General features: G+C 36.1%; 1 long non-coding RNA gene across 10 annotated transcripts; it reads right to left on the minus strand.

Moving 5' to 3' along the window:
- Positions 1-18,151: 18,151 nt before the first annotated feature.
- LOC144305063 (uncharacterized) lies at positions 18,152-52,325 on the minus strand. 10 transcript variants are annotated; one of them, XR_013372100.1, is made up of 7 exons: positions 52,143-52,325; positions 50,272-51,345; positions 40,261-40,363; positions 32,668-32,739; positions 29,871-29,926; positions 29,071-29,273; positions 18,152-18,211 (listed from the first exon to the last, which is right to left on the minus strand). It is a non-coding gene; the product is annotated as an uncharacterized LOC144305063 (long non-coding RNA). The 10 variants fall into 10 exon arrangements; XR_013372098.1 differs by lacking the exons at positions 29,871-29,926; positions 32,668-32,739 and adding an exon at positions 23,539-23,740; XR_013372101.1 differs by lacking the exon at positions 29,871-29,926 and having other exon boundaries at positions 52,143-52,324.
- Between the last annotated feature and the right edge of the window lie 19,764 nt (positions 52,326-72,089).

Raw genomic sequence — 72,089 nt, forward strand, 5'->3', positions numbered from 1 at the left:
ATTTTTAGAATGTTTTAAATTTTACAGAAAAATTATGGAAACAGTACAGACTTTACATCAGGCTGCCCTTACTTTTAACATCTTACATTAGTATGGTATATTTGTCACAAATAACAAACCAACATTGATGCATTATAATTAGCTATAGTTCATATTTTATTCAGATTTCCTTAGTTTTTACCTACTGTTCGTCTCTGTTTCAGGATCTCACCCAGGATGCTGTATGTTTACATGCTGTCTATCATTAGGTCTTAGATGACCCTTGGCCATTAGTATTTTCTTAGACTTTCCTTGATTTTCATGACATTAATAGTTTTGAGGAGTGTTGAACAGGTATTTTTTAAAAATGTTCCTCTATTGAGATTCTTCTGATATTTTTCTCATATTTAGATTGAGGTATGGGTTTGGGGGAGCAGGACCACGAAGACAGAATGTCATTTCTATCACATTTTATCAAAGATGCACGTTAACAGCATGACTTACAACTTCCCCTTGATCATTTTAACCTTCATCACTTACCTAAGCTGGTATTTGTCAGGTTTCTCCACTATAAAGTTATTCATCACCCTCCACTCCAAATTTCCATACTGTATTCTTTTGAAAGATGGCACTCTGGCACAGTCTACATTTAAGAAGTGGGAAGTTTATGCTCAATCTCCTTGAGCATGGACTATGTACATAAATTATTTGGAATTCTTCTGCATGTGAGATTTCTCTTTTCTCTATTTATGTATTTATTCATAATTTATTTAAACACATTCATATTTATTTGTTTTGTTGCTCACATTGTTCCAATTTTGGTCATTGAGAGTATTTTCTGTAGGTTCCTATGTCCATATGACATACCCTCATGAAAGTCTGTGTGTTTTGAAAACTTCCTTATTTTATGGCACAAAAATGTGGTCCAGGCTCATCTTATATACTTCTTGCCCTAGTCCTAGAACCAGCTATTTCTCCAAAAAGCTCTAGTTCCTTTTGTCCTTCCTATTGTTGATGGATTTAGTCCTCAGTTTTATGCATTTTCTGCGTAATGTTTGTAATGTATGACCTGATCTGCTTTCTCTGATATACCTTTGCTTTGGGATTTTGTTGTCAATCCAGGATATGCAAATGTCTCCCAGGAACATAGAAGAAACCCTCATAACTATAAGGTTATGAAAAAGGGAGTGCCTGAAAATCCAAGGGGATGCAAAAATATGCAGCCCTGAGTGAATTTTTTTCACAGATTCAATTCAAAGTGTGTTGAGAAATGGGGTAATAAAAGTATTCCTTTTATAATTAAGAAAGAAAATAAAGATTTCAGTTTAAGGGCACTGTAAAAGAGAGAGGCCTTGGATAAAGAAGGATAGTAACTAAGGGAGTTTGATTTTCTAGAGGTATGGACCTCTAGAAATTTTTGTGTTCATAATATAATATTTATGTTCATAATGTAATTTTTGTGTTCATAATATGATATAAACTTTGTGTTCATAAAATTAGGGCTCCATCAACCAGTTGATAACTTAATATTAATATTTTAATAAAGACTCCATAATGACAAATGTGGAAAAAATACTTAGGATGAAATATGTCTTGGAAAAACAAAATTAATTATGCAGAAGTAGATCCTAAAGGAACAATTTAATTATTCTTATAAACTCTCTAGAAGGAAATATGTTTCAGAAATAACCCATGGTAGCATGGTTTGAAAAAAAAGTTCATAAAATCTATTAGGCTGATAAATACAAATGCTATCAAAGAAGAGTGAAGAGATACTAAGTATATAGGTATAATGAAATATATATTTCCAGAATTAATGTGTTTGGGGAAAATATATGTATTTATAAATATATATAAATATACACACACTTTATAAATAATGGCAGTATTGTTTATATCAATATTTTCATGACAAGTAACTGATATAATGGATTTAAATGCTGGGCCTATAGTAAATACTTAAATTTTAGGCATTATTATTACTATCATCATCAGAAAGAGTAAAATTGCTTTTCACTCGAAAGCAGGTATTTCTGAACTTTCCATCTAGTAGAAAATGAAAAGTTAATTTTAAACCAAAAATTTGTTGTTAGATTATAAGTGGTTCCCTAGGGACTCTGTGTATTTGCTTTATTTAAGTGAAGGGATATATCGTTTCAATTTTCTAGAGTACATTTTAATATATTGCCTACAATAATGTAGAGTCATTTACACAGAGTTAGATAGTTGGATGAACTCAGGGGACTCCACTGAGTATACTAATGTAAAGCTTTAATAAAAATGAATAATATGGTAAAGAAGGAGAAAGAAATCATAGGCACGTATCCGGGGCCCCAGAAACTTCCAGGTGCAGCTCCCCAGGTTCCTTCCTCCGTCACACAGGATGTACTTTGTCTCTGGATTGTGAGCCACGGAGATATGCGTGAGGAATCTTGGTTTCGAGATAGCTTGGGCAAACGGTTCCAGCAGGGATTTGTTACACCCTACTGGTCAGGTAACCACACCAGGTGAAATAGGTTTAACTGGGTGTAAACCATCCCCCTGTAGATCCCTAAACATTATAGACCAGTTAGACCCACGTGCTGCTAGAGGAGATTCACAATCTAAGCTGCACACGATAGGTCCATTGCTTGCACAACTTGTCTTTTTCTTGTCCAAGGTCTAAGGAGTCCTTGGAGTAAAGCAAAGACAGTCTTTTTTTTTTTTTTTTAAATTTTATTTATTTATGATAGTCACAGAGAGAGAGAGACAGAGACAGAGACACAGGCAGAGGGAGAAGCAGGCTCCATGCACCGGGAGCCCGACGTGGGATTCGATCCCGGGTCTCCAGGATCGCGCCCTGGGCCAAAGGCAGGCGCCAAACCGCTGCGCCACCCAGGGTTCCCTGCGCCACCCAGGGTTCCCGCAAAGACAGTCTTAAATTCAGCTGTGTGAGAACTCCCTCTGAAGCAATGGCTGTGGACAGTTACTTCACTTCCTGCTTGTGCATGCCTCTTTCTCTGTCAAGAGGACAGTTTTCCCTCTAATCTGTTCTGAACTGGGCTTTTGACATCTTTTGGCCAATAAAATTTGGTGGAAGTGACCGTGTGCCAGCCTCAAATGAGAGATCCAGTGGTTTCTACCTTTTCTTACTTGGTGCTTTGAGCTCTCATGTTGAGACGCGTGGACTATCCTATTGGAGAGACAGCACAGAGACAGGCTGTGTGGCAATAAATAGAGGAACCAGACTGACAACCAATATCAATGTTCTAACCATGTGGAGGAGGCCTTGAGCTCTCAATCTCCAATGGAGCTGTAAGAGCCGAGGACAGATGGGACAGAAGAAAGTTGTCCCCACTGAGCCCTGCCCTAATTCTTCACCCACAAACTATTGAGCAAGAAAATGTTGATTGTTAAAGCTAATAAAGTACTGGGATTTGGGGGATGGTCATTGAGAGGACATGACTATTGGTTGACCTGAGAGCTGGACCAGGGCTCCTGGAGGCTTCCTTTGTCCTGGGACCGTGCCTTTCCCTTGCCTGCCCCTGCCTCCCGGAAGCTGTGCAGGGATACAGCCTTGAGACAGTAATGTGGCGACAAGACCATCTGGAGTGTGTATGTGAATGAACCCAAGTAAGGCCTCTGTGTAAACTTTTAAGGTTTGACAGGTGCGTGCAGAGAACGTCTCGTGTTGTGGCCCCCAAAACAAACCTAGGGCTAAGTTCCCCTGCTTAAGAAACCTGCCACCGATGCATTGGGACCGGTCTGAGTCTTCTGTTTCTCTCTGCCCTCCTCCTATGATGGGCTCAGGGAGCTGGTTTCAGCTTATGCTTGGGAAGCTCCAGAGGGGCTTGTAAATTAACAGGGGGGATTTGTCAGGCAGCAAGACCTAAATGAAATCAAGTATATTTACATGTAATTGTACCAAGTTCTAATTTTGAGTATTAATGATGCCCAAACCTAATTAGTCATAAATCACATTTCTTGGGAAAGAAGCTTACAGATCTTATATTGCCTTAGTATTTAATCACTAAATTTAGTATTTCCACATGAAAGTTTGTTATTGAAATGAGAATTTTGGATTTTAAATGTTTATATCAAACATAAGGAGAATCTTGCCTTTAATTTTAGAAATATCTACAAATTCTTTAGAAAACGATCATATTGTGATCATTCTTTTTTAAAAAAATATACTTTTTTTACTAATCAATTCAGAAATGAATTTCACTGATTTTTTTCCTCTAATTTTTATTATTTCTTTTCTTCTGCCTACCTTTTGTTAAATACTTTAATTTGCTCTTTTTTTCTCTAGTCTCCTAAGGTGGAAACTTAGATTATTGACTTTATATCTTTCTTCTTTTCTAATATATGCATTCTTCCATGGAGCCCTTATCATATTCATCATAGTTATCTTAAATTCCCAGTCTTAAAATTCTTGTATCCCTACCATGTCTGACCTGATGCATCTCTGTCTCTTCCTACTCTGTTTTTTGTTTGTTTGTTTGCTTGTTTTTGCCTTGTAGTTTTTTTCTTGATGGCCAACATGATATGCTGGGTCACATGGAGTGTGATAATGGTCCTTAAGTGACTTGGTGGTGAGGATGGAGGGAGGGAAAGTGTTCTCTAGTCCTGTGATTAGTTTTCTAGTGAACCCATGCCTCTGAACAGTGAACTTTGCAAGTGCTTCTCCTTGTTCCCACCTTAGAGTGAGACAGGATGGTAGAGTGGGCTGGAGTTTGGTATTTTCCTTCCTCAGATCAGCTAGGCTCTGATGACACCAATAGTTTAGTCTCTGGCAAATGGTGTCCTTGAAGGCAGGTCTTTTTAAAAGCAGAATGTTCTAGGGCACTTCACAATGGTTCTTTCCTCCCCCTGGCAAAAGCAGGGGGGAATTTTTTTCTCTGAAATTCACTGATTACCTGTTCTAAATTCTGGAGGTAAGACTTACAAAAAATGTGAGGGCTCGCCTATGATTGTGTCTCCATGGAGTGTTTAGCGCTCAATCTTGTCCTCACCAAACCTGCAGCAATTCATCAGTTATAGTACATGTTTTGCTACCTCAGTGTTGGTGCCAGTGGTGGTTTCTGTGTGGGAGGTTCTGCTTTCACTGTGCTTCTCTCTCTCTGCTTTTCTGTCTCTCCAGTTTGGGGGGAAGCACCTTGCCGGGTCACTGCTCTGACAATCTAAGAAGAATTGTTGGATGTTTGAGTTGTTCAGCTTTTTATTTGTTATTAGGTCAGAGGGGCAACTTCCAACCTCCTTATAGACTATATTGGAGATTACTGATTGTTGCATTTAAAAAAAAAAATCTGGGGCACCTGGGTGGCTCAGCGGTTGAGTGTCTGCCTTTGGCTCAGGTCATGATCCCAGGGTCCTGGGATCGAGTCCCACGTTGGCCCCTGCATGGAGCCTGCTTCTCCCTCTGTCTACGACTCTGCCTCTCTCTCTGTGTCTCTCATGAATAAATAAATAAAATCTTAAAAAAAAAAAAGAATTTACTGTTAACATTGCTACTATTTTAATTTAAATCCATCATTTCACACATTTATTCTCACTGATTTACCTCACACTTATAAACTATCTTGCTTTTTTCAAAATTTCTAATGCATATATCTCTGCCTTTTTAATACATTGTTTCCATGCAGTCAAGTAAATCAGCACTGTATTTTCTTAGAATATTTTCTATAGATAATTTAGATGAGTTTTAAAATGATTAGCTAGCAAGCTTCTCAAACAGGAATAACTTATGTTCTTCTATGTATTTACTTATAAATACATAACATTTGCTCCTTATGAAATTGTAGCAGAGTCCAGGCATTAAAAGTTATCATCATTCATAAGACTCTTCCTGAGGGAATTTTACATGTCCCTACCCTGATGGTTTGATCTTTGACGAAAACATTGCTCAGTATAGGACCTCAGCCGACCTATGATGGACATGCAAAAATAAATCTTTATGTTACTTCAGCCACTGTAATATAATAGACTCTCTGCTGATTAAGGCTTATGACTATGTATCAAAGATTACTCTCAGAAATTTAACTTATTTTTAAAATTTTAAAAAATATTTTATTTATCTATTCATGAGAGGCACAGCGAGAGAGGCAGAGACACAGGTAGAGGGAGAAGCAGGCTCCCTGTGGGGAGCTCAATGCAGGATTTGATCCCAGGACCCCGGGGTCATGCTCTGAGCCAAAGGGAGATACTCAACCATGGAGCCACCCCGGCGTCCCTCTCACAAACTTAACTTAGACTATGTAGGTTTATTTCCTATGTGAAGTTTATCAGACTCAAATAGACTAAATCACTCAAATCCCTGTATTTAGTCGTTCCCCTTGCCCCCCCTCCCCCCAGAAACTACTGAAATTTCCACGGAAGCATCTGAATATGAATTTATGAAGAACTTGTTACTTCAGTGATTTCACAGCTAAAAGGGAAATGACCAGATAAATCATTGTAAAGTGAATTAAAGAATTAATCCCCCTTTTTTTTCATATGGGAAAAATTTAAATGGCTCTAGGAGGGAAAAAATGTACAAGTATTAAAAGTTTCCAAGTGACATAGACAATAAATCTAGAAGATTATTTTAAATAAACATACCCCCACACACTACAAATTAACTTACCTCACAGTTTTGGAATTTTAATGATAATGATGAAAATATTATCTACAAATGAAAAGATATGTCAAAAAGAGGAGACATTCATACATATCTTAGATGCTTTGCAAAAAGCATCATTCTGTGTATATCTATTTTGCTGATCACTGAGACATGAAGTATATATGATAAATTTTCACAAAATGTTAGCAGGCATACCTGGATTTTGAAGTCTTTTGGTTTGAAATGACTCAGTTTCCTGATGCTCCTGGTGTTTCTTTGTCTATTGTCCCTGGATTCTTAAGCTCATTCTATGACAACAAAATATTAAAGATGGAGCCACAAAAAAATGTCTCTGCTTCTGCAGTGCTAGTTTATGGTGAGGGTATTTTGAGGCAAATAAAGCCTAACTAGAATCTAAAAGGTGAAACCGCAGAGTCATTTCAAAGGCTCCATGACACCTGAACTTTTTGTCATGTGACGATGTTTCCCATATTGTTCAATGCAAAAATAACTTAATAGCTTTTCTCCTACAGCTAAAGAGGCAGTTATGTGGTTATTCTAATGTTTTCAAATATCTTTAAAGGCTCCACCTGTAGATGAAGCTTAAAGAGTGTGTAAGAAAACGCTAACCAGAAAAATATATAATGTGGTTGACTTTTCTGGGGCATAAGCTGGGCAAACACACACTGTACAAAAATAACATATACTATCATCTATTTTAAAACAATAGAATAATCCATAAAGCCTGAGTTTTTGAATAGGAAGAGGCATATGTGCCCACCGGGATGCTTAATTTGCATATTGCTCACCAAAGGGCAGCACAGGTGCTAAGGGTGACTTCTGGAGGAAGGTATCACCTCTGAAACGAGAAAAATTCGCGGTGTGTGTCTACCTCCCTGCTCCCGGTAACTAAGCAATACTGTTACTTGGCTGGTCTCCTAATAAACTACAGGTGGGTGGGTGTTGAGGTTGTGCCATTACAAATCATCATCTGTTAGATCAAAGTGCAGAGGGGAGAGCGGCAGGTGTGCAGTATTAATAGCTACATTTATCTCCCCAGTCACTTAATAATTGCTTCTGGTGGCTTCCGTATAGCAGAGCATTTTATGGGCTCCAAAAGCATTTTGATGAGGCCTAATGTGTTCCGTGCTGGCAGAGTTCTCACGTGCTAAGCGTAGGGGGGTGTGCGTTTCATTTCCTGATGAGGTGCTGGTGCAGCAAACAGATCTGGGGACCACTCGGAAGTGGTTGCTCTTCCATGAGCAGATATTAGAATTTGCCTTTACATTTCTCATAGGATTCTGAAAATAAAGACGAATATATTCTATGTTTAGAAATAGTCTCCCACACTTAACAGTCATTGATGTTTATCAGGTGCTTTCCGTATGCCGAAAAACATATATGCTGCTCTTGTGTTGCTTTCCAGCCCTTTTCTTCCCATGTATGCCTGGTGACCCATGTATTTATAATTATTTCTGGGCTTCTGTGAGGTGGTTTTTCAGATAATGGCTTTCTTGGCATTGGAAATATCACTACCTCTACTCCATTCTAACATCCTGAGATGCCACTATTAGAATATGTGGGATTCAAAGTGGAAAATAATCAACATTTTTCCTTTGGAGTTTCTAACGTGCATTAACGTAATAAGAAATCATTGATTTCTTTGGATTTGCTCCTGTTGTTGGCAGTAATGAGATGTTACATGACAATGTATTAGAATGTACAGAAATACAAAATCTTTTAAAAGTTATAGAAAACAACACTTTTTTCTGGTTTTTACTGATGTCTAAACATTCTAATGCAAATTTTGCAGTTTAATTTCAGTATAATTTTTCTAAGCCAAATCATTGTTGATCCCATGTATTCAAGTGTGAGATTTTGATAGTACGGTGAACACCGATATATTTATATACATTAACACGTTTAACCCACCCTTATCTTTTTGCATATCTTCAAGTATTTCCCGGTGCTTGCTTCCCAACTGTCCAAACCTACATCTACATTCTAATGATATGTTCAAGAAGACAGAGGTGTATGGCTGTCCTGTGAAATCACTGCATACAATTCCACCAATTGCTGTCAGAGGACAGTGAGGACCTATAGCAGAGATTGCTGGCCCTCAGCAAACCCACCTTCCCCGTCCACAGTAGTAGGATTGTAGCTGATATTATGGCTAAATATGTTTTCCAGGCTCTCTCAAAGGTAAATGAGTCCAGATGACTAGACCTTATCAATAGAATGAGAGAGGCCATGATGTGAATCACGTTTGAGACAAGGCTTTCAAGATGGATGTTTGTCTTCTCCATGTTCTTTCTTCCCTTTTGCTATAGCTGGATGAAGCAGCTAGAGGAGAGCCACAAGGTATAAGGAGCCTGGGTCATTGAATATTGACATTAATAATAGTGCACCTCTTACGAACCAGAAATAAACATCTTAGAGTATTACCTAGAAAGGAAACATCCATTGCATTCCTGCAATATGTATTTCTAAGTTTATGTGTTATAGCATTGTTTAATATATAACGTCTATTGTATTTGTTACAGCATTTCAATTTAACCTAAGTAACCCCTAAGTAACACAATGCCAACGTAAGAAACAGAGTAAAATGAAAAAGCTTTCCCCAAGGCAAACGCAGAGATCCAGCAGGGCTACTTATTAACTCCAATCCACAAATGGTAGGTGTTTGGAGTATTACGGGTCAGGGTTTCGAGAATTCCTTAGGACTCAGGACTACAGACTCCACTGTGACTGCTCAGCGTAGTTGTCATGGCCAACAACTATATAATGGTCACAAGTGTTTCATATATTTGCCAAACTTGATTTAAATAAATTAGAGACTGCCTTATCTATAAAATGAAGATGTTATTAAAATTAATACATAGCAATATACAATATGGAACAGATTTATCTTTAGAGATTTGGAAGCATCATAATTCCTTAATATTTGATAATCTCAGCTATAATGACATCCCCACTAACTCGCCCTCCCAAATGACCATGCTTACTTTCCTCCTCCTTCACTCTTTTTCCCTAAACCAAAAGTTTGAAAATTTAATATGAGTAATCTTTTCCTTTTGAAGAGTTTTGGTAATTTTAAACATAATATATACATATATATATATATATATATATATATATATATATATATATATATATATTTTTTTTTTTTTTTTTTAAGAAATCTCTCTGCTCTGCATGTGGCTCAAACTCCTGACCTTGAGATCAAGAGTTGCATGCGGGGCAGCCCTGGTGGCTCAGCGGGTTTAGCGCCACCTTCCGTCCGGGGCATGATCCCAGGAACCCGGGATCCAGTCCCATGTCTGGCTCCCTGCATGGAGCCTGTTTCTCCCTCTGCCTGTGTCTCTGCCTCTCTGTCTCTCTCTGTCTCTATGAATAAATAAATAAAATCTTAAAAAAAAAAAAAAAAAGGGTTCCATGCTCTACCAACTGAGACAACCAGGTGCCCTAGACTTTTTTTTAAAAAAACAAAGTATTTATTTATGGAGTCTATCAAAGCCTAATACAATCCAAGATACTTAACATTCCTAATAATATAGTATAAGCTTTGAAGATGTATGTATTACAGAGTATGTTATGAGGGAGATGTATTGAGGTTAGCACCTCATTCTCCAACCATACCCAGAAAGTTGGAGAATAGCATCATGTTTTGGTTTATTGAAACGGGAAGCTTTCACTGATTCTTTAAGATGGGAGATGTTTTGTGAAAAGGAGAAGATAATGGGATAATTGGAGAAGGAGAGGAGAGAGTGATGGGACTTGGTGGAAGGGAAGATCCCTCCATGTGGTAAGGACACTGGAGTTTAGCAGCTCCTGCCCTGATCAGGGCGGCACCTTCTGGTGGCACCCAGGTGAGAGGTGACGGGAGTTTACAGAGCCATGGCTGCAAGATACCTGGAGGAGTCTGGATAGGCTGGTACCCCCAGCCTCCACACAGACCTCTGTGCCCATGCGTGCCCTTGCAAAGCTTGAGCTTTGTCCTCAGTGGATCTGTCAGGCATGGGCAATGGGCATCACAGGGCCTCTCAGGCTGTGTGGGATGATAACGTTCTTTTAATACCACAACATTTTTTGTTTAAATGTTTTATTTATTTATTCATGAGAGACACACAGAGAGAGGCTAAGACACAGGCAGAGGGAGAAGTAGGCTCCACGCAGGGAGCCTGATATGGGACTCGATCCCAGGACCTGGGATCATGCCCTGAGACAAAGGCTCAACTGCTGAGCCACCCAGGCATTCCCTACCACAAATGTTTATTTATATGATAATGTTTCTGCTAATATAGAAGTTTAACTGAAAGCATATTTGATAGCTCTGTTTCATCTTGATACACCTACGTTTCGGCAACTTACTGTATTCCTATGGCTTATTATAAAGACCATAAGGACCTCAAGATTTTTAAGATGATATGAACCAAATGGCTCTAGGCTGAGAGTGATTTTTGAATACTTGCATCTTTTAATTTTTAACATTTTATTTTGAACTAATTTTAGACCTGCAAGAAAGTCACACAATAGTATAAATTCTCCTTGTGTCTACCACTTCCCCTCATGTTAGTATCTTACATAGCCAAATCATTAGATATAGTAATTATCTATAACTTCAAAACAAAGCAAGATCAATATAGAGCTTTTATACTGAACACCGATATCTTTTGTTGTGTCAAAAGTGACTGGGTAAAACTGAATTCAAAGCTCCAGGAATAAAATCCACTCCACACTGATTGTTCTCAATTAATATAAAGATAATTTCCACAGTCTAAAGTGTGAGAATTAGTATTTCAGGCATGTTTGAAGCCTCTCCCCTCCTCCTTTCTATTAGAACAGCCTAGACATGAAAATTGTTTTAAAAGGTAGTCTTCAGTGAAAAATGAACACGACTACATGAGCAAAGCCTGTAGGCAAATGAGGCATCTGTGTGCGTGCCCACTGAGCAGAGCTGTTGGTGGGGGGTTATTAAAGAAGTGGAAACATGAGGAGTCAGTGAGGGAAGGTTCAGAGGCAGGTGGGTACTGGTTGAGAGAGGACAGAAGACACTCCTCTAGGATGAGAGTCTCAGCCAAAACCGTAAAGGGAGGCCGACCTTTCCCTCCAGGTGGGTACAGGTGAGAGGTTGATGGTGGCGTGAGATGGGAAATCAAATTCATTGGGAAGGAGAGACTTGCCTATGGTGTTTATGACCCTAAGTATTTACAGGGGGATGAGGGGGTGGATATTGGGGTAGAATTGACTTTAATATGAAAAGAATTAAAAGTTACTGAGTCATCACAATTAATTGTCAAAAAGCTACAATTGAAGAAAATTATATATAACAATTATATATGTATATGTCTATATATAATATAGATATATAGACCTATAGATGTGCCAGGGACAATGCCTGGGTTGAATGATAACTTCGATGATCCTAGCATGAAAATAGAGCCCTTGCTTGGTAGACTATAGGGGAAGATGCTCTTGGCACCCAAGCTTAGAGGAAAGGGGGCCTGTGATCTAACTGCAGACTGACTAGTAGTTGATTGCCCCACAAGTCAGGGAAGCCTAACCCTTGGAGACATGAGCGCTGGGATTTTGACTCGGCTCCTCTCACATCTCTTAGAGCCTTAGTTACAGAGGGAGGTCCTGGGCCTGCCCACGGCCTGCACCCGGGAACCTGGAAGAAAGGTGCCATCCAAGGCCTATTGTGTGAGAAACTATGGAGTGGACTCGGCAATATGTGCTTTATTATTATTTTCTTTTTAAGAGTTTATGTATTGATTTGACAGAGAGAGAGAGACAGAGAGAGAGACAGAGAGAGAGCACAAGCAGAGGGGCAGCAGAGGCAGAGGGAGAAGCAGGCTCTCTGCTGAGTGAGGAGCCTGATGCAGCCTCGATCTCAGGACCCCAGGACCATGACTGGAGCCGAAGGCAAGTGCTTCACAGACTGAGCCACCCAGATGCCCCTCAAATGTGCTTTAACAAGCCTTTCAGGGGTTTCTGAGGCAGTTAAATGAGCGAACTTCTGTCTCAGAGAAAAAGTCACCTGCACTTACAACCACCGAACTTGATTCCACAAACATTGTCGCATGGCTCACTAATTTTTAGCTTTCCTCGTACACCCATTAGGTCTACCTGAAAATGTGAATCTTTTGAAATCTAATCGATTCATATGTTTTCCTCCTTCAAATCCTATCAGGGCGAGAGAGAGTATTTTGACCCCGTCAGTTGTTAACATTAGCAAAACTGATGGCAGAAAAATAATAAAATTGTCAGTTGCTGGAGGATGCAAAGGACTAGGGTTATTTTCATCTGATTGAATTGACAGCACACCTGAAATCTTGCAACAAGTGGTACTGTACACTGGGAGGAGGGAATTAATTTGGGAAGGAGCTCGGGACTCTGTCATACGTAAGCATTCCTAGCAGGACGTGCCTTGCACCTGCTAGACAATTTCAAAGAATAAAAATGCCTGCCCGCTCAAGCCAGAAAATGCCCCTCTCTGCCCCCCTTGACCGTCAGGTAGCATGCGGTTGGCAACTTACAGACAGGTCAGCAACCAATCCTTTCCCTCGAGTGTCATTTAAAATAACTATTTTTCCCCCCTTGGCAGGAAAAGAGATCAACCAAAGAATCTGTCATTCTTTTTACTTGTGTTTGCCAAGCAGCTGTATTTACAGAAAGCAATGGCCTGATCTCCTCAGTCTCGAGTCCTAATTGAGCAGTGTGCTGGTCTAATGATTTTAGTTTAGGAGACTTACAAAATGCACAGGCCAGAGTAGCTTGAACCTTTTCCCTCTTTCTTCTCTTCCGTGTTCTCATTATTTATAATGAGTCTTCCCAGAAACCTTTCTCTGCGTTCCTCACCGAGTGCACGGACACTGGTGAAACGGGGAGATAATCAACTCCAGGCCAGGACCGAGCAGCAGCGCCAACAAGCTACTCATGAGTCCAGCAGATGTTTCTGCTTTGGGGGCCCAAAGAAATTTTATAGGGCTTTTCCTCCCTTTCAGGGAAAATTGCCAGAACAGTCAAGAAATGGGAAATATATAGGCCTGCTCACATTTCCAAGTTGGGAGGGATATTATGTCCAGTAAAAGGAATCTCGAAGAGAGGAATTCCTGAAGACACCATCTCACAATAGCCATGTGAAATGTTCACCAGAAGAAAGCGGAAAAGCTCACTTGGCTTCAGATTTCCCCGTATATTGAAAACTGTGTGCATGTTAGAGGAGTTGGAACTGATATCCATTTATGGTAAAAACACACCTGGGAGCCACTACGGACCATCCTCCCTATCCCCACCCCAAAAGACGCAGATGAAGGACTCTGAATTTCTGTGTTGCCTTTTTCATTTTTTTCCCCTCTCTTAAAATAATTTAAATTGTGAGTTCACTGAGGGAGACAATGTTTGCAGAAGGACTGCGGGTCTTTTTCTTCTTCTTCTTCTTTTAAATTAACCGTGTACTCCATGGTATAATTTTGTTCCTGAAAAGGACAAAAAAATAAAAATTTTCATTGAATGGGAAGATCAGAATTCCAGCTATCTCAGATTAACTTACTTGATTTTGGTAGTATTGTTGGATCTTGAGACAAGTCCAGGCACAAAAGGTGATAAACATCAGAGGAAAGTGCAGCTCACATGAGGTATAACTGTGGGTCTGTGCAGAGCTCCATTCTGGGGGTTAAAAGCTTCCCTTTGAGAACGAAGTGCAGGATGCCAGGGGGAGAGAAGGCCGCACATCCACTCGCTAGACTTGTTTATGTGACTGGTGGTAAAGAGGATCAGTGTGGAGAACGAGGCTGCTGTAATTCTGGATTATTGTTTTGTGATATGATGCGATCAAAGCCATGTATAAACAATTAACACAGGGAACATGATTAACCAGAAATAGCATTACAGTCCATCTGTTTAGTCACTCAGATTTTCTTATAATTAGTCCCAGCTTATGTTCTATTTGCCTGAAAGAACAAGAGTGGTTTGAGATCATGCTGTTGAGGAATCATTCTGTGAAAGAAATGTATCATCCACCCAGTAAAGTCCTGATAGGGCAGTGTCAATTTTAAAATCCATTAGCTAGTTTATTACTAAAAAACGAGGACCCAGTAAAACTCTGGGCACCTCCCCGTGATCTCTGAGAGGAGCCAACCTCCACTAGTCACGTGCTCCCATGAGAAGCTCTCTGTTTTAGGGAATGCAGATTAACCACCTAGTTTCAATTTAATCTAAGTTAGGATTTGCAGGGTGAGTAATACTTTAGCTAAACTGAAAAAGGAAAGCTCACCAAACTGGGGGAAACACATATGGAAAGACTAAGGGTGGAAGGCAAAGTACACTAGATCCGAAAACTAAAACTCATGTACATGAATAACATATAAGAGGTAGGGGACTGAAAGGAGATGGAACTCGTTAGCTCTGCAGAGACGAGATCAGAAATGGACTTCCAGACCACGACAAATGGATCAGGAGAGAAGCAAGCCAGTTTCAAGGTGGCTAGTTGCAAGGCTGTTCCCGGGATGCGACGTTACCCTGCATGGGGAAGGATGGCAGTGAGAACTAGAGGGAAGCGAGTGAGATAAGGAATCTGTAAGACTTTTAATTGATCAGCCTCGCTCATCAACTGAGGTGGGAATAATGGAGAAGGAAAGTCAAAGATTATTCCCAGTTCCTGGCTCAAGCCATTGGTTGGATGAGAGGATAATCCATGAAAACATGTGCGGGCGTAAAGGGAAAGATGGATTCACTCTCAGATCTTGACTACAGGGCGGTTATTTCTAGGCATCCCTAGTGTGTCCATAGGATTCCAAAGCCGTCTCTGCATCTTTCTCTGTTCTGTAACGTCCGTAAGATAATTAAAGGCAATCGGAGGAAGGCTCACGGCCAGTGCTATGCTCTCCCTAATCATGTTGACTCCTGAATAGTCTCCTGGGGACCTCAGTCACTTCTGTTCTCCAGCGCCCAGGGATGCTGCCCCTGGCTCTTCCTGGGTAGCTGGGAAGGGTGCTTCTGCTCTGACTTGTTTTGTGGTTGTTTTTTTTTTTAATTGGAGTTCAATTTGCCAACATCTAGCATAACACCCAGGGCTCATCCTGTCAAGTGCCTCCCTCAGTGCTGCTCTGACTTGTAAAGGTCAAAGCACCGTGAGTTATGATGATGTTACTCAACTTCTGACCATATGCCTTCTTCATTAGAATCTCAAAACTAGCTCATGAGAACAGATGGAGGACAAATATTATTTCAGCCCCTCGATTGTCTTTGCTTTCCCCTGGTCACTTTGGCTTTCCTTCAACCCGGCCTAACACACAAAAACAGCATGCACATACGCTCACAAGAGGGAACAAGTGTCCACAGCGATCAACTGTTTTCCAGCTCTGCAAAGAGCAAGGACATGAATCTTCCTTTGAGCTAAGCTGGGAACACTTGCTGAAGTATCAACACCATATGGGATTTTTATTCTGTGTAATTGTGGATTATGGGAGAGGGGATCACTGAAGTTAATTTACGCGGTGCCTCCTTCAGCTCTAATGTGTGTATGAGTCACAGGGAGGCCTGTTAACATGCAGATTCTGAACCCGGGCTGCTCTTACCAGGACTCTGAGCTTGCATTTCTAAAAGCTCTGTGGTGGTTTGGAGGTTACGGGTCCGCAGGCCGAGCTGGGAGAAGCGAGGTTCCCTCTGAGCACAGATGAAGGCAAGAGGTCACCTCAGTGATTTAGCGCAAGGCCACGCGGCCCTGGGTGCTTACCCTTCCGTTAGGGACAGATTACAAGAATCACCTTCCCTAAATCTCACTCCACCAACCTCGGTGCCACCATCAGCAATGATTCCCCCCAGGAGACCTTCAAACATCGGTAATGTCTACATCTCGTTTTGAAATCTAGAGAAACTCTCCGGTACTCACCAACAGAAAACAAATCTCAAAAAAAAAGGTGATGAGCTCCGTATTTGCAAATGCTTTGGAGTTCTGTTGCTCATTAAAAGTTAATCACCTACTCTTTGGCTAATCAGCCGTGATACTGTGTAGGAGGTGATTTATTAAACCTTCAGACGGGTACATGTAACACATTTCTATAGGTAAAGTAAGTGCTTCATAGATTATGATTTCATACTATTAGAAAAATATTTATGCAATAAAATAGCTTTTTTCTTTCCTTTTATTTATTTTTATTTTTTTATTTTTTTAAAGATTTATTTATTTATTTATTTATTTATTTATTTATTTATTTATTTATGATAGACATAGAGAGATAGAGAGGCAGAGACACAGGCAGAGGGAGAAGCAGGCTCATGCTGGGAGCCCCACTCGGGACTCGATCTCGGGACTCCAGGATCAGGCCCTGGGCCGAGGGCAAGCGCCAAACTGCTGAGCCACCCAGGGATCCCATTTTCTTTCCTTTTAAAGATAATTGAATACAAGGGTCAGTTTAAAATTTGCTTTAATACCTGGGTGGAGTTTTTCTGGAAGAAAAGTACCCTGATCAGACCAGAAACCTTCTTCCTTCACCTCTGGTCCTGCAGATGCACGTCTAAAGGGGGAGGAGGGGTGGGGTGCTAATGAACCCTAAATCCGAGAGAGCACCCAGAATCGGGGTGCCGCGAGTCGGTGCAGTGCTGCAACACAAGCTGGACTGTGGGCTTGCTCCTCTGACCGAAACATCTGGGCACCAGTTCCTACCCGGACTTCTTTAGGTCTCATCTCTCTCCTGAGCCCTCTCTTGTTGATGCTGCTGCTGGGGTTTAAACACGTGCTGGCAGGGAGGCAGGTGGGCTCCACTCGGAGGCTGGGAAAAAGCCAGCAAGACTAGTGCAAGGTGCTCCTTTCTGACCTTGAAGCAACTGGAAACTTGATCAAAAGAGATTTTTCTCCCTGGGGAGAAGAGATAATGCAGTCTTCCTGGCGGGGGAAACCTGTCCTTTCCAAGGGCGGCCCCCTCAGCTGGGGTTTGTGGAGGGAGTTCCCCCCAGGATGTGCTGCGCCTCTCAAACCCATATCCCCTGGAATGTCTGCAGGATTCAAGCCCTGGCCCAAGAACAGAAATGAAGTAGCTGTTTCCAGCGATTTACAGTTCTTCTAAATATGAGCAGGAAAATGTGTGGAGACATTTTAGCTCAGCAGGGTCCTCAGCTGGGCCTCTTAGAGAAGTTTCCATTGCTTCTGGCTGCATCTTGTAATCTTGCATCTAAAGAATGCTCCACAGAAAGCTTTCAGGACTTTTAAATTCATTGAGAGAGGGAAAATCCCTCCCGTGTTAAACAGCAACATGTAATATTTATTGAAAATCTGAAAATGTCTTCCCAAATTCATATCTGATTTTTTTTAAAAAAGCCAACAGTTGAACCAGCAAGTCAAGCTCTGTAAGCATATATTCTATTCATAAATCAAAGAGAAGGGATTAAACAGCCCTTCACCTCTCTCTGAAAAGTTTGAGAGGCCCATAAAAATGGAAACATATTAACTGTGTCTATGAAAATTTATATGTACATATAGCCCTAGGTTAAATCAAGTGCTGGGCTTAATGTAGAATATAAAATACTCATCATTGACTTTCTCTTTTATGAGAGAATATGTTTTGGTAAAGGAATTCATTCAACATCTGATAAATATACTCCTTTATTTAAGACATGTGAAAAGCTCAACAGAGAAGGAATTGATAGTGGCTGTGAAAAAAAACAAAGACATAACATTAGTTCATGGGAATGGATCCAAAGAGATTTGAATCTCTGTAAATAATCTGTAAGCTGCAGCAGAGCAACAGAAACAGAAACGGGTCTCAGTAAAATCTAAATACAATTAGCTAATCATATATATTCAAGGACACATCGATTATTATAATTGGAAATAAAATTAAGTTTATTATTATTACTTGATATACACTATGAATTGGTGAAATTTCTACATGGAATTACATATTTTAAACCAGAGGAGCCATTTAGAGACTGCCTAGATCATATTACAGTCTGGCAGTGGTTTGATGTATAAAATTGAATTATCAGACCTACAAGTGCTTTCTTAAATTTGAGAGTGCCTACCGTATATATTGAAGGATCTATGCTATTCATTGGCTGTTTAATTTTAATTACTTTTTCATAAGTCTATAAAACTAATGGAACTGCATATCCTAAACAAGAATCAAAAACTGATATCCATGGTCCTAAATAAACCCTCAGGCATATTTTGTTTGGTAGCACAGTATAGTTGTGGTTGTTCTAAGAAAGTATCCTTGTATTAGGTTTAGCATTGATTTTCTGATCTTTAAAAGGCCCTATCATTGCTATTTTCCTATTTGTAGCTGCTTCACACATTTAAATTACTTCCCTAACACTTGAGAGCATTGGAGTTTACAATATGGCTCTATTATCAGACTTCAAATGTTATAATCCTTCCCTTGATATAACGCATCTTTGAAAGCCACATAGTACTGTTTTGATTTTCCCTAGCACCAATTATCACAGTTTCTTAACTAAATGGATATTTCTCTCATTTATTCATCTAATCCACAAATCTTTACTATGTACCTGCTCCATTTTAGATAATGGACTAGCCAATGAGGATAAAGATGAACAAGACACAGCCAGTACCACCTCTCATGAATCTTAATGATTAAATGAGGAAGGATTTGTTTACTGATGGACACAATGTTCCTATCTTAAATCCTTGCCATTATACTTGAGAAGAATAGAAAAAAAAAAAAAGATTGCTATTTTCTTCCCAGAAGAAAAGATATAAAAATATATAAATATTATGGGCTGGATTGTATTCCATCACAATTCATGTGTTGTAGTTCTGACCCTCACTACCTGAGAATGTCACTGTTTTTGAAGCCTGAGTCTCCAGTGAGGTGAAGTTATATGAGAACATTAGAGAGGACTCTAATCCAGTATGACTGGTGACCTTAAAAGAAAAGGGAATCTGGAAATAGACACTGAAGGGAAACCATGTGAAGACACTGGAAGAAGACAGCCATCCACAAGGAGGAGAGAGTCTCCCTGAAGAAACCAACCGTGCTGGCACTTTGATCTTGGAATTCTAGCCTTTAGAACACAAGGAAGTGAATTCCCAGTCTATGGTACTTTGTTGGTACTAGCAAACAGGCAAACAGAGTACATTTGTTTTTCTTTTAAATCCTGAGAAGCTTAGTTTTAATATTGGCCCAAATTCGGTAGAAAAGAAGGAAAGACCATTGGTAATTATTTAAGAAGTGTGTTTCAGTATCATAGGGAAGTGACCTGATACAGTAATTTGCAGAGGTCTCGTTGTGGTTTTCTTATTTGCCAGCACGGCACCAAAGGCTTTCCGTTCTGTAATGATCTAGATCTGCAGATTCAGGAAAGAAACCTAGATAGATAAAACTAAACTCTAAAGTGTAGAAGCATAGAAAGAGAGGGGCATTTGAGCTGGCATTTCATTTTGAAGATATTTATTTATTTATTTATTTATTTATTTATTTATTTATTTATTTTATTGGAGTTCAGTTTGCCAACATTTAGCATAATACCCAGTGCTCATCCCACCAAGTGCCCCCCTCAGTGCTCATTTTGAAGATCTTATGTTAAGAATAATCAAATCAAATAATCAACCACTGATAAAAAGACTTAGCCCTACAATTATTTAAAGAAGTAAAATATCAAAATAAACCAAATGCATTCTGGCATCAAATAACATTTTGCAGAAGTATATTTATTTGTGTGGAAAGATATTCTAATATGAATATTAGTGAAAAATATGGTATAAGGTTAGCTCCTAAGTTTTTTGAAAAAAGATGATACAAATAGATGAAAAATGGTCAGAGATATGTACCAACATATGCCACAATTATCCCTGGGTGATGGCATTATAACATTTTTCCTTAATCTTCAATCTACATTTTATAATATGTCTTCAATAAATGTGTCATTTTATATAAAATAGCTCAAAAATATTATCTCTTAAAGATTTAAAATTTCAAAGTTTAAATTAAAGTTTTGAATGCGATAAGTCAATGTTGTGATTACATGCTTTGGGTAGGACAACTACAGGAAGTTTCTTTTTGTTTGTTTTTATTTTTGTTTGTTGGTTTAATATAAGGTCCCATATGAATAAAAGGCACAGGATAGAAAATATAGTTGATGATATATTAATAGAATCGTATTATGACTGATAGCAGCTACACTTGGAGTGAGCATAGCATAACATAGAGAGAATTCATCTTCTCTCCATGTTGTACACCTGAAACTAATGTAACATTGCTTGTCAACTATACTCAAAAAAAAAAAATTAAGGATGTAAGGCCCCATATAAATACAGTCAACCGATCTTGACAGTGAGTGGGGCAAAGACAAGACAATGAAGCAAAGACAGTCTTTTTTAACAAATGATACTAGAAAAATGACACACACATGCAAAAAGATGAACCTAGACACTAGCCTCACATCTGTCACAAATATTAACTCAAAGTAGACATAGAACTACATATAAGATATAAAAGTAAAAAATTCCTAGAAGAAACCAAAAGGGAAAATTTAGATGACTTTCAACATAGCAATGACTGTTTAGATACTAGGCTTTTAAGATACCATGATCCATAACAAAGAATTGACTAGCTATACTTCATTAAAATTAAAAATTTCTGTTCTGCAATAAATAATGTCAAGAGGATAAAGAGACAAACCACAGATTAGGAAAAAAAATCTCAAAAGACATATTTCATAAAGAACATCAAGGCTTGAAGAAAACATGGAGGGGCCTTAAATACAATTATTAATTGTAAGAAGCCAATCTGCAAAGGCTACATAATGTATGATTTCAACTATATAGCATTTTAGGAAAGGTGAAACTATGGAAACAGTAAAAAGATTAGTGGTTGCCAGGGGTTAGAGGAGAGAGAGGGATAAATGGGTGGAACCTAAGGATGTTTGAGGCAGTGAAACTACTTTGTATGATACTACATAGTGTATACATGTCATTATACATTCAGCTAAACTCATAAAATGTGCAACATAATATGAACTGTAATGTAAACTCTGGATTTGGGGCGATTATGGTGTGTCAATGTAGGTTTGTTGATTGTGACAAATGTACTGCTCTGGTGGAGGATATTGATAATGTGGGAGGCTGTGTAGATGTGGGATCTGGGGTATATGAGAAATCTTTGTATCTTCCACTGATGTTGTGAACCTAAAAGTGCTCTAAATTAAAAAAAAAAAAACAAAAAACAATTTAGTTCTCAAAATAATATAGATTATATGGCCTTGAATATTAAAATCATGACTTCTAAATTCCATTAAAAGCCAATGAATTCTTAGTGTATTCCTGAATATATTGGGGAAGCTCAAGGTGAGTCCACCATGACTATAAAGAGTAGTGATTTGGTAACACTGCTAGAAAATGTATCAAAGATGGGTAAAACATTATCCTTCCCTACCCAATAGAACTTATACTTGTGAAATAAAAAAACTACGAATGTATTCAAAACTGAATGTGATTTTACTGGCTTACATAATGGTCACATCCTCTGTAGTCCAATTGTATGTTCTCCTCATTTCATTCAGTGATATATATGCTGTATTATTTATATCTGTCATTCCTTCCTTACACTATTCATTTAATGTATCCTTGCTCCTCAATTCAACAAATATTTATTGAGCAAAGTACTCTGCTAGTTCTGCAGGTTATGGAAAAATTAGACTAATACAAATATCTATATAACCAAAGCAAACTGTAGAATGTGCCAGTGACATGACAGAGTAAGCAAGGCAATTCATAGAGAAAAAAATAAAATGAAGTTTAAAGAATGTGGAAAGCCTTTGAACTTTTGAAGGATCAAAAATACATCAGCGACAAAAGTGGGGGAAAATTATGATATAAAAATAGAAAGAAAAACATAGGCATAGCAATAAAAGGTAAGGGAATTTGGGATATGTTCTGGGTAAAATGAGTAGCCTATTGTAGTGGGAGGGGAAAAAGGAAAATAAAGAAGCCTTGGGAAAGAAGACTGGAAATGTTAAGGAGGCCTGTTTGAACATGATGAATATCCCAAGGGTATTCTTGGTATACAATGTAGCAGTAATGGAAAACCAGTAAAGGAATTTAAGGCATAAAGTGATTATTTAGGGCTATGCTTTAGGAAGATTAATTTGGTCACATTTCAAAAAGGATAAATTTGTAGCAGAGATGCTTGAGTAGTACTACGTGTATACTCAATTTAACACACAACCGAGAAAATTCACACAAATATATATATATTTTTGTAAATGGGATCATATTTTAGTTTCATATTTGTAAAAGTGCTAAGGTCATTGATATTTCCTTAAACAGCTTTATTGAGAAGTCTTTTGTGGAGAAAATATGCTTAGATTACTGTGTTCTCTAATTTATAGCATGGATTCTTATACATTAATCTAAACCAAATTAAATATACAATGGAGTAAAATCAATTTCACAGATGTTTACAACCTTTTCACAACATTTTAAAGTACAAAAATTATGGAGATATTATTTTGAGTTGTTGAGTTTACTTTGGTAAACTGTTTAGGTTTTAAATAAATAAATAAATAAATAAATAAATAAATAAATATCAGATAAATATATATGTGTATTTATCCAAATATTTAGATTGATTAAATGTTGGACTAATGATATCAGATAATATAAAATCTAAAAATCACTGTGTTTGGGTGCACCAGGGTGCCTCAGTGGTTGAGCCTCTGCCTTCAGCTCAGGTCGTGATCCCCGGGTCCTAGGATCAAGTCCGACATCGGGCTCCCTGCATGGAGCCTGCTTCTCCCTCTGCCTGTGTCTTTGCCTGTCTTTGTGTGTGTCTCATGAATAAATAAAGAAAATATTTTTTAAAAAACTGTATTTTACCTCTTTGAATGTTTACTCACACTATACATAAGGGACTTTGGGCAAATTTAAGTAAAGTATAAGCTAAAGTAATAGCTGTCTTTTTTTCAAAAGAAAAATAATGACCTTGACAGTTCTCACAGGGAGGGTAATGCAAACTTACCGTTCTGTTTAGAAAGTGATTTTGCATATGAATCCCCTAAACTTGTCCTAAGTGTCTTGATTCTGTATTGGCTGCATCATTCAGTGGGTATGTTGTTGATAGAAGGCCACTAGCAGTAATTCAGAGTATGACTTTATAGAAAAAAAAATGCTTCATATACTGTCCAAAATCTAATTCATATCCTTTACCCAATCTGTGAATCCTGAATATTTGAGAAGAACAGAACTGACAATTAAAAATCTAGAGAATTGTTACTGAGATTTTCCTGAAATCTTATATCATTCCTCAGGTTTTCCACACAGAAAATAAGACAGCATGACTTAGGAGTAGTGTTTTGAATTTCTTGAGATTTTTCAGAGTAATCTTTTTGTTAAAAAAAAATTAGGTACTGAGTCAGCAATAATGGCCTGTAGTGGCAGCTTGATACGATTTTTTTTCTTTTTTTCCTATTGGTGACAATGGAAGTGTCATAGGACAACATGATGTTTGTTTCTTTTCTCCGTTCTTTGAGGCCCATTTTTTAAAAAATCTTTATCACATATTTTATTTTCCTGCAGTAGAAAAATTCATTATATAATGGAAGGTAGAAAACTGCATGAAAAAAACACAATATTCTTACCATCTAAATGTTTAATTATCATTCACAGTTTACCTTTGTGTTCTTTTGTATGCTTGTAAATTATTTTTAAAGAAGTTACTATACTGTATATGGTTTTATAACTTTGCCTTTTTCTATAACAGATCCTGTCCAATTTAAAAATTGTTATTAGCTATTAGTATTACACATTGTTATTGGCTATTATTAAAGGCATGCTATTTAATGACTATACAGAATGCCAGAATTAGAAAAATTTTACTCTATTTAAAAAATTTCCAAAAGTCCTGGATTTCCCTATTACAGATTTCCCTTATTGCAAATAACAATGCTGTTTCTAAAAATACGTAACTAGGTTACAATATCATAAGCACAATTGCTGAGTCAAATATTATGAACATATTTAAGCCTCTTGATCATTTTGTCAAAAGAAATTCTAGAAAGTTATATAAATTTACACCACTGAGGCAGAGAGTGAAATAACCCTAACTGTAGCCACCTTAGGACACCATTAGTTTTAGATGCAAAAAATTTTTTTCATATTATTCTACTATTTTTTTTATTGCTAATGAGGCTAAAAACATTCATATGTTCACGGATCATTTGCATTTATTCTTTTGTGAATTTTCTTTTAATGCCTTTTGCACATTTTTCTGTAGGGACATATATTTTCATCTTAAAGATTCGTGTGTTCTCATAAAAGACTAATAGTGTTATTTGTCTGCCATATGCATTAAATTCTTTTCCAGTTAATACTGGTTTTTTAATGTAAGTTGAGATTATGTTTGATATGATGAAGTTTCATTTGTAACTACTCAAATATCTTTTTTTTTACAGTTTTGGTTAATATCTTTGCATATATGCTCAAAATAGTTTTCAGATAAGTATTGAAGTGGATATATAGTACCTTCAATTCAACACATATTTATGTATGAATTCTAAGTTCCAGGCAGTAATATAATCAAAATAGACATTCTAGGGGAATTAAATATGCTGTGTCTACCTTAATCTTCACGTATTTTATTTTTCCTGTTGTGTACTCATCACATCATATTAGGCATAATAAGTTACAGTCCCCTCCCCCAAAATGTAAACCTTGCCCAAAGAAAGAGGGATTTTAAGTGAGCCCAGGACCATCGTAGGCCTCTGTTTTACAGACCCTGCTTTGGCAGCCTCAGCTAATCCTGACCAACATTGGCAGTTTAGAGTAGGTTCAAATATTCCGCCCTATGATGCTTGAAATTTGTCACAATACTGTCAGTTCAACATCCTATATGTCAGGGTTGAGCCTGCTCATAGGTTTATTCCAATCCACGGCCGTAACCTCATTTCCACAAAATTTTTACAATCTGTGTTTTGTTTGCATCATGATTAGCATTTTAGTACCTTCATGAAAATGGGAGTGTGGTCCTGAATGATAAGCTCCTGGCTGCCTCCGTGGCTGGGTTAGGGCAGGGCTGTGTTCAGGACGACCAGCTAGCAGGGCACTAGTACCCTTGGACCTCGCCACTAATTTGAACTCCCATATTCCTGGGATCACCCGGAACTACCACTGGCTATGTGGCCGTGATCACGGACTATTGTCAGACTCCAATTCCTGAATCAGAGGCCTCCTCTGCACAACAATTTGTGTGTAAATCAAGACCCGGGGTAAGATGATCTGAGGTTGATCACCATCTATGGAGAAATGAAAAGAGCACTAGGAACGGAATGGAAAGTCTCTGCCTTTCACGAGTTTAAATATCTTGAAAAAGTCGCATTACTCTTCTACTGCAGTCTCACCAGCCATAGAAACCCGGCATCCACGGACTCGCTTATCAGCGACAAAGTTGAGGTAATTTACACAAAAGCATTTGGTGATCTGTTAAGCCACATGCAAATATAAGGGATTATCAGGGGGCATTTTCTACCATCAAAAGTCTAGCATTTACTCTGATTATTATTTATGAAATGAATCAGGTCATGTATTGTAACCATGTCTTAAAAACCAGTTTTTATGTGCACTTAAACACGTCTGTCAAAATGTGTACGACTCAAAGCTTTGTCAGAAAGTCATTCGTTTTACTGACTAACCAAAGAAAGGATTTAGATTTCAGCGAGTATACCTTTTCCTTTAAGAGATTTGCATGAAACTACTGAAATCCAGTAGCTTTCATTTTAATCAGCAATTCTTTGAGAAAGTTCCTTAACAAAAACCTCAGAGCAGATGCTCACATAATACAAAATGTATCCATTAGCTAAACATTAACACAACACAATGCATTAACTTGATGTTTTCTTTGATTAACAAACACATTTTCATAATATAACAAACTGCTGTGATTTTATTGTTACAGATGCATAATTTTGTGTGTGTGTGGGAGGAGAAAATATTCAGTTAAAGATCTTGATTAAAAAACTAGCATCTCATAAACAATAAATGATTTCAGTTTTTTTAAGGAATTATTTGTCCCGTGATTTCTATTGTTAGACAAAATGTGAACCCAGCTGAACAGAGTGTCATAGAAGATGGACTATTATGAATGCTATAGCTTCTATTTTGCCTTTTTCCTTACATGGAAAAGGCATGTGTTAATTATGCTCAAAATATTTTCTTTTTTTAAAAGATTTCATTTATTTATTCATGAGAGACAGAGAGAGAGAGACAGAGACAGAGACAGAGAGAGGCAGAGACACAGGCAGAGGGAGAAGCAGGCTCCATGCAGGGAGCCTGATGCGAGACTCGATCCCAGGACTCCAGGATCATGCCCTGGGCCAAAGGCAGGCACTAAACTGCTGAGTCACGCAGGGGTCCCCTAGAAATTTTTTCTTAACAACCATATTTTAGAGGATTTGCTTTACTATAGATCTTTACTATAGATCTTAAGAATCAAATATTATTTTTCTTCTTAATTTTTTCTATAATTAATATTCTTTTTATAAACAGTTTGGGGGCAAATTTATGGACCTCTTGGTATATATTAGCTTCCTAGGGCTGTCACAACTAACTACCATGAGCCAGGTGGTTTGCACCAATGGACATTTATGGACTCAGTTCTAGGGCCTAGAAGTTCAAAATTAAGGTGTAAGCATGGTCATGGTGCTCTGCTAGCTCTACTTCGCTACCCTCTCCTTCACTTGATGGGTGGTAACCGTCAACCTCTAGAGTTTCATGGCTTGAGATGGATCATTCCAAAGTTGGTCTCTGTTGTCACATGGTGGTCTCCCTCTCTGTCTTCAGGTGTTTGCTCCCTTCTGATAAGGATACCAATCACAGTGGATGATGGCTCACCCTTACTGAGTATCTTACCTTGATTACATCTACAATAATTCTATTTCCAAATCTCGTTCAGAGGTACAAGGAGTTAGGACATCAACATATTTTGTGGGACACAGTTCAACACATATCAGATGTGTCATGTTGAATATTTTTGAAGGACAGGTGCAGGGCTGATAATCCCTTTGCAGTTAAAATCAAAATGTAGAGAGATTCCAGTTTGACTTGAAAGGGAGCATAAACTGCAACCCTAGAATATGACATTTTGGCATAAGGATTATTTTTGAGCTGGTTATTTTTAAGAAATGTCAGACACAGGAGAAGCTATGAAAACCTAGGAGAGGCGCATCTGGGTGGCTCAGTCATTCAGCGTCTGCCTTCAGCTCAGGGTATGACCTGGGGGTCCTGAGATTGAGTCCCACATCGGCTCCCTGCAGGGAGCCTGTTCTCCCTCTGCCTGTGTCTCTGCCCTCCCCGCCCCCCCGTGTCTATCATAATAAATAAATAAATAAATAAATAAATAAATAAATAAATAAATCTATCTTAAAAAAAAAAAAACTAGTAGAAGTTACCCTTACATTTATAAGATAAATCTCCATTTATGAGAGTTTCTTCCTCTCTGTGTCAGGAAGAAGAGGACAAGGAAATCTCTAGAAACTTTTATCACTGGAGAAGGCAAAGGCTTAAATCTGCATAACAATCGTAGAAATCATTGTTTTGAGACTACTTCAATGTAATGATCTATTTCATGTTCTCTATGAAGAACCCAACAAAGTCAACAAAACAAAAATTATAATCTCCATGCTTAAAAATGTAAGAATTGAAGTTCCTCTACAAATTACTGATTTAAAATCTGTTACATTAATCTAACCAGGCATTTATTATGGTGGTGAGAGTACTTAATCTTATTATTTTTTTAAGATTTTATTTATTTATTCATGAGACACACACACAGAGTCAGAGACAGAGGCAGAGACAGAGGCAGAGGGAAAAGCAGGCTCCTTGTGGGGAGCCCAGTGTGGGACTCAATCCAGAGACCCCGGGGTCACACCCTGAGCTGAAGGCAGATGCTCAACCACTGAGCCACCCAGGCGTCCCTAGAGTACTTAATCTTAAATTGAAAGACCACGACTTTTTTATTTTTTTTGGAATGCCCACATCATTGTCTTATAATTATTATTCTGCAGATAATAATTTTAATATAGAATTGCTATATTGGCATATTCTTTTTTCCCCCAGAATTCTTGAGCAATATCTGGAAAACAGCATAAATATATTCTTACTCCAGAGTTCAATTAAGAATATTTTTTAAATTTTGTAGATATTGGCATAGATAATTTTTGAGTCACTATAGTCTTAAAAATCCTTTCATATCCACCCGATCGTTGATGACATCGCCTTTCCTAGGGAGCTTTTAGAGACACTGGTGTCTGCTTCTGTGCTTGGACTCAACTACATGCCTGCTCTCTGGGAAATGCCCTTAATACATGGTTGCTAGATTTACTGAATGAAAAAAAACAAAAAAAAAAAACAAAAAAACCCCCAGTTACATTTTGATTTCAGATAAAAAGCAAATAATCTTTTTAGTGTACGTTCCAAATATTTCATGAGACATAGTGCAACTAAGAGAGGAAAATGTTGTTGATCTGAAATTAAATTGTAGCTATGTTTTTTGTCTTACCTGTCAATCCTAACTGGGTTGATTTTTGCCCCTAGGGAAGCATTGTACCTTCTTGCAGATGCATAGCACACTTCTTCTCCTGAGCTAACCTTCTCACACAAGGGGCTTAACTTCCCAGGGTAGGCAGATATCCTTAGAACTATTCCAGTGAAATCTCATTTTCTCCTAGGTTGGTACCAGTGTTCTCTCTCTCTTTGTAGTCCCTGCCCTCAAAGGAGACAGAAGTATCTCAGACACAATATAAGTTTTTCTTACCATTTACTGTTTGACAGTAGACATCAACCACAACTAGTTACTTCTCCCAACTGAAATGTCTGATCCTCTCCTGATCAAACATTCTGAGAGTCTTAAGTCCAATCTCAGCATGGAAAATTGTGCAAAATATATGATTAAAATAATTGTGTGTGTAAAATAGCCTAAGTATTGTTGTTGCTGTTTAGCCCTTCTGTTTTGAAAAATCTTAAAATCTTACTTAATATGTGTTATTTTTTTATAATTAGCATGTATGTATTTATTCTTTTTTTTTTTTTTTTCAAGATTTACTTTTTTGAGAGAGACAGTGAAGAGCTCCCCCATGTGTATGCACATAGGGAGAGGCAGAGGGACAGGCTGGGGGAGGGGATCTCAAGCAAAATCCCCTTAGAACACAGAGCCTTTGGCAGGCTCACCAGGGGGCTGGGATCTCAGGATGCTGAGGTCATGACCTGAGCTGAAATCAAGAGTCCTAAGCTTAACAGAGCTCCCCCACCCAGGTCTCCTGTATTCATTCATTTTAAGAAAACTATTGTGCTCAATGTTACCAGCAGCAGGCCAGAATTTGTTCGAGAAGGTATCTCTAATTTTTTTTAAAAAGTATCTGTAATGGAAAAGAAAAAGAATAATGTATCTAATAATATGACATTTCTACAATAGAGAAATTCAGATGAAACTATTCTTGAGAAAACAAAAATCTTTAAATATTTGAAGTTAACTCATCACTTGTCACAAGCCCCTTCTGTTGTGTTAGGATATTTTTTCTAGCTAACATTCAACATCAAGCACCCAAAAGTTCTTCCCGTGGGTTTTTCTAAGCATGGGGCTAAATAAAAGGAAGGTTTCCCCAGCCCCTGTCCTTCTGTCTTCTACAGGTCGATCATAATGGATTATTTCCCATAGCACTGTTGGCTTTTACAGACCCCACTACTTTCTGCTTCTTTCAATCACAGCATTAGAATTCCAAATGAAGGATTCTGGGGAAAATAATTTCTTTTGCTAAAGTGTATCCTCAGTATGATTTTTGTCTCTCTCTGTGGATTTCAAGGTTTGTTTGCTTTATCTTCTTAATTCACTCTTTTCTTTTCATTCACTATTCATTAGTAAAACACTAATTATAATCTCCCCCTTCCCATCTCTCATCCACCTCTCCCATTTGCTCCCCTGTAAATACCAGTTTTTAACTATCTCAGTGAAAAAAAAAAGCATATCCATTATTTAAAATTGCACATATAAATAAAATGTATAAATACAAACACGCACACACATACACATTGTTAAAATCCTCTCTCCTGGGCTTGTAAAATACGAGCATGAAGCTGCTTTGGATTTTTCCAGCAGGAGTTCCACACCACTGCAGCACACACTGCACTCTCTGGAGACCCTGTTAAAACTCCTCTCATTAGGAGGAGGGGAGGAAAAGGCCCCCTTATTCTTTACCTCTGGAAGGAGAGGTGATACTTCCAGAACACAAACGACACCCTCCTAAATCCTACCTTGCACCTCCAGCCCTGATATTCTAGTTGTGGGCAAGGGGATTAAATATTACTAAACTGGTTTTGGATGTTTAGTTTTTCTAATTTTCTAATTTTAGTTTTTTTAGTTTTTCTAATTTGACATGTTAAGTCAGTAATTGCAATGTTATCATTACCACCATAGGGTCTGTCTAAATTTCTCATGTAACATGTTACTAAAATCTTAATCATAGCGTAACATAATTGGAACCCAGGTAATATGGATTGAGTGGTTCATTTTTTTTTAATTCAAAGTAAATCTGGTCGTCTCTATCATAAACCTAAGTGAATAACCACTAAATAACTATTGAGACATTTAAGATGGTTTTAAGCAAATGACACAAAATCCTCAACTTCAAGCCAATATTTTCATAAAAACACAATGTGAGGGGTGTTTGGGTGGCTCAGGTGGTTAAGTGTCGGTCTCTTGATTTTGACTCAGGTCTTGATCTCAGGATCATGATACTGAGCCCCACACCAGGCTCCCTGTTCAGTGGAGAGTCTGCTTGAAATTCTCTCTTTCCTTCTGCTCCTCCCCCTGCTCATACTTTCTCTCTCTCTCTCAAATAAACATGTCTTTAAAAAGAACCACACAATGTGAAAATTTTAACAAGTATACACTTAATCTACTTTTTAAACTTTTTATACTTATAGTCAGTTAATTTCTTTACCTGTGAGTAAGCATTCTATCTCTCATTTGCAAGTAGAAACTTTGAGAATATAGTCAATTCCTAACTGTGTAAGCATTATGTATTGTGCAGTATTTTTAATGTATTTGAAGGTTATACTATCTTTAATTTTTCCCCTTGTTTTATTTTATGATTCTATTCATAAATGTAGAATATAATACATTTTAAAATTTGAAACTTTCTTAGAGAATTCAGCATATTAAAGCAAACTAAAAATTTATTTTTTCCTAGTTATATATTAGCTTGTTGTTGTATATAAAACTACTTTATAATAATAATCTTCATCATTTTTAAAGTGTTTTATATGCATTGCCTCAATAGTTCTTCACAATAATTTTGTAAGGCCATATTAGCATCTGTGCCCTATGGGAATAAGACTTGATAGGTAGGAATGTTGGGACTTATGATTTCATCTGATTTCTTTTAATAGGAACTTTTTATTGAAGTCTACTTAGAGAAAGGTTATAAAATCACAAATATAGAGTTTGATAAATGTTTTAAAATGAACTCAGCTAGTTATACACAAACTCAAAAGCTCCCTGTATTCTGTTTCAGTAAAAACTGCTCCCATCTATGCACAGGGTAACCACTCTTTGCCCTTTAACTTTATGTAAATGGAAGCATACAGTAGATTCTCTTTTGATCAACATTTTGTTTGTGAGATTCATTCACGTTGATAAAAGCACCTATAGTTTGTTCATTCTCATTGTTACATTATATTCCATCACATGACTATATTAGGGAAGAATAAAGGTATTGAAAAGAAGGGATAAACATGTTTGTAAATAGTTAAGTGCAGAGTAACTGAACATGGCTGATCTAATCACAAAAAAACTAAAAAGAAGCAGGAAGGACATAAAGAAGAAGTTGAAGAGTTTTAAAGTTCTAGCATTATTGAGGAAATTGCTAACATAATAGTTCGTATTAGGCTCTAATTAGTTAACACTGCATAATATCGGTATTGGCATTTAAAGTGATTATTTGAGAAAGATACAGTGTTCAGCAGAGAAAAGCATCTTTGACAAAGTGTTCTTGAAAGTTTTGTTTTAGCAGTAATGAGCTACCATATACATCATACATAACTATGTATTATTTATATAATAAATAAAAATTTATTGTTCAATATTTAGTAAACTACTTACTATGTGCTAGGCAATGCTCATATGCTTGGTATACATCAGTAAACAAAATAGATGAAATTCTATGCAGAGAACCTGTATTTTTGAAGGAAGGAGACAGGTAACTAAAGACATAAGAATTAATAAATTATTCTATATGCAATATGTATGAAAATGATTAAGGTTATGAAAAAAATCAAAGTCAGCAAGTTAAAGGAAATAGGAGACAACCTGTTGCTGAGCAGTTATTAGAGGTAAATTTCAATGTTAAATATGGTAGTCAGGTCAATACTTGTGAGAAGATGGAGTTGGAGCAAAGTCTTGAAGAGAGTTAGCAACCCAGATAATCGGGCATTCCATTCTCCTGGGTCATTGGAGATCGTTTCAGGCAGGTATAATGGCCGATGCAAAGAATTTAAGGTAGAGAAGGATTGGTGTGTTCCAAAAAGAGTAATGTCAGTAAAGCTGGACTATTAAAACTGCGAGTGAGAGGAGGGAACAAGCTCAGAGAGGTAAGAAAGTCCTAGAATATGTGGGACTAGAAGACAGTTCTAAGGACTCTGTTACTCTGAGTAACAGAGTAACAATGAAACAGGAAGCCAATGCAGGTTTTTGAGGAGTGGCATCATCTGACTTCAGTTTTTAAATGCTACTGTAATGAAAAGACTATCATTAAACAACTCTAGAGTCAAGATGATAAGCTAGGTGGCTACGGTAGTAATCTAACCAAGACATCATCTAACCAAGACTGTCTGCTTCTGTCCAGGATGGCACCCATGGAGAGCTGAAACTATGAAAGGCTTTTAAAATGTTTTGAGGATCCCTGGGTGGCGCAGCGGTTTAGCGCCTGCCTTTGGCCCAGGGCGCGATCCTGGAGACCCAGGATTGAATCCCACGTCGGGCTCCCGGTGCATGGAGCCTGCTTCTCCCTCTGCCTGTGTCTCTGCCTCTCTCTCTCTCTCTCTCTCTCTCTCTCTGTGACTATCATAAATAAAATAAAATGTTTTGAAAATATAGGCAGTAGAACTTAGTAATGGATTGGATATGGGCTATGAAACAGAGAAAAAAAAGCAGAAGAGAGTAACTTCAAGCTTTTGGGTCTGAGTATTGAACTGATGAGAAAGGATATGAGGGAAGTCAGTTTTGTTTTTTGTTTGTTTCATGATAAAGTTGGTCAGGACTTCATCCTTGGATATGTTGAGAATGAAATATTTATCATAAGCCCAAGAAGAAATCTCAAGTAGGCAGGTAGCAGATGTATAGATTTTGTGTGAGTTCTGGACTGGGGATATACATTTGATAGTCATTGATGCAGAGATGTTGTTGAAAGTCATGGGTGTAAATGATATAACTTAAGGATGAGTATAGATTATGAAGAGCACAGGACCAAAAACTGAGTCCTGGATATTTCAACATATAGAATATAGTACAAAAGAAGTCGTATCATGAAAGTATGCTGAGGATTAATCGGTGAGGTATGTGCAAAACCAACACAGTGTGTGTTAATTCGGGTCCACAGAGAAGCAGATACCAAATTAAGATTAAATATCTAAGAGACTTTTAGTAGGAAAAAAAAATGAAGGAAAAATAGAGGCAGGCAGCCACAGGAAGTGAAGAGAACTTTCTTATCCTGATGGAAGTCTAGCACTGTGATAAAAGAGGAGGAGGAAGGAGGAAGAAGGAGAGGAGTTTCAGATGGTAGTGCAGTTCTGAGAATGTTTCTGCAATTCCTAGCTGAAGCCCCATTGGAGAAGTTTTGTATCTCCTGGATGATATGGTAGTGCTGATTCTGTGCTCAACCATTGCCTGGGAGCAACCAATTGGAAGCATGAACTCAATACACAAAAACAAGAGTGGATCCAAGAGTACCAGGGCAGGGAGTTCCTCAATTATGCTACGCATAGCAGATGTCAGCATGAGCACCAGTACGGTACCCTAAGAAGCAAGTGAAGAACAGGAAGGAAAAAGTGCTGAATTATGTGAAATGCTGATGAGAGGTTGAAGAAGAGAAAGGCTAAAAACTAACAACTGGATTTGATGGCCTGGAGTTTGTTGGCGGATTTGACCACAATGGTTGTGGTGGAGTGAAGCCTGACTGGATTGGGTTTAACAGTGAATGGGAGGAAAGAAATTAGATTGTGAAAACAGACTCCTCTTTGAAAATTTGTTACAAAGGAAAACAATAGAGATGATGAGCTATCTCAGTGAGAAGTGGGGTTAAGAAAAAGTTTTTTTTTTTTCTTTTGAAAGACAGAAGAATTTAGCAACATGTTTATATGCTGATGGAAAAATACAGTAATTATCCCAAACACTTAATGGCCCTGTAGTAGACATGATCATGCGTTTATCCATCTCTGTTTCCAGGCCTCTTGGTGATGTGATTTTGCTCCTATAAAGAGGTGGAATCAAATTCCTGAATGTTTTATCTGAGTTGACCTCGTGACTTACTTTGATCCATAGAATACTACAGAATTGGCACCATATACCTTATACCTCAGCTTTAAGGGGGCTGCAGCTTCTGCTTTCACCGTCTTGGAAACCTCTCCATCATTTAAAGAAGTCCAATTTAGCTAGTGGTGGAGGAGAGCAGCACACAGAGGAGAGCAGGGGCAGCCCAGCCAATAGCTGCCACCCACCATCAGATGTTTGCGTGAGGCTACCCACTCTGGTCAGATCTCCAAACTACTGCAGTAGACGAGCAACCCTCCCTTGAGCAGCAGGGCTGCCCAGCCAAACCCAGATTGCCAACCACGATTCATGAAACAGAATTCGTGGCTGATTGTCAGTACTTTCTGAGGTCATTGATACCTGTAGAGACCCCAAATACCTTTTTGAAAATCTTACTCTTTACTTTTCCTCTGTATGTTTTAATATTTACACTGGATAAGCTAAGGAAAGTTCTGCACACTAAATGCCATTTGTAGGTTAGCATATCTGTGTAACTACTAAACATCTTTCAAGGCCTTTTTCCTTTGGACTGATTTGTGCATGTACTTTCACTGCCTTTGGTCGCTCACTTTACATATATTCTTGTGACAATTATTATCTATTACCCTGTATTACAGACATTTGTTAATTTCCTGAGTCGGTGTGGCATTGAGAAGACATGTCTATCATGACATAACTCAAATTAATTTTCTTTCACCAGTTCTCCCTTCCTTCCTTCCTTCCTACAGAATCTGTGAAAGTGCATTTTACTGAAGAGACCCAAATAAGTTTTTATTTGACATAACAAAGGGTCTTTTAAAGATAAAAATGTAGAAAAATAATCTCTATAATATAGTCTTTGAAGTTAGGATCCTGGATGTAAAGTAACAAAATAAAATCCAAAATTCAAAAAGCTTCTAAGCTGACTAACGTGTGCTTTGATGTAGCATCTACGTTTTTAACAATTGCACAAAATATTTCTTTTACTGACATTAATGGTGTACATATACTCACTCTATCACTTAGCTGTATAAACTTGAGCCACTTAGCTATATAACCTTGAATAAGATGTTTAATCTTTTTCTCCTTCATTTCCTTCACTTTAAGAGTGTCATAAATCAGGTAACTATCTTATAGATTTTTCTTAGAATTAAGTGGTATATTTCCATATAGCCATAGAACAGATCTTGAATATTATAAGCACTGAATATTAACAAGCATTATTATCATATGATATGATATCATATGATATAATATCCCTTTTTTTTCTCATTATCACATTAAAATGTTAGCTTTGGCAAATAATTCTAGAAAGCTGGATCCTTGTTAATTAATTTAGTTAAGGATTCAGGCCAATGACATCCTTTGTTTATGTTATCTGGAACCTACTACATCCTAAGTCTGTGGCAATAAGTAATTATTGGATTTATTCTCTGCAGTTAGTCACTACTTCCACTGATGTCAAATGGGTTTAATTAATTTAAACTATAAAAAAGTAAATGGAATTTGGAGGAATATTATAAAAAGAAAGACAAGGTCATTAGTAATAGTCCCAGAGTTTATTATCTTCCAAAATAATGTTTCCTCCAGATTGTCCAAGAAAAAAATGAAGTTACCATCTACTGCCCTCAGAAGTCAGGACTAAAATTTTTGGGAAAAAGAGTATGAATAAATGGTTAATCATGACTAACCAGGTCCATAAGAACTCATGACTTCATGTTGTTCATATGCTAAGGTTGTACCACACATGTTATTATAAGGCATCTTGTGGCTGGTGTACAAGATTGCAATTCAAACTAACAGATGTTTGGGAAGGAAATTATTTGTTTAATTTGTTTATGAGTCACAGGATTTTTGTCTGAATGTAATTATAGGAGGAGACCACAATTTATGAATGGATTGTATTCCAAAAGTGCAGTTATGAGTCAGTTGTTTAGGACTAAGGACATATTTTTATGTATAAACTAGGTTAAATGTTAGTGTTTCCCAAGCAAGCCCACAAATAGCTGCTTTAACCCATTATTTGGCTCCCAGTATGTGCCTATTACTCCTCAGTCTCTGGAGAAAATATTTGAGGAGAAAATGGCCTCTTCCTTTTCAGGCCAGTTTGTTTTGATTCCACTGGCGATAGCCTTTTCCCCTTTCCAGCTCTGCTTTTCCTCTGCTTTCTCATGAGACCTCATAAGCTCTAAACCACCCTGAAGAACTACAACTCTGGTATGACCCATTCTTGGCAAAATTTACACTATTCCTCAATTATCTGCCTCTCCTTTCCCACCACCATGTTCCATTTTTTGATGCTGCTTAAGTCAAGTTGCAGTAAGAAAGCAATGTACTGTAGTTATTTTTTCCCCTAATGGGATTAATAATTATCCCAGGAGTATTTCTGATTTAAAACAAGATATTTATTCATCCAAATTACTATATTTAGTGGACCTCATGACTAACACAATAAGGGGAAAAAACCCAGACATTTTGGAGCAATTTCATATTGGAATCAGGACCAATATGTAGACTTTTTATTGCCAAGAAGTCTGTCTTAGGAGACATTTCCTTCAATTAAATTTGTTTCTTACAACTTTTTCCTCTTTGCCCTTCATGAACTATCGTGTTGTCTTAAGACTTTCACCCAGTAGTTCCCTTTTTGACAAACACTGATAAATACTGGGCTAAAAAAAAAAGAAAAAGAAATAAAGATTTAATATGCATATATATTACAGTTTCCCTGAATATACTTTTTCTTTTCACAAATCAATAGATGCCCAACTAATGTTATTTGTTTGTTTCCCCAACTAAGTAATCTATTCCCTCTATAAATAGAGGGAGTGTTTATTATTTGGGATTCATTGTATGTCTACACCTTAGCTTGCCTAATACTTAGTAAATTCCCAGTAAATACTTCACTATTAAAGAAAAAAATTAAAAACAATTTTTGTTTTAAACATGCCACAATAGACACATAAAAGTACTTGAGTATAAATAATAAGGTCTGCTCTATAGACTAACAGAAATCTGTTTAGGGAAATGAACAATGTGATGATTTGGGCTTTTGACTATTTTTCTGGTAAGAATAAGGGTTAACTTTTGTTTTTATTATAAATAATAAAAAGTCACTGTTTCCACCTTGAAAATCATTTTGATTACATTGTAGAAAAATAAAAGAATGAAAAATTAAGAAAGAAAATGCTTTTGTAGTTGTTCTCAGGCAAACTCCATAGATATTTGACAGTCAATTCGCATTTTAGTTGAGAAGAGAGATTTAAATAATGAGGTGTCCATAAAATAGAGTTTTTAAGTTGCTTAACACATGTGTCAATAAAATTGAAATACGTGAAGTATGGAGGGGGAGAAAACACCTGAATTTAAATATGCAACCTGAAACTAGAACAATGCAAAGTTTTATCTTGTGAGGTAATGCCATACAACGCTATAAACTTAAAAGTAATTCACACAGATTGTCATGTTGGACACGCTTTTATTTAGTTTAAACAACTCTTCCATTTCCAAAGTATTTGGGTGGCCTTCTCTGATTTACACTTGAACACTGACATGTAAAACATGAGTCTGTGGGGTCTGGAGAGAACACACTAGCACACAACAGATGGAGCTGCTTGTTTATTATCAGGTATAAGTTAATAACATGCAGTCATGTAAAGATCACCCTCAATTCAGCTATTTTTAAGACTGTGCAGTGCTATTAAGTTCAGACATAAAGTGTTACGGCACACATTGATCTCTTGGTGGATTCTTTGCAAATGAGTCATCTGTTCTTTATTTTCAACCATTCTTGACTTAATCCTTTAAATGAAATTTTAACAGAGAATACTTCCCAAAGAACTCATGAGGATTAAATTCATTACAATAATAAATAGTTTTTCCACTTCAAACACTCACAATGGTGAGTTTACAAAATATTATTTTTGTACTAATACTACAAATCAAAACATGGTGTTAGTCCACACCTTTTCACAACAGATACATTAGGATTTGATGAAAACGCTCAAGTTATCCCAGAATGGTCACTCTTACAAATCACAATAACACAAAGAAATCTCTTATTGGAAAGATTTCCATTCAATTTGTAATTTAATTTTCAGTTTGAGATAGTTAACTCCTTTGTGTCTCAGTATTGTTAATACATTGACTCCATGTGCTAAGAAATATTCAAGTGTTTACCTAGAGCTACTGGTAAGATCACATCTTTGTAACTATCGATCTATCTATATAAATATCACAGGAAATAACTGGTAGTATTATTACTAACATACACTAGTATATATTAATCACCTATTAATAGCTAGAGATTTATGCAAGATGTTTTGAGATACTTATGCTTATTGCATTATCACAATTCTAAACAATAGGACTGAAAATTATCCCCATTTTACAAACGAGTTAAGTAGCTTACTCAAAGTCAACATGAGTAAATAAAGCAATGACTGTAACTGGAACAAAATTAAGAGCTCTTTTTTGTCTCTCACAGTCTCCTTTCCAGAGGTACCTTTTGTCTGAATTGCAGAAACAGCAGTATGAAAGGGTGAGCTTTAAAAAACTTGTCTTGAACTCAGGCTTATCAAACAGGATCTATAAGCCCCCAACTCTCCACTATTGACAAACCAGATTCCAGCTATTTAGTTCATCCCTGTTTCCATGTATCTGTTCTTTCTCTTTCTATTGTTCCTAACACTTTACTTCTTTAGTTTTTCTGCTACCTAATCTTCACTACTGGGTTCAATGTCCACATCTGCAAAGCCTTCCCCTATAGTCCAAACCCCTATTAATCTCTCTTTTGTGATAGTGCCATTACTATATTGTCTTTCTTTGTTTTATACAGACTGTTTTATTCACCTAAAAAAAATAAAATCCACATTTTAACAAGTTGCTATATATATATATATATATATATATATACACATTGAAATTTTAAGCTTTTTTCTATACATGTTCATATATATTTATATATGATATCACATAACAGAATAATACCCAAAGGGACAAATTAATTGCCTTTGTAAAATTAGCAGAACCAATACATTCCCATTTGTATTTTGATAATATACATATTATAAACAAGAAAATGTGTTAGCTATTTTAACATCACAAGGTATTGACAATCATTAATTGTCTATTAAAAGCCATCCTGCATCCATTTTCCCTATTTTACAATAAAAGAAAATAGATTTAACTCACATTTTGGCATTGATTTGATTGTGAACAAAAAAATGTGAGCCACTCATAAAAGATCCATTCCCCTTGACATTGATTGACTTAGGTATGAGCATGTGGTGCAGACCTGGTGGATACAAATTAAGAGACATCTGTTGAGGCATTTCCTTGGAAAGTTTTCTCAATCTTAAAAAAGGAATAAATTTTGGGCCCTTGTATGTAAAGTAAAATGATGATGCCTAGAATTTCTGCAGCCATCTTATGACTTTGAAGGAAAACACATAGAATTTCTAAATTAGTACATTGAGTTTCTAAATCAGTCATTCTGAAGCCACACTTTCTCCAGAAATTCTGTGATATGAACTAACAGATCTTATTCTATGAAAGAATAAATCTCACTTTTGAGCTATATTTGGTTAGGTATCTTATTACTTGTAGCATAATGCAACATAATTGCTATAAATAGCCTAAGATACAAGTATTATATTATCTCACTTATATGTGGAATTATAATAACAACAACAATAAAAATCAAACTTATAGAGAACAGATTAGTGGATTCTCGAGGTAGAGGGTAGGGAATGAGTGAAGGGAGTCAAAAGGTAGAAACTTCCAGTTATAGAATAAGTAAGTCATGATAATGTAATGTATAGCATAGTGACTATAGTTAATAGTACTATATTGCATATTTGAAGGTTGCTAAGAGAGTAGATAAAAAATAAAAAATAAAAAAAATAGGGGATCCCTGGGTAGCTCAGCGGTTTAGCACCACCTTTAACCCAGGGCGTGATCCTGGAGACCCGCAATTGAGTCCCACCTTGGGCTCCCTGCATGGAGCCTGCTTCTCCCTTTGCCTGTGCCTCTCTCTCTCTCTTTCTCTCTCTCTCTCAATCTCTCTCTGAAATCTCATGAATAAATAAATAAAATCTTTAAAAAAATAAAAATAAAAAAAAATGCACATTTCCCCCCATTTTGGTTAAAATAGTAGTATGTGTTTCCATACAGAATGGTAAAAAATTCTGATTGAACAAAGCATTTACCATGATTACCAAACACTTCTTAACCAATAGAAAAAATCATAAAGACTATCAAAGCAAGATGATCTTAATTTAGTCTCTGCTTTTATTTCTTTCCAAATATCAATTTGAGTTCACTTGTCCTATTAAAATGTGTGGGCTTTGAGGAAAAGATGAGCAAAGCATTTCAGATTTGCTAATATAGCACATTTTGACAGGCTGCTGTGCAGAACATGATTGATAATCAGGATGAGAATAGAAATAAAAAGCATAGATGAAATCATGCCAACCTGAGGGAAATAAATGTTCTGATAATCTTTTAATTATTTTTTGAATAAATTGAGCTTAGATGCTTTCTAGAGTTTATTTCACCACTTGAATATATTTTACCTACTCAGAAAAAAATAAAAAAGTTTAAAATCTTTGGTATATTATCATCAAGGCCATATGATATAGAAGACGGCGTGAACACATTATTTGGGATATTTAAATAATATATGTATTTTTCTTCGTTGGTTACAGGTATCGAGGTCTTTATTTTCTTGTCCTTGTGCTTTCATTTTTTGAATTTCCACTTCTTGAAACAAGTTAGTTAACGTCTCTGAAAGCCACTGTTTTCTCTTATGTAAAATTGGATATTATCATCTAATTCACCTAATTATTACATAACTCATCTTAAACAATATATAGAAAATCACTTAATACTTGGTTTAACCTAGGTTTAGGAAGCCTGAAGGGTTAACAACCTTTGCTTAGTGAAATTATTAAGTTTGTAAATTAATGAATAGATTATTTAAAAATAATATTTGGCAGGATATAAGCAAGATGGCCTAATAAGACATTCCTTCTCAATAACAATTTTGTTGTTCATCCACAAACAAAATGCCTTTGTAGGAGCTGGTGGGATTCAACACTAAATGCCAAGTGGCCTGGGAGGAGTCTCACCCATCTGCACATCAAAGAATAAACATATAGACCTTTATCCCAGCAGAGGACCCTCTGGAGACCTGTGAACCGGCTCCAGCTTCTCCTGGCCACATGCTGAAAGCTCCAGGAGGATACAGTCTTGGACAATCACTTAGAGACCAGAGAGAGGCCTTGGGGAAGCTCAGGAATCCAGGGTCCCCTAGAAGACATGGATAAATTCCTAGAAACATAGAATGTACCAAGATTGAATCATGAAGAAATAGAAAATCTGCATGAATTAATAAAAAGTAGGGAGACTAGATCAGTAATTAAATTGATTTTCCTATTCAATTCTACCAAACGTTTAAAGAATGAATACTAATCTTTCCCAAAGTCTTACAAAAAAGGTTGAAGAGGAGAGGACACTCTCAAACTCACTTACAAAGCCAGCTTTACAATGATACCAAAGTCAAATAAGGACTGTACAAGAAAAGAAAACTATAGGCCAATACCCTTGATGAATATAGATATAAACACAGAAAAATTGTCAACAAAATATTAGGAAGACAAATTCAACATCATATTACAAGGAACATACAGGATAATCAAGTGGGACTTAACCTCTGTGATTCATGGATGGTTTGACATACACAAATCAATAAATGTGTTATAGTACAATTGTGAAGTAAAAGATAAAAATCATGATAATATCAATGATTGGAGAAAAGTATTTGAAAAAATAGAACATCCTTTCTTGATAAAAACTCTCAAGAAATTAGGTATAGAAGTAATGTATTCAACATAATAAAGGTCATCCATGATGAGCTTCCAGCTGATATCATATGAGAAATTGAAAACTTTCCCTCTAAAATCAGAAACATGACAAGGGTTCCCTCTTTGACTGCTTCTATTTAGCATAGTCCTGGAAGTCCTCACTAGAGAAAGCAGGCAAGAAAAAGAAATAAAAAACGTACAGATTAGTAAGGAAGAAGTAACATAGTCTGTTTGCAGATGATATGATTTTATAAATGAAGATTCTAAAGGGATTGCCAAAAAAACTATTAAAACTAATGAGCCAATTAAGTAAAGTTGCAGGATATAAAATCAACATGCAAAAATCAGTTACATTTTCATAGATTAACATTGAAATAGCTGAAAAAGAAGACAATCTTATTCACAATAGTGCGAAAAACAACGAAATATTCTGGAATAAATTTAAAGAGATGAAATATCTGTACACTAAAAAGTATAAGACTGATGAAAGAAATTGAAGAAGACACAAATAAAGGAAGATATTCTATGTTTATTGATTGGAAGAACTGATATTGTTAAAATGTCTATACCATCCAAACCCATCTATAGATTCAAACCTTATCAAAATTCCAATGATTTTTTTCATAGAAATAGAACAAACCTAAAATTTATATGGAACCACACACCCCCAGAATCCAAACTAATCCTGATAAAGAAGAACAGAGTTGGACACAGTACACTAGCCAATTTGGACACGGTACACTAGCCAATTGCAAAGTATGTTGCAGAACTATAGTGAAAAAAACAGTATGGTGCTGGTGTAAAAATAACCCCATAGAGCCAAGAATATCCAATAGGGAGAGGATAGTCTCTTTAGTAAATGGTGTTGGGAAAACTGGATAATGACATGCAGAAAAATGAAACTGGACCTTCGTCTTAACCACTCACAAAAATTAGTTAGAAACAAATTAAGACTCAAACAGAAGATCTGAAACCATAAAACATCTAGAAGGGAAATAGCATCTTGACATTAGTTTTAGCAACAATTTTTGGGGTATGGAAATAAAAAACACAAGTAGCAAAAGTAACAATCAACAAGTGGGACTACATTAAATTAAAAAGATTCTGCAGAGCCACAAACAAACAAACTAACAAAAATGCAACAAAATGAAGAAGGCATCCTATGGAATGGGAGACAGTAATTGCAAACCAACTGACAAGAGGTTAATATCCAATATACATGAAGAACTTATGCAATTCAATAGCCAAAATCCCCAAATAATCTGATTAAACAATGGCAGAGGAACCGAATAGATGTTTCTTCAAAGAAGGCATCCAAATGGTCAACAGGTACAGGAAAAGTTAACTTCCTCAGTCATCAGGGAAATGTAAATCAAAACCACCATAACATATCATCTCACACTTGTCAGAACAGCCATTATCAAAAGACAAAAGATAATAACAGTTGGCAAGAATGTGGAGAAAAGAAAACCCTTGTGCACTCTTGGCGGGAATATAAATTGGTTCAGCTTTATGAAAACAGAATGGAGTTTCAAAAAAAAAATTAAAAACAGGACTACCATGTGATCCAGCCATTCACTTCTGGGTATATATCTAAAGGAAATGAAATCAGGTGATCCAGTAGGTATCTTAACTTCCAAATTCATTGCAACAGTATATGCCATGGCCAAAACATGGAAACAACCTAAGTGTCCATCCACAGATGAATCAATTAAAAAGATGTAAATATTAGTACAACGGACTATTATTCAACCCTGAGAAGGAAGGAAATCTGGCCATTCATGACAACCTGAATGGACCTGGAGGGCATTATGCTAAACAGTGAAGTTAGACAGAGAGACAAATACTATTTGATATACCTTATAAGTGGAATATAAAATGATGAACTCATACAACCAAGAGTAGAATGATGACTGTCCGAGGTTGAGTGTGGGGGAAATGCCGAGATGTTGGTCATAGAATACAAACTTCTATTTATAAGATGAATAAATTCTAGGGATCTAATGTACAGCATGGTGACTATAGTTAATTATACTATATTATATACAGTATCATGCATATTATTATATGTGTATATGTATATTTAACATTATTAAATAATATATGTATATATTTAACATTATTAAATAAATAACATGTTACATTATAACATAAATATATTTTTATTGAAAGTTTCTAAAGGAGTAGGGCAATTATGGGAGATGATGGAGGTGTTAACTAACCCTATTGTGGTAATCATTTTGCAATATGTGGGTGTGTCAAATCTTCACATTGTACAACATGAACTTACACAATGTTATGTGTCAATTAAATCTCTATAGAGCTGAATAAAAGATAAAATATTATTTTGTCTGGAGTAATGTTTAAATAATTCTGAAAATAGTTTTACAACTGTGTTTCTTTAACCTGGTACAGTTAGAAAGTTGGTTATGTGATCCATCATGCAAATGTTGTTAGTTGCAGCCCATGGAAATGTGCCTTAAAGAATGGAACTGCTAAGAAACTTACCCTAAGTAAAATGTTATCATGTATATAAATCACACACTAAAAATCACACATATTAAGTAAAACAGCAAATAAATAAGAAATATATACAAATAGATGAAAGTCATATTTAAATTATTGGGACACAGTTCCATGTTATTTAGTAACTCAAAATATAATCTATTCTGCTCTTTATTTAAAATAACTATTCCCATGTTTTAAATCCTGTTGGTTTAAAAAGTTCAGAGAAATTAAAATATTAATTTAAGGACGTTATGATTAATGAAAAATAAAAGAATGCAACCAGAACAGACATCTCTCATAGTCCAATAATAAAATCTGCTAAATTTACAAAAGAAATATAATATTGTTAGGCAAAGACAGCCAAATGAGCTCAGAAGGTGTGAACATTATCTATTTACTCATTTCTTTGAAAAATAATTAGTAATTACTTTCCGGATGTCAGATTCCATGCCAATTTCCCTGGCAGTTTACAGAATTAAATAAAGCAAAGCCTCTACTTTCAAGAATGTTCTATCCAGTAACTGTAAAGAGTATATAAAAGAAATTAGTTGAAGAAAATTACACTTCAAACAATGTCAGTTGATAGAGTGAATACAAACACAAGTTTAAGAGCAAACTCAGAGCTGAAAGCCTAACAGGAAATCAGGAAGCAGTAAAGACAAGCTATTAGGATAAGCTGTCATTCAAGCTGGCATTGATGACAATATTATGACTTTCCTCCACAGATGACTATGACAGATTATCATGAGAAACAGGGGAAGAAGCAAAAAGAGGGCAACACTAAATGTATCATTTCCGTATTCAATGAATAAAGCAAAAAATGAAAATCGCCTCTAGAAATAACAACTCTTTCACTTTCACTTGCACTTATACTATTTTGACAGATAACCTAATAGCACTTAATATTTCTAAAGGGAAATTTTGTTTCTTCTAAGCATAATTTAGGATATTAAGACATTAAAAATATATTTGCTTAGATTTTACAAAATTTAACTTGTTACACATGAGAAGATTGTATGGGATGTGATTTTTGATTCCCACTAGAGAAAGAAAATGGCAAATGAGTTTTTCATGTTGAGAAAAATAGTAGACAAGGTATGCATAAAGAGTTAGCTCTTCCCTTATTTGATTCTAAGTAAAGGAAATTAATTGTATTTGTCTTTGTTGTTCTGGCCTCTTAATCAGAAGGAAAAATATATTGACAGATAAAATGCTTATCCATGTCTTTATTTTGCAAGAGAAGTAATAGGTAACAACTTTTCACTGGTAACAACTATTTGAATTGCAGGCATAACAGCAAGAAAAAAATACTGACATGCCAGCTTGATGGAAAGAGACTATGGAAAGCATCTGACTCAGGGTGAAACGAGTGAGGCAAAAGGTGAAAAAATATTAGTTGAATGAATAAAGAATGAATATAGAAAGTACAAGGCCATTGATTTTAACTGCTTGGATTCCATTTTATGAATATACTAAAATTTATCCATTTTCTTATTCACTCATGTTAATTGGTTCTATTTTCATTAATAAATATTGCCATAATTGTCTTACATATGTGTTTAGTAGACACCTGTGTGAAGTTCACTAGAGTGGAACAACTAGAATAGAAGTGCTGTGTCATATGGGATGCATGCCTTCTATTTCAGTGTCATAAGAAAGCTAGAGAAGTTCCTTCATATTTAGATATAAATTGCACTGTATGTTACAATAGTGTAAAATTCTTATAACCATTTCAGATGCACTAACCAGTAAGGATTAGATGTTAGAGGATATGTTTAGAATGCTGACTTAAAAAATGAACAAACAAACAAAAAAAAGGACAAGTTGATCTCCACTATGACTATCATCCTTATGTATTCCAATGTCAATAGTTTCCTAGAGTGCATTAACAAGAATTTTGAGGCCGTGATTAAGTTTCAAAGAAAGTTTTGTGGTTCAAAATGTTTGTCTTGTTTGGGTGTGTTGGGAATTTTGAGGAATGTAATAAGTATTTGCCATTCCATGAAGTGGCTCTATAATAGACTCAGAGAGAATGGTGCAGAATTTCTAGAATTTGGCATTAGTTGGAATATAGTTTTTTTTTAATATATAGCCAATGAGTGTGCTAGTTTTTTATTCTTAAACAATAGTAATTTTAGTAAGAATATTTTATTATTTCCTTGTACATGTTGATACACTTATCTTTTATATTGCTAATATAAAGAAAAAGTGAAATCTGTTCGATAATTACACACAAAAATAAGAAATATTATATAGTAGGTCTGTTTTTAACTTACTGGATATTTCCCATTATGGTTATTTTTCTTTGATCTTTGGGGAGTTTATGGATGTACTCAGTTTCTTCTGGAAGGTGATTTTACCAAAATACGATGGCTCACTAAACAGTAATACTTTGTCAGATATTGCAGATACACGCATGCATACACAAACATGTAGACAATGTATATTTTGCTTAGAAATTACAGCATGGTTACACGGCTACAAGTTGTTTTATTTCATTTTTGAAGTTATTTTTTACTCTTCTTGTTTATTTTTCTCATGAAGACATATTTATTCATGAATATATATTAGGTAGCTGCTATATTCCAGCTATGTGCTTTGCAAAGATTAATATAGCTTGGGTCAATATTTTTATTTTATAGAATTATATGGTCTCAATAAAACTAAAAGCCTTCTATTAATAAATTTTATGAGTAAGTATTAGTAAGTATTCAGATCAATATATTAAGTTGGGTTTATATTATTCATTCAAAAAATTCCCAAATTAATATATAAATAAAGATCTATCACATAAAAATAACTTGAGAGAATAATTTTATGAAAAAGGAGAAGTAAGCTATAAAATTTTCAAGTAATAATGTTTATTGGCAATCAGAATATATAAAACTAAAGATAATCACTGATCAAAATAATTGGAGTATATCTCCATTTTTTAAATTTATTTATTTTATTTTTATGTAGTAGTAAAGAATCACTGCTCTTGTACACACTAAACTAAAACAAAATGCAAAAGTAATAATATGTGTCCATTTGATACAAAAAGTTGTAGTCTGCATCAAACAAATGTAAAAATATTAGCATTTATAAAATGTCAAGGATAGCTTGTAAAAAAACAGTTGGTTCTAAAAACTTAGCAAGATTTTGACATTGTTATATAAAATCAATTAGGTAGCCATATAGGTACTAAAAAATAATAGTTGTATTAACTCATGTTTTTTTTTCTTTCCTCTTTTCATTTCGGAGACCATTAGAATCACCGACTTAGTCGCACTTGAAAAGCAAAAATTATTTTTAAAGAGTTTAAAGTACATTCTAGAGCCTTATTCCAAAATAACAGCATTCTTTATATTTTTAAAAGGGAATATGTGAAAGACTCAGCTCCCAAACAACCCCCTTTGAAGATGAAATCATGTGAATTGTTAGATGTAATGGCATGACAGTAAGAGCCTGGAGATTGTCCAATGTAGTCCTTTTGAGATGGGTTATACCCCCTGAAAGAGATGATGCATCAAAGGCCACGGAAATTTTTTAAAGATTTTATTTATTTGAGAGTGCGAGCACAAGCTGGGAGAGGGGCAGAGGGATGCGGAGAAATGGACTCCCCACTGAGCCGGAGGGTCCTGAAATCATGACCTGAGCTGAAGCCAGATACTTAACCCACTGAGCCACCCAGGCGCCCAGGCCACAGATTTTCTAAATGTCATTTTACCAAGTATTTCTGTTGAAAAGACCATAAAATAAGAATTGATGCTTATTTTTCTTTCTTTTTAAAAAAATATTTATTTATTCACGAGAGACAGAGAGAGAGAGAGAGAGAGAGACAGGCAGAGGAGCCCGACATGGGACTCAATTCGGGGTCTCCAGGATCATGCCCTGGGAGGAAGGTGGCACTCAACCACCGAGCCACTGGGGCTGCCCGATGCTTATTTTTCAAGAATGAGAAAAGAGTCTGCAACTTTCTCACAAATATGTGCCATACAATAGATGCTTTCTCAGGCATCGACTGGCTTGTATCCCTATATAGAGTTCCTTCCTTGATGGTTGATAATGAAGTTTTATGGTTATTGTTGTTATCTATGTTTCCAACCAGAGATATGTTTATTGAATTGCGGAAGGATCTCAAAAAAAATATGGCTCACCTTGTTTCCCAATACTCAGACTCCCAGCTTCTGCATTTTATTGCTATTATCAGGGAATTGTTTTAACCTATGCTCAAATTCTGCTATTATGTATGTATTTGTTAATGTTTATTGAAAAATAGATTCCTAAGAAATTGCAATCACGTTACAAACAGATATTGGGGACCCCTCGCCAATTCTCCTCAAAACGTTTATCTTGTGTGACTATAGTGTAATATCAAAATAACAAAAGTGATATTGGTACCATGTGTGTTTATTGTTGTCATGTTATCACAAAGAATCATGTAACTGCCACTGCAATCAATAGGGAGTTATTCCGTCACCACAAACATCACTCTGCTACCCTTTAATGCCCGAAAATTCCTAATCCCCCCCAAATACTAATCTGTTATCTAGCTGTGTAATTATGCCATTTCAGAAAGGTTACATAAATCAAATCAAATCAAATCTGCCACATTCTGAGATTTTTTTTTCTCTCTACAGATTGTTCATGAAATCTACCCAAGTTGTTGTATGTATCAAGAGTCACTTAAATACTTTATTAGAATTCCCTTTGATCAATCTTTAGTGTTTCTGGATGTCTTCATATTGATTTTTAGTAGTTATTCTAGGTATTACACTTAAGTACATAATTTATCATCATGTGCTAACATAGACACTTAACCAGTTGAAGTGAAGTATAGAAAACTCACCTTCATTTAAAATCTTTTCACCCATTTATAATATAAACGTTCAGTAATGTTCAGTACTTCTATACCTTGAGAAGCACATCAGAATAATATTATAATTTCTTCTTTAATTCTCAAAGATAATTGAGAAAACTCAAGATATAAAAGTCCATTATGTTTACTCTTTTTTTTTTTTTTTTTTACTCTTTCTATTGTTCTTTCTTCATTTCTAATATTCTGTTTCCTTCTTTCATCATTTTCTTTGTTTTGGGAGTTTTCTTAAGCCACTCTCAGGGTAGTTCTGCTTGTGACAAACCATTTTTAGTTTTTCATTGTCTGATAATGCCTTAATTATCATTATTAAATTATACTTTGGGAGGAGATAGGATTCTAGGATAGCAATTTTGTTTGTTTGTTTGTTTAATTACCAGAAAAACAATATGAAACCTCTTTGATTTCTGATTAGAAATCCACTGTTTCGTTAATAGTTCCTCATAGTAAGGTATAGTTTTTCTCACGCTCCCTTCAAGGCTCTGTTTTCTTGTCTTTAGTTTTGAGATGGTCTTAGCATGGATATCTTTGGTTTATCCTGTTTTGGGTTCCTCTGCTTCTTTTATCTGTAGTCTTATGGGTATTTTGTTTGCTTCCCAAATTTGGGGCTTTTAGCTATTGTTTATTTAAAAACTTGTCCAGCACCACTTACTTTTTTTTTTTTTCTTCTTCTGAGACTTTGATGGCAGGTACTTTAGATCTTTTGTTACCGTCCCATGGGTCTCTGAGGATCTGTTTATTTTCTGTTTCTTTCTGCTGTTCAGTCTGGGTTATTTCTATTGTTCAATCTTTAACTTCACTGATTCTTTCTTCTGTTCTTTCTCTTCTATTGTCGAGCACGTACATTGAGTTTTTATTTCAGTTATTTTATGTTTATTTCTAAAATTTTTATTCAGTTCTTTTTATATTTTATGTTTCTTGGTTAAGACTTTCTATTTTGTTTTCATTTGTTTGTAATTTCTTTTTTTTATTGAAGTATAACTGGGGGCAGCCCGGGTGCCTCAGCGGTTTAGCGCTGCCTTCAGTCCAGGGCCTGATCCTGGAGACCTGGGAAATGAAAGAAACCCATCACACCAGGAGTCAGAAAAATCTCAGATTGAATCACAAAAGACAAGTAGTAGATATTAACATTGATCTGATGCTGATGTTGGAATTATTTAGCAATGTTTTCAAAGTAGCTGTTATAAAAACATATCAACAAGAAATTGCGAACATGTTAGATGGAGAGGATTAAGAGGTACAAACCTCTAGTTATAAAGTCACATGGATATAAAGTAGAGTATAGGGAATTTATGCAATAATATTATAAATGGTGACAAATGGTAACTAGACATTATGGTGATCATTTCATGATGTATGTTTCACCTGAAACAATGTTGTATGCCAGTTATACTTCTTTTTTTTATTGATTTTTTTATTATCCATGACATTTTATATTCATTTTACAACACACTGGATCTTTTAAAAATCTTCTATTTTATCAAGTCTCCTCTGGAATCATGAAGGTTTCAGAGAAGAGAGGTTTTTTGTTTTTTGTTTTTTTTAAAGATTTGATTTATTTATTCATGAGAAACACACACACAGAGGCAGAGACACAGGCAGAGGGAAAGGCAGTCTCCCCGTGGGGAGCCCGATGTGGGACTCGATCCCAGGACCCTGAGATCATGACCTAAGTCAAAGGCAGATGCTCAACCACCAAACCACCCAGGCGGCCCAAGAAAGCTTCTTTTACTGCCAGGTAGACATGAAAGTTGTTTCCCCGTTTAAGTTCTGCTGTTACTCAGGGATGGGGGGGAAACGTGCCTCATAACTACTGGATGTGGATGAGAGTTCGGAATACTCACTAGGCATCCACTCTGGCTACAAGGGTGAGGAGCACCTTGTTATTGCCTCTTATTCGACAAAGATGCCTTGTTACTACTAGAATACAGTGAAATTCAGTTTCTTCCTACTGACCCTCTCACATCACCCAGCTGAGAGGGGCAGGGGTGCTCATTAAAGCTGGGTGACCATGGAAATCCAGGATTCTCAATAAGCCTTCTGTGACATCACCCCTCTGTGGGAGGAACAGAATACTTTGTCACAGTGAGGTAAGGTTGGGAGTCTGGGCTTCCTACTCAAATTTACTCATTGGGCTAGAGGTGGAGCCACTGTTTTTTCCATCTACAAGGAGTAGAGCAATTGCTTGTTTTTTGTTTTTTTCTTTTTCTCCCAAGTTTTTATTTAAATTCCGGTCAGCATGCAATGTAATATTAGTTTCAGGTTTAGGATTAAGGATTCATCACTTACATATGATTCCTGTCTAAACATCTTCTATATTGTGTTGCTGCCCTTTTCCTTGCTGTTGGGCTATAGAGAACAATATGGCTTTGTTGTTGGAGCTTTGTTGTGCTCGTAGATGCCAATTTCTTCAGCACTCAGTTTGTGATAAAAGAAAATGAAAACCTAGGGAACTAACTTGCATGTCTTTCCTTGAGTCCTAAAATCCCTAGATGGTCTGCTTCCTTCCCTCTTTCTTTCAGAGCCTCCTTATGTGTATTTAGTATATAATGTACAGGATTTTAGCTGTACTTAGAGGGACTATAGGAAGAAGTGCAAACTATTCCTATAGTTGTTTTTTAGGGAGTAAAATTCCATTATTTATATACTTTTGGAAGTTGATTCACCTTTTAGGGCTTCTATGCTCTTGTATATGCTATACAGAAATGGAGTTGGTATATTTTTAGATCCTCATGAGTATTCACATTATAGGGAAAGAACACAGGATTTTGGTTTATAAGTATGTAGGTCTGAATCTTGACTCTGCTAATACCAGTAATAATCTAGACAAGTGACTGAATCTCCAAGTTCTTTACCTTCTTTAGGGAGGGATTTGATGTCTGGCCCTAAGGTTATTGAGAGGTCTGTATGATGTATAGAGTTTGATGTAATTTAGCTACTAGATGGATAAATCTTCAAAGGCTTCTAGGTTTTCCTTTTTATATCACTTCTAGAATCCTGCACCATGAGAATACACTTGAGCTTCAAAATAAAAATCTTTTAGTTGAAAAACAATTATATCATAAAGTTTGTTAAATCTTTTAATTCTCATGGAGATTTTAATTTTCTTTGGGAGGCAGACATGAAAGTTTCAACAATACATGAATATTATTACACATTATTTTTTAAGATTTAATTCAAAATATAAGGAACTAGATATTATACAATATTTTAGTTATCCACATATTTCTGTTCCAGTTAATATAATACTTCATGTCAGGGATTTCCAAACTGTAATCCCCAAGGAATTTCTTTGTTGTTTGTCTCCCTAATAATGTCTTGAATCTATTAAACAAATAATTACTCATTTTACCATTTTAAGTAATTATAATTGCAAACTAAAACTTTTTTAAAAATTTTATTTTTAAATAAAATAATTTTGAAAGAAAATGAGTGAGAGAGCACAAGCAGGGGCGGGGGTTGGGGGTGGGAGGGGTAGAAGCAGGCTCCCCACTGAGGAGGGAGCTTGATATGGGGCTGGATCCCAGGACCCTGAGATCATGACCTGAGCCCAAAGCAGACACTTACCTGACTGAGCCAACGAGGTGCCCCATAAACCAAAATTTCTAATAAAGAACATCAGTTGTTAATTTAAATATAAATAATTCTGGTCAAATATATGGAAATAAGATGATTTAGAAATGTGCAGCTTTAAGTTGAATGAATGCTGGCTTTTAAAATGTTTGTTAAATATTAAAAATTATTCTTAGGGCAGCCCGGGTGGCTCAGAGTTTAGCGCCACCTTCAGCCCAGGGTCTGATCCTGGAGACCTGGGATCGAGTCCCACGTCGGGCTCCCTGCATGGAGCCTGCTTCTCCCTCTGCCTGTGTCTCTGCCTCTCTCTCTCTCTCTCTCTCTCTGTGTCTCTCATGAATAAATAAATAAAATCTTTAAAAAATTATTTTTAGTAGTTCTGTATTGATTTTTTAACATAGTGATAACAAATGACTTTTTAAATTTTATATTTAACAAAAACTTTTGCAAAAAATAAACATAACCAAATTTTTTTTAAGATTTATTTATTTATGATGAGAGACACACAGAGAAGAGAGGCAGAGACATAGGCAGAGGGAAAATCAGTCTCCTCACAGGGAGACCCATATGGGACTCAATCCCGGATCCTGGGATCATGGCCTGAGCCAAAGACAGACGCTCAACCACTGAGCCACCCAGGCATCTCAACCTAATTGCCTTTAGTCCCACAGTCAAGCCAATGGTTATTTTGTGAAAATGCTTTTATGGTTAAAATGAATTTATAGTTCATTTAATTCAATAATCTAATGGAATGGATTTTGAATACTATGTCAAATTCCTTCCATTTTAAATAATTTATCAAGTGGCAGTGATAGACTGGGAGGGAAATAGAAACAATATTTAAGAATCAGTATAATGAGAGAGAGATCCCAAGATGCTTTACATCTTACTCTGTACTTCCCCAGTAGTTCATTGTGTGTATCATTTGTGATAAATCATAGCTTCCTTGCACTATATCATCATCATTGTCATCCAAAGGCATTCAGAACCTACCAAAGCATAAATTACTGCTCAAGAGACAGTTAGCCACACTGGAAAATGCATTCACATTTTTGAGCTTCTGAAATACCCTCTGATAAAATAATTAACCAGATAGAACCTGGTTTGAATATTTATTAGGCACAATATTATTGAGTAGCTATCAATCTTCTAGTTCTCATCTGTCAAATGAAGATAAATAATTGCTTAGTCACACTTCATTCATTTAAAGGCAAAGAACACTGTATTTTTTAGGAAATTATCAAGAAAAGTATTTGACTGATCATTGTCCTCAATATATATTTTGAGAGTGGCAGGAGTAAAAATAAATTTTCAGGGCATCAGAAAAAATAAAACAAAATAAAACAAAACTCATACAAATCCTTCATTTTCACCCAGTAGAATTCTAACTGGTGATTTATCAGGTAAATTCTACTCTATCTCCAAAAGTTAGGGCTACTATCTTTTTCTGGGAAGTTCTCTTGAATTCCACAAGATTACATGCTCATAGCACTTACTACAGAAGTTTTTAATTATGTGCATAGATTTTTCTTACCACCTTGAAAACCCTGAGGACAATCTTCTGAGTTCCATCTTCAAAGACAATGCAGTGACTGTCTGGATTTCAATAAATACTTGAGGAATGAACATAAGAATACATTGATATGCAATGTTTTCATCTGATTCAAGCAAAACAAGTTTGTGGATAATAAAAGGGTAACTTTTTAAAATCTTTTGTTTTGAAATCATTTGAATATTTCATCTATCTTCCTACTTAATTTTTATTTCAAAATATGACATATTATGGATGTGCCTGGAATCTTTATGAATATATTTCATTATTTTATTTTCAGTAGATGATTATCTCACAAGAAATCAATCTTATCACATTGATTTAATATAAAATATTATATCTTCTTATTCATACCCACACCATTCTCCCAACCCCATACATACAAATGCTCTGAACTCACATGGTTAAAAGAGATAGTGATCAAGACATAAAGACATATAAATGAAGTAGAAAAATAGTGGTAGAACCAAACATGTATTATAAAGCCTCCAAAATAATTCAGTGATGAAAAGCTGATCATTTTGAAAAATGACACCGGAAAAATTAGATGTTCATATACAAAAACTAACTTGATATTGACGAGGTACCCAAATAAGAAGAGCTATATCTGGGGCAGTCCTGGTGGCTCAGAGGTTTAGCACTGCCTTCAGCCCAGGGTGTGATCCTGGGATCAAGTCCCCGTCGGGCTCCCTTTGTGGAGCCTGCTTCTCCCTCTGCCTGTGTCTCTGCCTCTCTCTATCTCTCTCTCTGTCACTATGAATGGATAAATAAAATCCTTAAAAAAAAAAAGAAGAGCTATATCTATAAAATTTCTAAAGGAAAAAAAGTGGATTAAAATCTTTGTGATCTTGCGTTAGGCAACAATTTCTTACATAGGACAAAAAAATCATAAACTGTGAAAGGAAATATATATAAATTAGTCTTCATCAATGTTAAAAAATCTTTTTTTTTGCAAAACATATAGATGATGCTAGATTTGTACCTGAAATTCATAATTACAACTCAATAAGAACACAAAAAAACAGTACAAATTGGGCAAAATATTTGAACAAATACTTTACCAAGAAAGACAATTGAATAGTGAAAGAGCATGTAAAAATATGCTTAACACCTTTAGTCATCAGAAAAATACAAATAAAAGCCATAATTGAGATATCACTATGTAATTACCAGAATGACTATAATAAAACTGACAATACCTTATGGTGCTCAGAATGTGGAGCAACTAGAAATCACATACACTGCTGCTGGGAATGCAAAATTATAGAGTCACTTTAGGAAACAGTGTGGCAGTTTCTTTTAAAGGTAAACACTTATTTTATAACCCTTCCATTTCATGCCTATATATTTTATCCAAGACAAGTGGTGATATCTGTTGACACAAAAACTTGGATTCAAATACTCATAAGTTTAGTCTTTATGGCAGAAAAAAAAAGAGAGAAAGAGAAAACTAGATAAAACCCAAATATCCATCAACTGGTGAATGAATAAACAAACTCTGGTATATCCATTTAATAGGATATTATTCAGCTATTAAAAAATAGATTGTTAATGCATGCAACAGCATAGATGAATATCAAAAGCATATGTTAAATAGAAGATAAAACATAAATACCACATGATTCCATTTATATGACATTCTAGAAAGACAAAACCGTAGGGATAGAAAACAGGACAGTATTTGCTAAGAGCTTAGGATGAAAGAAAGATTACAAAGAGACATAAAGGAATTTTGGGGGTAATGGATATGCTCTATATCTTAATCGTGATGATATTTATACAGCTGTATGCATTTGCTAAAACATATCAAACTATGGATATGAAATGTTAGTTTTATTTTATATCCATAAAAGACATACTTAAACATCCTAATGAGTTTAATACAAGTATTTTAAGTGAAACCTATCTCCACCTTTGATCCCCCTCTCTTACTGTACTTTTAATTTTTTTCAGAACACTTATGACTTTATAATATCCTCTTTATTTGTTCACTTACTTATTTACTTATTATGTTTATGCTTTGCTGTCACCTGCTAGAATACAATTTCCACTAATAGTATATGTAGTGCCACCCAGATTCTCCACTCAGGATTGAGTCACTCACTATCCTCTGTTTCTACAAGTGTTGAAAGTTGGCCACACCAAGATGTTTTTTCTCAGAGTTTCTCCAGGTTCAAGAGAACCACTTAGTCCAAGGTCACATCCCCTTCATGCCCCAAAAAAAACAACAAAAAACAACAACAAAAAAAAACACACGTGTTGACTTCAGAGATCAGCAACATATGGCCTAAAACCAAATATGGCCTATAGTCTGTTTTTATAGGGCACAGAAAATAAAGTTCATAGGAAAATGAATAAAAAGAGAAAGAAGAAGAACAGGGAAAAGAGAAGATAAAGGAGAAGGGGGAGAAAAAGAATATGTGACAGAAATTTAATTTGACCCACAAAGCCTAAAATATTTAGTACTTGGTCCTTAAAGAAAAAGTTTGCTGGTTCTGGGACTGGTTGATATAAGGATATGCGGGCCTGACCTATTTGACTCTAAGAACACAACTCTGAGGGGACATCCATAAGATTGGTTGAGGCCTTTTTTGTGACTGTTTGCTGGTTTCTTCCTTTACTTCGCTAGCATTGTTGTACCAATGAAACTCCCAGTAAAGCTCTTGCATACAAATCTCTGTTTTAAAAGTTATTTTCCAAGAAACCTGACCTAAGGCAATCTGTGCTGGACTGGTCCAAGGAAGCAGATTCTAATCTAAGGCTTTGAATTTGGGTCACTCACTTGTAGACTAGTCATGAGGACCTCTTCACTGGTAGTGGATGGACCTGGTAGGCTAAAGTGCAATTTTTAATATTTTGCTGATGGTCAATTAGAACGAACTGCCACTATAAAAAGATTGAAGGCAGGTGCAATATTTTAGGAAAGTGAGGGTTTGGGGGAAATTATTAATTATAACAACAATGGAATCTGGTGAGTTTTGCTGAATACCATTGTCCCATTGGAGAAATACAATGAATGAGAAACTGAGGGTGCATGATCACTGGATGAAAGTGAAGTGTGACTGTCAGAGGTCTTCTTTAGCAGCAGTTTAAAAAGTCTTGTCTCTTACATGAACCTAGAAGAGAGAAAAAAACATCAAGATCCAGGCTTAGAAATTAATACAAAAATAATAGAGATACATACAGAGAGATTTGAATTCTCAGTTTCTCAGGTCTGCTTTGCCAAGGTCAGGGCTTTGGTTGAAAAAGTTAAGAGCCAACAAATACCCAGGGAATATCCAAGTCAAACAGGCAAAAGCAACAAACAAACAAAAAACCTTTTTAAAAAATTCCATATTCCAAAAAAAAAGGGGGCAGGGGAATCCATATTCCCTTACACTCTATGGATATGACCTTGTCCTCTTTATTAAAAACTAGTGTGCTGCTCACTTGAAATAAATATGCAACATGTAACCCTCTTAAGGTACTTTTAGACTTACATTACTTTCCTGCCACAAGATCAATAACTAGATCAAGTCATAGTATAAATAGGCTAAGAAGGTGCTGAACCTACTTAAAGAGAAAGGGATTATACCCCAAAGGACTTTTGGACCTAGCTATGATGAATAGACAAAAACAAGAAGTAAGTATGAGACTGGATTCTAAAGTTGCAGGATTGATGGGGTAGAGGATAAGATTTGATAAGGGAACATTTATCTTATTATTATCCTGGAATATAGTATTTGGCTCTCTGGCAAGGACTGTGGTAGACTGACAACGTGCTAATAAGATGACTTTTGGAAACTTGGAGAAATTAATGGCTCACATTAAATAAGGTAGAAATGTCAAACTCCTGAGGCAGAGAGTATAAAGAGGGATCAAAGAACCCATAGAACTGGGCATGCTAGACTAGATATAGTATGTGTATTAGCCAGGGTCCCCCACATAAACAGAATATATATGTCTCCAAAGTCAGAGAGATAGGCAGGCAGGGAGAACAAAATATCCCTTGCTCAATCTTTTTTGTTCTAGTCGGGCCTTCTGCTTTACTCAGTCCACTGTTTGAAATATTAATCTCACCCAGAAACACCCTCACGGATACACCTAGAATTTGTTTAATCAAATAACTAGATATCACTTAGTCCAAGTACACTGGCATATAAAATTAGCCATGACAAGTAATCTGTCTTCTTCATTCAGTCCCACTAAGTCAGTTGCTTTGGAAAGGTCAACAAAATTAACAAAGCTTTAATTAGATGGACTAAGGAAGAAAGTATTGAAGACTGAAATTACTAAAATCAGAAATGAAAATGAACATCACCTCTAATTCTACAGAAATAAAAAGAATTTAATAAGAGAACTATGAGAATTGCATGCAAATTATATACTTCAGATACAGTGGAAGTATCCTAAATTCCTAGAAAAATTCTTAGAAACATAAAACCTACCAGAACTAAACCATGAAAAAATACAGAATAACTGAAAGATTGAATTAGTAATTAAAAAAAAAAAAAAAAGGAAAACAAATTGACAAAGAAAAGACCTGGACGTGATGTCTTCACTGGTGAATTGTACCAAATATTTTTAAAATAGTCAATACTAATTCTTTTTAAATTTTTCTCCCAAAAAACTGAAAAATAGAAGACACTTCCTAACTCATTCTATTAGGTGAGCATTACAATGATTCTAAAGCCAGTGAAAGATACTACAAGAAGAGAAAACCACTTGAAACTAATGTAACATGGTATATCAACTACATTTCAGTAAAAGAAAGGAAAATGAGACTCTAATATTCCTTATGAACATCAATGCAAGAATTCTCAATAAAATACTAACAAGCCAAATTCAAAAGGATTGTACACAATAATCAAGTGGGATTTATTTTTGAAATAGAAGTATGGTTCAACATCTATACATTTATCAATACAATACACCAATTTAATAAAATGAAAGGAAACAACAATATAAAATTATCTCAATTGATGCAAGAAAAAATATTGAAAAAATTCAATTCTCATTGTAAAAACACTCAGCAATCTAGGAATAAAAGGAAACTACCTTAACACAATAAAAACCATATATGAAAATCCCATAGTGAACTTTGTACACAATGGTGAAAGCTTAAGACTTTTTCTCTAAGATTAAGAACAAAGCAATGCTGCTTTCATCATTTTTATTTAATATAGTACTGGAAGTCTTACCAGAGCAATTAGACAAGAAAAAAAAAAAAAAAAAAAAAAAAAAACAGGCATCCAAATTAGAAAAGAATTAAAGAAGTAAAATTATATCTATTTGCAGATCATATGATGTTATATTTAGAAAACTCTAAAAGAATCCACCAAAAATAAAGAAGTTAGAACTAATAAATTCAACAACGTAGCAGGATAGAAAGTTTACAGACAAAATCAATTGTATTTCTACAGACTAACAATGAATTGGTAAAATGGAAATTAAGAAAACTGTTATATTTGAAATAGCACCAAAAAAAACAAAATGCTTAGGAATTAACCTAACCAAAGGGGTGCAAGACTTGTATAGTGAAAAATACAAACTATTGTTGAAATACATTAAAGAAGAAATACATGGAAAGATCTCCAACGTTCCTCAGTTGAAAGACTTAATATTGTTAAGATGTTAACAGTGAAACTCACATGTCCACTAACAGATGAATGGGTGAGTAAACTGTGGCCTATACCTACCACGGAATATTTATTATTCACTCTTAAAAAGTAAAGGAATTCTGACGTATGCTGCAGTATATAGATATTATTAAATTATAGGGATGCCTGAGTGGCTCAGTGGTTGAGCGTCTGCCTTCAGCTCAGGGCATGATCCCCGAGTCCCAGGATCCAGTCTCACATTGGGCTCCCTGCATGGAGCCTGCTTCTCCCTCTGCCTGTGTCTCTGCCTCTCTGTGTGTGTATCTTATGAATAAATAAATAAAATCTTTAAAAAAGATATTATTATATTATAGATGCTATATCTGAGCACATTATGCTACAGGAAATCAGCCAACCACAAAAAAATGAATACTATATGATTCCACTTACATGAGGTACCCAGAGAGGTCAAAATCATTGAGACAGAAAGTGGAGTGATGGATGCCAAGGACAGATAAGAGGGAGAAGGGGGAGTTACTGTTTAACTGGCATAGAGTTTTAGTTTTTTGAGATGAAAAGACTTCTAAAGATGTGTGTTGGCGATTTTTTGCACAAAACAAATATACTTACTATCACTGACTTGTACACTTAAAAAGGGTTAAGATGGTCAATTTCGTGTGATATATATTTTACTGCAATAAAAATACTAGGTTTCCCCAATATTTTTCAACACAGAATGATTATAAATGATAATAAAGAAGTTAGTAAAAAAAAAAGTTCACGAGATCTTAAATGTCCTTATGTATTGAATCTTTACAAAGAAACATCCAGTAGCATAGTGATCTTGAAAGGAAGTTGCTTATTAGTGAGTTAAAGAGAACCATGTCATCTATTGAATTGTTAACATTATATCGTCCTGCACCTGGATTTTCCTGGGAGGTCACCCTTTCAGACGTTAGCCAGATTTGACCCTGTTGAGCTTGAGAGCGCTGATGAGCTCATAGCCTGAGGTGGGGTAGCTCTAAGACTACATTACAATATGAGTATATCTGTCACAGACTAAAATGCAGAAGCATATTTATGTCTTCATATAATCCATTCATTGCTTTTTATAAACCTAAAGTTCTCCAGGGAGTGACACAAATTCATATAATGTTCCTCTGTGTTACAATTTGTATTTTGATCTCTACTTTAGCTGACAGGTTTTTTTTTTTTGTTTTTTTTTTTTAAATAATAACCAGGATACCCCCTAGTGAATGCACACATGTGGAATCGCTAAGCTAAGTAAAAATCAGCTTAGCGATTCAAGTTAAAGTCAGAATTCAGTTATTCTGAATTATTTATAATTTCATTTGCTCTAATTTTCAATCAAGTAATAAAATTTCAGGTTCGAATTTGTATCATCTCTCTCCTCACTGTTTAGTGGGGTGCTTCTGCATATGGCCCCAGTTAATCTCTCAATGGGATGCCACTATGGCTACTTCCCACAAGTAGAAGAGAGCAAAAGTTGTTTTGTTTTTTAAAATAAATCAGAGACAGAATAGTAAGCACCCATTATTTTTAGATATTGAATTTACGAAAATTAATAAGGCAAAATATATAAGAATAACATATATGAATAGCATGGAAGAGTCATGACATTATTATGGAGCCAACAAATAGATAACACCATGCAGAGAAGGGTATCTGCTAGTGAATAGATAAGATTCTATCCTTAGAGTAATTATTTATGATAGATATGAGAAAACTTTTATTTTTAAAAATATTTCCAGAACTGAAAATATTGTGATATAACTGCAATAACTACTTGAACTCCCATAAAATGTACAGATCTGGGAAAATCATTTAACATCTTGAGCTGGTTATGAGATACATAGATGACTTGAACCCAGAACCCACTTGAGCTCAGAATCCACTTGCAGGGCCTTAATGTTTCCCAGGATGAGAAATGCTCTGTGGATCCAACGTCATAAGACCCTACTTGTCATGGCTCTGATGTGTTTCTACTGGGCTCCTGAGGCCTTCAACCCCCTTTATACCCTGCTGCAGTGACCCTTGGTGTGCCTAATCTAAGAGCTCTTAGTGTGGCCATGTTTGGACTTTGGTGTCTTTGGGGAGTCATCTTGCTTTCTCCTGCAGTCACGGTTATTCCTCAAGGGCCTACATTGTTTTGACAATGGTGTTTTGTAGGGTCCTCCTCTGAAAGCCTGGATACTCCACTAGTGTAGAGGAGGATCGTGCAGCAGATACTGGGGATCCCAACCCTCTTACTTCACTACTTTGGCTTCTCCTTCTCAGCACTCAGAACTCAGGTTTAAGGGACTGAGAAGCACTGGAATTGATGGTGGGGAGGAGACAGTTGACCAGTTGAACTTGTAATACTCATCTCCACCTTTGTCCTTCCTTTTATGTTTATTAACCTACCTCGTGAATACCTTCCTGATCATCTAAGCCTGGACACTGGAGGACTTCTTGGCTTTTTTATTTTATTTTTTATCATCTACACCAAATCATTTACCAAATCCTTGTATCATAGGCCCATTTACATTTACTCACCTGATTATTCTTACAGGCCTCAAATTATTATTGCATGCCACCATGCACCATGTAGTGCTCTAGGAGCTTGAGGCACTAGAGCAAAACCAACAATGTCCTCAAGGAGCTTATTTTTTATTTCCAGAGGAAGAAAAAAAAACATAAAAAAGAAATTTAAAAAGATATGATTTCAGCTTATATTTAATTCTAGTAAGAAAAACAAAGTAAGGATGCAGATAGGTCATCACCAAAGTTAAGGAGGAACTGATTCCTGAAGGCTGTTCTGAGAAATAAACCTTTGAGCAAATATGTAAAAGGATGAAATTCACAGATCTGTGGGGAAAATGTTCAGCAAGCAAAGAAAATGCTAACTTGAAAAAAGTTTGGCAGGTTGAAGGAAAAGCAGAGTAATCTAATATCAAAATGTAACTGATTTTGGAGAAATTAACTAAAGCCAGAATGCATAGTGAATTTAATGATCTAAGATTTCATTTGGATGGAAAACTATTGGAAAATGGGAATAAATTGATCTGATTCTTAAAATATTTTAACTAGCGATGTGCTGGTAAATGTTTAACAACTGGCTTTTGGGGAGGAAGGGAAGCATTAACTGTTTCCATCTCTGATGATATGCTCAGCATAGCCAAATTCACAGGGACCAATGTGACATCACTATATGAAGAATTGGGAAGAGATGCATACGATCAGCTTCAGCCAAAAGAATAAATCGGTACTGTTTCCTGTTTTTTTCAATAACTCTTTGGGGTTTTGTTTGTTTGTTTTACTTCTTATACTTCTTTCCTTTCATGGATCCTTCATGTGCCACAACATAGCATGGAGACCTGTGCTCTCCAATATGGTAGCATTGAAATGTGGCTGGTGAGAAACTGAATACTTCATTTTGTTTAATTTTAATTAATTAAATTAATTTTTAAAAAGATCTTATTTATTTATTCATGAGAGACACAGAAAGGCGGAAACACAGGTAGAGGGAGAAGCAGGCTCCTTGCTGGGAGTCCGATGTGGGACTCCATCCTGGGACCCTGGGATCATGCCCTGAGCCAAGGCAGACGCTCAACCACTGAGCCGCCCGGGTACTCCAATTTCAATTAATTTGAATTCGAATTGTAAAAATGAAATTTGACACTGTTATTGCAAAAATTTTGAGAATGTTTGGAACAACCTTGGTAAGTAAATCCTTTTCAATGTTAAGTTTTATGAAATCTAAACATAAGTATTCCCAATGAAAACTTAGAATCTGAACTGAGGGGTGTGGTAAGTGTAAAAGACAAACTGGATATCTGACACAGAATGAACAAAAGAACAAACAATATCTGGTTAGCCATCTTCTTTCTCTTGGCAAGCATGTTGAAATGACAAGATCTTGGATATATTAAGTTAGATAAAATGTATTTTTAAGATTAATTTCAATGGTTTCTTGTCACTGTTTTTGAATGCAGCTACTAAAAAAAAAATAAAATTACGTAGATGGGTTGCATTACTTTTATATTAGGCAGTGCTAATCTTGTTTCCTGCTACTCAGTGCGTTGTCTATAGACCAGGGGCATTAGCATTCCCTGGGAGCTCTTCAGAGATGGAAATCTCAGGCTGCTTCCCAGAACCACCAAATGTGAAGCTGAATTTCGACAGGTTCCCCAGTGATATGTGCATACATTATACGTAAAGCAGGGATCTAGACGACTGTGCAAGAGTGAGTAGTCTTTGCAGTCTATTGGCCTTCAATTCTGCCTTTCTCGCCATTATCTTTAAAATGGTATCCATCGTTACTTAAAATCTGTAAAGGGTGCAAGTTAATAGCTACGTAAGTGCAAACTTCTTACCTAGCCAGACACACGAGTAGACTTTTGATAGTAGCTCTCCAGCCTCCTCTTCTGAATCTAATAACGTATATACAGTCATTAGTGAATTACTGGTCGCTCTCCATGCACCAGCTATTTTCACTTTGTCTCTGTATATGTTGTTGCCTCTGCATGGAATATCTTTTTCTTCTTAGTCCACATGGGGGGACATATTTCTTAAGGTAAATTATCTAAAATTTTAAAGGAAGGCATGTAGCTGCTTTCATTGTCATACTGAAGAATTGTTTGTTAGAACCACCTAAGAGGTATTGAGATTTTTTTCTTCTAGAAGCCCTGCCATTGTTGGACTGTGCTGTTCCCTGACAATCAACGACTTGGACTTTGCAAAGTTTCATGCTAACTTGCATGTGCAAGTTAGTTTTTCACTTTATTTGCACCTAGTAAATATGCAAATAATCTTTTTCTGGTAGAAATGTAACCCAAAGGCTATACTTCATTGTCACGAGAAACATTAACTTGGTATCTATTGATATTCTCTATAGAAGACATTTTCTTTATATCTTTCTGTGCCTTTTTTTTTAAACCTGGTTTCTTTTAGTTCCTGAAACATGTTGTTTGCAACAAGTGCTTTGAAGATTTTTACTGAGTTCAGTATTTGAGCCTTCTCTCTGCTTTTCCTTTCCCTATTTTTAAGTCCACGAAGCTCTTGTTTCTTTGTATGTCTCATGTATTGTTGTTGTTGTCAAACACTCCGTATTTTGGATCATATATTGTAGCAACTCTGAATAGACTGCCTCTCCTCTCCAAGAGTGTTATTTGCTCGTTTATTTAATGATTTGGCTAGACTAATTTAGTGAAGTCTATTTCTCCCTCTGTGTCAAGTCTCTGATGTTTCTCTCAAGAGGGCACTGCCTTGGGCATACGGATAGGTCAGTGGTGTTAGCAGGACTTTTTTTACTGTCTCTTTCCTGGTTTCTTTGTTCAGCTATCTGCCTCTATTGGTATCACAGATGTTAGGCTCCACTAATTGCCAGCTGATTGCTCTATTGTCTTTGACAATAAACTAGAGCAAAAATAGGTCCAATTAAATAGGTGTTCCTTTGTAGGGAAATTTTTGAGGCCAGTTTTTGAGGTTGTTTTGATCTCCCAATATTCTTAATTGTCTGTTTCCTCAGTTCTTTCATAAGCTACCAAATTTAGGATTTAGCTTATTGATTTCATGAAGCTACCAGCTTCTCTTTATTAACATACCACCAGAATTTCCATTGATTCCACAGGGGCCTTTAGTTGCAAACTTTTCCAATACTCTTCTAAATAAAATCGTTTCCTTCGGGAAGACCTTGAATCTCTCTGTTCCTATGACCTACCTTTTCTCTTGTGAAAGGTCTCTGAGCCATGGTTCTGAAGCTGGGAGCAAGAACAGAGGCCATCTACTATTGCAATGACACCCCTGACTTAGAGCAAGTTGCTGGACAGAGATGGTAGGCTCTGGTCTTCTTGGCTTGCCTCTTCAGCATGGAACCTCTGCACCATGAATTTTCTGGAAAGAAGTTCATTATCCAGTATTCTCTATTATTCCTGGCCTCAAGCATCCATATGCAAGTGAGAGCTGAGTGGATGAAAGGAGACTCCAATCTCTCAGCTGTATTTGAGTCAGGGACAAACAGGGCTAGGCCAGGCTAGCAGGCTACAGAAGCAGGCTCACAAAAATCCCAAAAATGCTGAGGTGTAAGGAAACCAGAGATAGAGGAACAAGCCAGACCATGCTGCCCCAGGTGAGCAGAGAGGGTGTCTTTTTATGACAGTCATCAGTGACCAACAAAGAATAACCAGAGCCCAAAGAAGAAGTAAGCCATTAAAGATGTTATCACTACTACTTACTCAAAGGCAAGGTCAATAGATAATCTTAGAAGGATTTAGGTTCCCTGATTAGGCTCTCAATAAAAGACCAGCCCTACAAGCCTTCAGTAGCAACCCTCTCCAGACCCTTCTCACTCCTGAGAGCTTTCTCTGTATCTTTACTTAATAAACTTCTGTGCCTTTACTCACTCTCCTGTATCCCCGAGATTCATTCTTCGACTCCGTGAGACAAGCCCCTAGCCCTCCTGTATCATATTCATACAGAATCTATCTTCTGCTACCTCAAACTGGGGGTTGGGTTATGAGAAATCCTGGCAGCTTGCGCCTTTATGGAAATCCTGGCAGCTTGCGCCTTTATGGAGATATTATAGCCTCTAACTGGGAGATGGGGGTACAAGAAGCCCCATTGTTTCAAGGTTACCTACCCAGAATGGAGCTTCCATCCCATTGAGCTGTGGGTATGGGAGTAGAAAACAAGTATGTCATGACTCAAGGCCTAAGATTCTCACAGTTCTTACTGAAATTTAGTAGATTTTCTTAAACAAATGGTTATTCATATGCTATGTGCCTGTATGCCCTTAGAACAACTTCAGAAACTTCAAATGGCTATTTGCTTAAAAAAAAGATTTTCACAAGCTGTGGTTGTTTTGCTAGAGTCTTGAATGGGTCCTCAGAAATCCTCACATCAACATTCCTGAAGTAGATCTCTAACTTTGTATCTATGCTCATAAGCTTATTCTAGTATTTAAAATAAATAATAAAATAAAATAAATAAAAATGTCATTCATGATTGCCTATATAAAATCCTATTTCTTAAGTCTCTTTGGAGGAAGCTTGACCTTTTTACTGGCTTTTTTTATTAATTAATAACTGGAACAAAGTTTTGACACCTGTTTATTCTCTACATATGAGCCTCATGGGAGAATCACAGTATGACATTCTAATTCCCCTTCATGTAAACTTCCCTTGTGGAGCCTTCCTGACTTCTTTGTACAGAATTAAACATTTCTTGATGTCTACCGCCTTACTGGTAGATATTTTTATTGCATTTATCATAACCATTATAATCAACCATGTATCTGCATTTCCGTGGATACAGTGGGATGCTAAAGACAACACTTTAGCCATGTGCTTTATTGATTTATTTATTTATCCAATACCAGTTTCTAATTTTTCTCTGTATATTATGTATATTGCCATATTTGCCCTTTCTATGAACTGCCTAAAAGAATTTTTGAAAGAGCTATAAGCAAACAATAATAAAGTTAATTGAATTAACACACACTCTCTCTGGGACTTAGTTTCCTCATTTATTAAATGAGGGAGGTAAGCTAGGTCAGAGACTAGTCTGCTTACCTCTTTCTTAGCATAATTTTGATAGATGATGAGTGTGTGTGCCTGTGAGTGTGTGTGCATGTGTGTGCATGTGTTGAAAATCTCTGTCTTTATATTATCTGAGCAGAGACTGCTTTTTCTCTAAGATTGAGGAAATAAAGGAAAAGGATTTGAAGAAGAAACCATTTCATTTCTGATATGTGTGTATGAAGAGCAGGTGAGACACAAAACATGCACAGGTCAGAAATACGGTACTGTAAATTCAAATTGCATGACTTTCCAAACACACAGTACACTCCTGTGAACAAACACTAGCTCAGTTCTTAACTCTGTTACTTAGTCCTGGTTCGGGGTCCTGTTGTCAATCACTCGGACTTAATTTCCTCATGTGTACAACTGGAATATTCTCATCGAGAAGAAAGAAATGAAATAAGAAATACGTAGGCTATGTCATGCAGAGACAGCTTAGAAGCCATGAGTCCGTCTGGAAACATGTTTAGAAATTCATCTCTTCCTATTAAAAGTATATAAACCTTTTTATAAGTCTAAGAATTTTTATTTTACGTCTGGATAATATGAATCTACTCCCACAGATAATTAATCTGTAAAGCACATTCTTTTATTTAATACATGTGACATATTCTACTTACTGTAAAAAAATGGAACGCTTTTAATGTGTTCCTGTTTTTTTCCCCTTCGTTCAGCATGTGGTCATTTTTCCCCCCGATTATATCAAGGTCCTACTATGCATGTAACACTCTGTGAGGCATTAGCACAACCTCAGTATGTTTATGGTATCCACCTGCAAGGAAATCGATTTTTTACAGACTAGATCTGGTCCTTTGAAAGACAAACACTTCTGGTTCCGTTTTAATACAGCTTTAACTAGCATGACATAATAGCTGGAACTCTATGTTAGCCATCTCTTGCTAAAGCCTTTCTGGTGGGTTGTCCATTTCAAATTTTTTATGCAGTTTTTGAGTCATTTGGTTTTATTTTGAATTAATTATATTTGGCTTTTTATTAAAGTTACATTTCTAAAGGTGTTGATTTTCATGGATGCCTCTTTAAAATCATCCATAAATCTAAAGCACTATGGGTATGGGTTTGATAAACTAGTGTTACATTTTGGTGGGCTATATGCAGATGTAACGGTATTGGTTTATGTTATGGTTAGAATAATGTATAAAGTAATTTGACAAGTCAGTAATGAAACAATACTTTTAAGATACCAAACTATGTCCTTTATTTCTCCAGTATGCTTTCTTCTCCTTTGTCCTTCAGAAACAACTGATTGGTCTGTGTTGCTTGCTCCCAGGAGGGGGTATGACAAGATAGAAAATAAAAAGCCTTCCAGGATTTTTGTATTTGGTTTCCAAAAGCTTAAGCCCTTTGACCCTTGTGCAAAAAGGGGCCAAGGCAGGCCCTATGAGAGAGAAAAAATGACCAGGTGTAAGAGAAACAGCAGTAAAATATCACTGATAAGTGGCAACTAAAACTATCCTCAGTTTTGGGTAGTTCTGATCATGAAATAGAGAACACAAGTTTCTTCTTTAGTGAGCAGCACTAGGTCACCACTATTTTCTGTGATGCAGAGTAGGACCTCATAAACCTCAGTTTTTAAAATTTGTAAGAGGTGTTAGAAATCCAGATTTTAAAGTATTTTAAGTTTTTCCTCTTTTAATAAAGCTGTGTAAGAAAATAATTTATATGTTAAACAATGAAGATATTTGGGGTTGATCCCCCCCCCCCCATTGCCACATTAGTTTTGGTTTTGGAGAAACAGACATGAGTGGAGAAATAACTTGGAAAATTTTTATAGGGGAAATTTTTTTCCTACTTTATCCAGCTTAGAAGAGTCTGAGATTTGTGTGAAGAGAGACAGACGGGAGACAGTGAAAAGTAGAGTCTAGAGGTCCTCCCCCAACAGGACTGTGTGTACTGAGAAGGTGGAAACATCTCAGAGAGGCAATGGCGTTGTGATTCTTCCAACAGATTCTGTTGTGATTCTGACGACAGACAGACAGACAGCATCTCACTTCTCACGGACTTCCGGGCCCTCTGTCACACGGTGAAATACCAAGGGGACGCTCGGACCCCCAAGACGGGCAGAGAGTGGGCAGGCGGGAAACAGAAAAGAGAGACATCTTGGGGGAGAGCTGGGTGTCGGACCATCTGAGAAAGATGCCCTCCTGCTGCAGAAAGCCTTTTCCTCTTCCTTTATCTTACACGTATCTACCAAAAATTTTACAGAGGAGACAAGGTAAAAGTTTCTTAGAAGTTCAGCAGGATTAGTGCCCAAAGTAAGTAGAACTAGTTCTAGCAAAGTAAAGTCATATTGTTCTACAATCTGAATTGCAATGCGTTACACCTGATGTTTTTATTGTTTGTTGCCTTTATAAACTGGGCTTCTTGTCTCTTTCCCTTCCCACATATATTACTACTCTGGTTAACGTATTCATTCTAAGGACTCATATGTACATTCATGATAACTTAAAAGGCACATGCATTGAGATATAGAAAAGTCAGTATAACGTAACTATAAAGACCTACAAGGCGCAAATTCAAAAACAAAAACTTTTTGATATATCATTTGAACTACGTTACAGAGATTGACACAAAAAAGTCTTATGAAAAGCCACATGCTACATAGATTATCGATGCATCCTGAACACAACCACAAAAAGATCTTTTAAAAAATGAAAAATTAACAGAATCCAAAACAAAATGAATCATCAAAAAACTGCAGAAGAGGCTGATGATTATTGTTTTCTTACTGTCTTCTTGCAAAGACTGTTCGATGGTCGTCTGAGGAATAGTAGATTCCTTATGTGTCTTCACAGGTAGTCTACAGGTTTTATCATCCCCAACTCTTGTATCTGTAGCGAGAAACTTTTTGTTTTGCGTTGGCTATTAGATGGTTTGGATAGAGAGTCCCAATGCATAATAATCAGTGAGGCAGATATTTGTTGACAGTAATTTGTGGGCTGAGGGCTATCCTAGTTCCTTGGAATTACCAACTTTACATAACACGTGGGACCTGCCCACGGAAGTGTACTTCTGGGTTTTCAGGAGTAGCTAATACATATGTATCCTCTACTGGGGAGTCACAAGCATCGCAGGACAGTGATGTATGTTACTTCAGGTCTGTGAGACGTAACAAACATGAGGAATGGCTACGGTAGTCAGATTTGTCATGACACATAGGAAGTGAGGAAGTTACATGATTTTTCTTTTCCCTTGGCCAATTTGTCAGCATAATTTATTGGACACATATTCATTTTACATTGTCTTATGACACTTCTTTTTTATAGAACACTTGTATATATACATTTCATTTAAGAGACACCTATTCTCTTTCATCGATCTTTTTGTATTTGCAGAAATCCCATGCTATTTAAACTATTACTGCTCTAACATTTGTTTAATATCTGCTCCTCTTTTGTGACTTTTAAATATTAGCTTAGGTTTTCTAAATATCTACTTTAAGTGTCCTTTCTATGTAGAAAGAAGTGTCCATTCTATGCAGAATCTGCA

Source organism: Canis aureus, chromosome 35 (genome assembly GCF_053574225.1).
Source record: "Canis aureus isolate CA01 chromosome 35, VMU_Caureus_v.1.0, whole genome shotgun sequence".
Classification (NCBI taxonomy): domain Eukaryota; kingdom Metazoa; phylum Chordata; class Mammalia; order Carnivora; family Canidae; genus Canis; species Canis aureus.